Consider the following 72,089-nt stretch of genomic DNA (forward strand, 5'->3'; position numbering starts at 1 on the left):
AGAAGCCTACGTACTGGTATAAGTCTGCACCAGCACAGAAACATTGTAAAAAGAATTTTCTAATTAAAAGAAGATAGAGACGAATTGCAGCAGGTGGTTTTCACCCACATTGGGTTTCCACCTTATATCTTGTGTTCTTGTGTGTGATTGTCTTATGCTCTGTTTTACTGTTCCTGGTTACTGTTTAGATGGTTCTGATGCATAGATTAATGATCAACATCTGAAGAATAAATTACATAATAAGTCTGCAGGGTATACATTGGTTTACTTATCTGTAGTCGCGTATATACACCGTTTTCACTAACTGAAGTAGCGTATATGATCTGGTTTTGAAATGAAAAATAATTGACTTGATAATACTGATTCACCCCCCCTCTCAGTATTATTTCCAACAATTGGTATCAGAGCAAGTCCTTCAGAAGAAGCTTGATCACTTGAAGGAAGATCTATCATAATGAGCAACTACGAGAAAGAAGCATCGATCAGGCCACCAATCTTTGATGGGAGTAACTTCATCTATTGGAAGGTAAGAATCACGGCCTATCTTCAGTCTCTTGGTACATAAGTATGGGATATCGTGGAAACAGGATACGCATTTCCATCAGCAACACCTACAGATCCGGCTGGTAAGAAGCAGTATGAAACAAATGCAAAGGCTGTCAATACTCTATTAGGGAGTCTATCTCAATCAGAATTCGTCAAGGTCATGTAGCTCAAAACAACAAAAGAAATATGGGACAAGATCGTTCTGAGCTATGAAGGAGATGAACAGGTAAAACGAGCAAAACTTCAAACTCTCAGAATTCAATATGAAAATCTCAGAATGCACAATGATGAAAGTGTGGCTAACTATTTTCTACGTATAGATGAGATTTTTAATTGTATGAAAAACTTGGGTGAAGAAATAAAAGAATTTGTTTTGGTTGAAAAGGTTCTAAGATCTTTGTCTTCTAAGTTTGAATCAAAAGTTTATGCCATAGAAGAAAAACAGAATCTGCAGAGCATTACCATGTCACAGCTGCATGGAATCCTAACTGCTTACGAAATGAGAAAAGGGGGACCATCAGACAAGAGAGAAGTCGCATTCAAAGCAAAAGGAGATTACAATGACTCAAGACATATGTCAGAAGAAGAGGAAGAATCAAATTTTTTCAAGAACCTTCAACGAGGTTCTGGAAGATTTAGAGGTAAGCTACCTTTCAAATGTTTTGCTTGTGGAAGAGTCGGTCACTATGCTGCCAAGTGTCCTCATAAAGATAAGCTTGACAAAGGTAAGGAACCAGTTAGATGGAATAGAAAACAGAATGTAAGTAAGAAGAGCTCTTACACAAATGAAGACAGTGATGGACTTTCAAATAGTGATGAAGATGAACAAGGTAATAATTATAGACTTTTGATGGCTTTTGAAGATGATGATTTCTTGGATGCTATAGATGAAGAAGGTCTTTATGAAGAAATTTCTAAACTCAAAATTTGTTTAGAAGAAAAGAATATGATTATAGATACTCTAACATTCCAACTTGATGAAAGGGAAAAACACAATGAAAAGTTAGAATGTGAAATTGTGGGACTTAGAAAAGAGATTGAGAAAACAAAAGCCCTTAATCTTAGATTTGCTAAAGGATCTGAAACTTTATATGAGATTATCAAAGTGCACCGTTCTCCTCTAATCAAGACAGGTCTTGGATATAATAATGAAGCATCGCAAGCGCAGAAGCCATCCACCTCCAAAAGTTATCTTGATGCAGCAAGGAGAAGTGAACAAGTTGACAATCGACAACAAAGGCATAATGCAGATCACCAGGTAAATCATGGACAATTTACTTCAAGAATGAACAGAGATCACCAAGTAAATCAGGGGCAATCTACTTCAAGGATGAACAGAAGCTACAACCAACCGCAGGTAAATCATTCTCAATTTGCCTCAAGAATGGATGTCAATGAAAACTACAATCATTTGGTCCGCAGGTTTGATAATCGCAGGAATTTCTTCAATGGCCAATGTTTCTCTTGTCATAACTTTGGACACAAAGCTGCTCAATGTGTTGCCTACAAGACCATCATGACTAGAGAAGCTCAAAAACAAAGAAGTATGACTAGGATCATGAAAAGGACCTACAATAACTTTTCTGCTCTTGAAAATGAAATAGAATGTTCTATTTGTAACAACTTCGGTCATGAAGATTCTGAATGCAGGAGTAGGTTTCGGCAAACAACTCAGAAGGAGCAAGTTTCATTAAGTGCCAAAACATGGAGAAAGAAAGAACCGCAACCAGAAAGATGTGGTATAGCCTTATATGCGGAAGGGCAGGAAAATCAGTGGTACATCGATAGTGGATGCTCGAAACATATGACAGGTGATAAAGAAAAACTTCAGTCATATAGTGCCTTAGAAAAGGAAAAGAAGGTCTCATTTGGAAATGACACCCCTGCACTCATAAAAGGTAAAGGTTCTGTTCTTTTAAAAGAAAAGGTCAAAGCAGGAAATGTTATGTATGTTGATGGCTTAAAGCATAATCTATTGAGTGTCAGTCAAATGTGTGATCAAGGAAATGAGGTGATATTTCAATCAAATGGATGTATTGTTCGTGAGCTTGATACAAGAGAAACGGTGATCAAAGGCATAAGAACTCCAAATAATCTATACATTCTCAAGGGAGGACAACAACAATGATATCTAAGCAAGAATGAAGAACACTGGCTATGGCACAGAAGATTGGGGCATCTAAGCTTCTCTCATATAAGGAAAGCATGCAAATACCAGGCAGTTCATGATCTTCCAGACATCAGAATTCCAGACAATACAATATGCAAATCATGTCAGTTTGGTAAGCAAACCAAAACTAATTTCCCCGAGAAGGAACGATCAGCTAGCAAGCCTCTTGAACTTGTCCATACTGATGTATGTGGTCCATCTAGGAAAAGGTCACCTCGAGGAGAAGAATAATTTATATTATTCATTGACGACTTTTCCAGGATGTGTTGGATAGGACTTATGAAGCACAAAGACGAAGCTTTCAAAAAGTTCAAATCATTCAAAGCCTTGGTTGAAAACGAATCAGATCGCAGAATCAAATGCCTCAGGTCTGATAGAGGTGGGGAGTTTACCTCGAATGAATTTTTCGATTTTTTTGAAGAACATGGAATAAGAAGGGAATTCTCTACTGCAAGGACTCCTCAGCAAAATGGAGTAGTGGAAAGGATGAATAGAATGGTTCAACAAATGGCTCGTGCTATGCTGGATGAGTCTGGAACTCCCGCAACCTTCTGGGGTGAAGCTGCATTTGCTACAGTTACTATTCTCAACAAGACAAACGTCCGGGTGAACAGCACTCAAACTCCTCATGAACTCTGGTATGGTAAGACTCCTACGGTAAAATACTTCAAAATTTTTGGAAGCAAATGCTATATCAAAAAGACTGATGAAAATATTGGCAAGTTTGAACCTAGAACAGATGAAGGCATTCTCCTTGGATACTCTCCTCACAGCAAAGAATATAAGTGTTACAATAAAAGACTTGGAAGAATTGTTGACAGTATTGATGTAGTGGTTGATGAAGAAGGAAACATTCCTAGGCAACTAAATTCTGAAAATTTCAAAGATGATGAGGACTATCCTTCAACATCAAATCAGACTAATGATGAAGAAGAAACCCATGAGGCACTAGAAGAACAGATAAGGATAGAAGAGAAGACTCCATCCAGGTACATTCAAAAGAATCATCCAGAAACTCAAATTTTGGGGCAGAAAGAGGTAGGTATACAAACAAGAAGAACAATTTTAGAAGCTTCAATCTATTTAGCATTGCTCTCTTCCACTGAACCACAAAATGTAAGAGAGGCCTGCAAAGATGAATGCTGGGTCAAGGCAATGGATGAAGAACTTGAGCATATTGAAAATAATAACACTTGGGAGTTGGTTCCTAGACCAAAAGATAAGAATGTCATAGGAACAAAATGGATATTTAAGAACAAGCTGAATGAAAATGGAGAAGTTATTAGAAACAAGGCCAGACTTCTTTGTAAAGGGTATGCTCAACAAGAAGGTATAGACTTTGAAGAAACTTTTGCTCCAGTTGCTAGACTTGAGGCCATAAGAATGTTCCATGCTCTTTCTGGCTTTCAGAAGTTCAAAGTATTTCAAATGGACGTGAAATCTGCCTTTCTGAATGGAGACTTAGAAGAAGAAGTGTATATTGAGCAACCAGATGGATTCATCCTTGGAAATAATCCAAAACTTGAATGCAGACTAAATAAGGCTCTCTATGGTCTTAAACAGGCTCCAAGGGCTTGGTATTATCTCCTAGACAAATACCTCCATCAACAAGGTTTCTCAAAAGGATCAGCAAATAGCAATCTATATATAAAAATTGATAATGATAAATTGCTAATACTTGTTGTGTATGTTGATGATATCATCTTTGGTAGCAATGAAGAAGCCATGAGTCAAAACTTTGCTTTGGTGATGCAGAAAGAATTTTAAATGTCCTTGCTTAGTGAGCTGAAATATTTTCTTGGTTTACAAATCCAACAAAATAAAGACGGTATCTTTTTATCTCAAACCAGGTACCTCAAGCAGATCTTGAAGAAATATGGGATGGAAGATTCAAAACCAGTATGTACCCCTATGGTAACAGGATGCAGCCTCAGTGCAAATGATGAATCAGCAGCAGTGCATCAACCAACCTATAGATCCATGATTGGAAGTCTGCTCTATTTAACAGGTACCTGACGAGATATCATGGATGCAATGGGAATGGTTGGAAGATTTCATGCAAATCCAAAGGAAGCTCATCTTCAAGCAGTAAAGAAAATTTTCAAGTATCTTCAAGGAACTCAAAATTATGGCTTATGGTATCCTAGAAATACCGATCTCACACTTCATGCTTATACAGATGCAGATTGGGCAGGAAGCGTGGATGACAGAAAAAGCACTAGTGGTGGTGCATTCTTTATGGGTTCCAGATTAGTATCTTGGTTCAGCAAGAAACAAAGTTCAATTGCATTATCTACTGCTGAATCAGAATATGTGGGTACTGCATCTTGCTGCACACAACTCCTTTGGATGATGCAAACCTTGCAAGATTTTCAAATCACTTGTACTCCACCTATCTCCATCTTATGTGATAATACAAGTGCAATCAATATATCAAAGAATCCAGTCATGCATTCAAAGACCAAGCACATACCTATCAAATATCATTTTCTCCGGGAACAAGTGCTTGAACAAAAGGTCAAATTAGAGTATGTTCCCTCCAAGGAACAAGTTGCTGATATACTCACCAAACCACTGCCCAGGGAAACATTTGAATACCTCAGACAGAAGCTGGGAGTAGTTGATGCATCATCTTGCTGTTGAAACCTGTCTGTCTCAAAGAAAAGTGGTTGTACACGAGTTTCATCAGGAGGATCCGCGTACATGCTCCAGTTTATATGGACACAGTTGCGTATATGATGGTTTGAAGGAAACCTGTGGGGTCAGACTCAAGTTGAAAAGAGTCTGATATGGGTCTGTCAGAGACCATCTGGCTTAGGTTCCGGGGGAGCAAATATACTTCTAATAATGCATTGTTGGCATTACCTTAGAAGCTCTTGGTTCAAGTACACAGCTATTTTGGTTCAGGTGGAACAGGTGCAGAGGGAGAACATGGTTGCTGATCTGAATGATGATTGACAGATGCTGCTGATAGTAGTTATTGATGACTTTCATAGTCTTGTTATAGATATTTCGTCTCTATGTCATGTATATCTTTTATTATCAAGGTCATGTAACGGCCTATTTTGGTTTCCCCACTATGCCTGGGATGAATGATGTAATGTACTTATTTGTCATGTGTAAACTTCTGGTGTATCCCCACTTGGTTGAGTGGATGAGTCAATATTGGTATGTCCTCACTTGGTTGAGTGGATGAGTCAATATTGGTATGCCCTCACTTGGTTGAGAGATGGATGTACGAATGAGTCTTTGGTGATAGGAAGGTCATTTATGATGTATAAAGTCATGTTTCTTTTGTAGAACATCTTCTTGCAGACCTTGCCTATAGTCAGGGGGAGCTTGGACAGCACAACAGGACAGAGAATTCAGCATGTATTCAAGGGGAGCATAACCCTTTGCCCTTGATTTCAAAGGGGGAGAATGATTTTGAGTGACTTGGGGTTGCCATCAAGTCCAAAGGGGAAGATTGTTGAAATTATGACACACGTTTTGCTCTATGGCATAGGTGTTTTCCTTGATGGAAACTCACTCAAAGGGCAGATTACAGTTCAAGCTCTCAGAATGAAAGGAAAAAGGTATACGCATGTTCCTCTCAAAAAAATCGCGTATACACGCAGGTGTACCAATAAAAAGGCGCATATACGTATGCACGCACTTTCATACAAAGAAAAGCGCGTACATGTGGGAAAATTTATGGTTGGTCCATGGCATTTAGTCTGACATATTTGAACCTATGGTTTTGATCCTTGGTATTGCATCCAAAGTATTGAACCCAGGTATTGAGTCCCTAGTATCGGATCTCTATGGTTTTGGACCATGGTTTGAGTAAGGCCTAAGACTATAAAAAGGGAAGGAGATCATTTGGCAAGGGCATGAACTTAAGCATTGAATATCTTATGAAGAGCAAGATCTAGAAGACTGTCATTGGGTGAAGTTGCATAACTAGATCTGAATCTAGGAGGAACCTGAGTGCAAGGATAAGGATAAGTGCTATTGATGGGTCAAGATCTTAAGGCAGCTTGAAGAGAAGTATCTTTGTGTAATTTTTGATCTGATATATTTGGCGCATAAGGTGATCTATAAATATGATAATCTGGGTATAACTGACATCTGAATAATTGAAAGAGTGAATTATCTTTTATAGATCTGTTGCCTGTTCGACACATCAGAGGCGCGTATACACGCTGGTTCAGTAAATCAAAACAGCATATACGCTGGTTGGCCTTAATATAGAAGCATATGCACGCAGGTTTCTGCATATTGGAGTAGCGTACATCTCATGAAAAGGTTTTAGCTGCTTTTGTTTATTGTTGTAGTGTTCTGGGTTCAGAATTGGTGTTTGGTTACTGGTATTGTTTTCTGGTTACATCATTCTGAGAAGTTATTGGTTGACTCAGTATTTGTTTGTACAAAGAAGTCTGGTTGTTGCAGAGATTCTTGATGTTTGATTGATGTTATTCATGGATCCAGTCTGAAAATTTATGAAACGTGGTCCCTGGAAGAAAGAGAAGGTTGCAGCCTTCTGTAGGTCAGCACCTACATACTAGTACCTCAGCTAGTACAAGAGCTAAGGGGGTTGTAGCTCCCTTCCAGGAGAAGCTGGAGAACGGGAGAAGGTTGTAAACTTCTACAGTTAGAAACCTGCGTATTGGTATAAGTCTGCACCAGCACAGAAACATTGTATAAAGAAGTTTCTAATTAAAAGAAGATAGAGACGAATTGCAGCAGGTGGTTTTCACCCACATTGGGTTTCCACCTTATATCTTGTGTTCTTGTGTGTGATTGTCTTCTACTCTATTTTATTGTTCCTGGTTACTGTTTAGATGGTTCTGATGCACAGATTAATGATCAACATCTGAAAAATAAATTGCATTATAAGTCTGCAGGGTATACGCTGGTTTCCTTATCTGTAGTCGTGTATATACGCTGTTTTCACTAACTGAAGTAGCGTATATGATTTGGTTGTGAAATGAAAAATAATTGACTTGATAATACTGATTCACCCCCCCCCCCCCCCTCTCAGTATTATTTCCAACAGTATCATGGGGATTAGCCCATTTATTATACATATAAATTTAGGGTGGTTCTTAAAATTTTCCCTGGCTGTAGTAACTGTGGGAATAGCAATGGTAGTGGTTGTCTCAAGGCTGGCCTATTTCAACTGTATTAAACTGTCCAATTCCTTCTCCATTTCTTTCATTTGAGCATTTAATTGAAGAATGAGATCCATCATTTCCTCCTGCTAGGTTTGGCTCTCTAGGACCTCCTTGGTTTGTGGATGTTCAGAGGGAGGCAACTTCAATTGTTTCTTCAAAGCAGCAATATCCTCATTCTTCTTCTTTATTAGTTTTTCTTCTGCCTTGATGTCACTTGGATTATATCCAATCTCAATTACCAAGTCTTCCAGTGACTTGATTCTGTTATCCTTGGCCTATGAGGATGCCTTTTCTAGCTTAAGCTGTGCTGTGATGTTATCCAGTGAGCTTTGAAGTTTCTGCACAGTCATTTCTTTGTTAGTCATTGTGGAGTAAATCATTTCACCTACCTACTTATGGAATTCAATTTGGTCAATGGGGTGAACATCCCTGGCCAAAACTTCGAACTCTGTCTTCCTGTAGTCTGCTGAAGATCTAGGCTGCTAGACTGTAGGATACATAAAGGTCATTTGCATCTTACCAGTCTTAATGTCAAAGGCTGACATTAATCTATTCTGATTGGCAGGTGTTTGTTTGAAGTACTAGGCATATGTTTTAGCCTTTAATGCCTCATTCCTCAACTTGATTTCCTTGTACTTCTCTTTTATATATTTCTCTTTATCCATTGGCTTGCTAGATGAAGAGACTTCAATACTAAGCTTATTTTCAATGATTTGAGTATTTGAGGTAGAAGGTTGATGAGTTTCTTCTGAAACTGCTGGACCTTTACTCTTTCCAACCATTGTGTCAGTATCAGTGATTTCAACTGTCTCAATGGTGTCTTCTTGCTCAGTTACAGGATTAAGCTTGGGCCTCTTCCTGTAACTGATTTCAAACCTGTCATCTGTAGTGTCCATCCCAGAGCTAGAACCTTCTTCCCTGGTTCTTTTTACATTTCTGTCCTCATTGGCTGGAGTCTGTAGAATGGGAGTAATACCCATCTGTTCCTGTAGGGTTGGAACATGTAGAAAGGAACTAGTATCAATCTGCTTTTCCACATCTATTAAAGTATTCTCCAACCATTCTGACTGGTTGGCATATCTTTCAATGTCTGGCCTAGGCTCATGTATGAAAGGACTTAACTTGAATTTGAGCCTTAGTTTGTTTATGACTCCATTAGGGTCATACTGCCACATGAAACTTCTTTTGAAGTTCATTTGCTATAATATTTTCTCTGCCTCTTGTCCAGCTTCCCTATTATTACAAATAAAAGGGCCCAATTGGTTTTTGATCTTAAACTGAGTTTTCTTTCTAGATGACAAAAAATTAACCTTATCAGAGTTTATGATCTGCCTGAAATATTCTAATGCAAATATCCTCATGGGGAAGTATTTGGGCAGCTTGTAGGGAGTGAGTTGGCATCCATATATCCTGATTTCTATGTGGTCCTGGTATAGATACCAGTCTCCCACTCTACTATTCTTAGCCAACTATAAAACTCTCTTAATCTCCTCATTGATCCTGGGTTGATAACTACTGGTTAGCATGTTTATGTTGAAAAATGTGCAACAAGAAATGTTAAATTTAGAAAGTGCTAAAAATAGATCTGCTAAAAACAGCATGTCTAAAAATAGCAGTTTGGCCAATGAGCTTTTTGGCCACCTTGGGTGAGAAGTGATACTGCTAAAAATAGAAACTTCTAAAAATAGCATTTCTGGGTCCCTTCCTATTTTTAGCAGTCCCTGGTCTGACTATAGGAAGTAAAAACGAATTTCGTCTTAACAGCAGTTTAAAATATTAATTAATTAATCTCCATGAGTTAATTAGTTATGGAAAATTAAACTTGAAGTCTTTGTGAGATCATGTAATTATTTTCTCTCTTGATTTAGGAATTTATCCCTTGATTAAATGAGATAAGGTTCAGTTCTATATTGAGAGGATCAGTTGACTTAGTTTAACTTATTCAAGTCCAGTTAGATTAATCTAACAAGTTGTTAAATTAATGAGATATAGTTTGTTGATGCTTGCATGCGTGTGACAACTATTATTTTCAGATAACTAAGTATTCTCTCATGAATAATTGATGCATGGCAGTTTAGACAAAGACCCAGTTGAGATCAGATGAGGGACAATGTACTATCAAATGCTAGGATATTTCTAATAAGTATTCCTTGCATGAGGAAGGAATCTATTTTCTTCTATGACTACGTAGTTGGACCTGAGGTGACAGCAGGTATGATTAGGCCAATTTACAACCTATATATTGAGGCCTAGGTAGTCCATGATTTTCATCTTCTGATTACAGAAAGAGCATGATAGCTATTGAGTTGATTCTTTTTGTATGTTGTTGAGGATATCCACTTGATTGATAATACAGTGTTGGGGTTTTATGCTGGTGCTTTCCCCAGTGATATATTTTGTGTTATGTGTGATTGATTCCTTCATACCAGTTATATGTGTTCATGCTTGATGTTGCTCATGGTTTATTAGCTTCCGAAAAGTTTATGGTGGATGTAGATCTAGTATTATGCTTTAGTACATTGCATATATCAGTTTGATTTGCAGGTGAAATTTCTACATGATATCAATGAGCTAGACGATTTGTAGAGAAAATTCTACTGTTTATAAGTGGATGAACAAATGAATCAATGAACTCTTTATAGCTAAAAGCAATGGAATATCTTTGGATCAGTGGTGTCCAAAAGATGATATACCTTGGATGGCCCTTAGTGTCTAACTTTTGGATGCTGACTGGAAACTTGTGTGACTAAAAATAGATGAACATGTGAAACAATACTAATGAGTATTCAAATACTCTCTCATTTGGCAATCTGATAAACTGTTCATGGATTCTATCTGCCAAGAACTGAGAAAAGTTGTAAACTGTAGCTGGAGGCTTGCCTGGGAAAAAAATAGACAGGAAAGCCAGTATAACTTCATCCACATGCTCATCAGTGGTGTATCCTAGAATACAAGAGAGCATGGTTATAATTTGTCTGGCTCTCTCAAAGAAAATGGTGGTAGCATATGGAGCACTATCTGTAGGAGTATGAGACTCTTCAATGATGAAAGTCTGAAAGATCTGATCTTTCTTGGGAAGGTCTAGCTTTGGGTAGAGTTCAAGTAAGCCTTCAATGGACAGTGGGGTCTCATTTGGGCTTGGCTGGATTAGCATCATTTGATTTATTGATTCTGCAGTAATGGTGAATAAAACCTATTGATCAGGGGAGACTATGGATCTTTAACTGGGGACATAGCAAGCTTGGCAGAAGTGGATGATTTCTAGGAATAGGTGTACCTATGGGAACAAGTATTTGGGAAAATTTGATTCCCATAGGTGAATGTCATCATTTTGGTTTAGGAACTTATCTTTACTCCAACAGTGGAGTTTCAGTAGGTGGCTAGGGGAAACAATGTCTTTAATTTGAAATTCTTTGTCGGCTAATGGGAGGTGGTCAATATCCAGGTGAGGGGTTTGTAGGGGTCTTACATCCAGAGTGCATTGGGAAGCCATAATTTGGTTTATTCAACTGAAGTACTTTTTCTGTGGCTTTAGGAGTAAGGTCAGAAGGTTTGGAACAGTGGGGAGGGTAATTACAATCTGTAGAAAAGGGGTTTGGATGCACATTAAGGTTTTCTTCAATCTAGCAAGGTTTTTTAATTAATTTAATTAATTAACCTTTTAATAATTATTGTGCATAGCTTAAATTACAGGGTTGTTCTGGTTCTTTCAAGAATACCTGGAAATTAATGATTTGGTGCGCAGGCAGGGTTCTGTGATTGCAGCAAAGGTTTTTGAGGCTTCAATTATCTATTTGCTGCTTCAATTTGGTGTCTGCAGCATCTTCTCATTGCAAAAGGTGGTTAAAATGGTTGTGCAGAGGTTCAAGGTTTCAAAATTGGTTAACAGAGGTTTGCAGCGAAAATGAGTGAAAAGAGAAAAATGGGGCTTTTTCGGCCTTTTAACCAATAATGGTTACATTTTGGCGCGAGAATTGGCAAATGAATAGTGGGTAGTTTTCTTTTATGTGGGGAGGTGGTTTTTATCCATATCACACTACTTTTGGGTGGAGGGCGGTATTTTTCGTGAGCACGAGATATAACCTGGTGCCGCCACGTAGTGAAACAGTGCTCGGCCAAAACTGTGAATCTCGCATGCTTTTGGACCGTTAACTGTCAGATGATGAAACTGCGCGATATGGATATGCATCATTGGATCTGGAGGTGGGAGATCGGAGGGATATCGCGCGTTGAAGTTGCACGGACGGATTTGGGATGTGGTTGGTGGGGCCTGGGGTTTAATTATAATGAAATGTGATTAATTAAAAAGTAATGATGGGATTTTAATATAAGCGATGGGTTAATAAAAGGTGGGGACCATGGGTTATATGGCGGAGGTTTTAACTATACACCAAGGTTTGGTGAGTTAAAAAGGGTGTCGGGGAATTATAACATGGGGGACATTAATTACATAAAGCGGGGGTATTTAGGATAAAAGGGGTTTAGTGGGTTTTTAAGGGGAAAAGGGGAAATTAATAAGGGGGGAATGTATTATTTGTGATGGGAATGTGTTTCACACTAGGGAAAGGGGTTTTGGGAAGGGGGAATGATTTTTTAAGGGTAATGTCTAGGGAAATGTGTGAAACAAAGGGAAAAAAGGTCAAAATGAAGGGAAAAGGTTTTTACAAGGGGAAATGAAGAGGGAAGGGGTGCTTTGGAACCAAGAAGGGGACAATATTAGGGGATGAAAAGTAATGAAGGAATAATAAGGGGAAATTAATAAACTAAGTATGTGGGGTTCTAGTGAAATGAGGGGAAATTAGTAATTAAGCTTTAGTGAATTTCCTTTCTCTTTGACAATCCCTCCTACACATGAACCATAGGATTAAGCATGATGAAAGTGCTTTTGACTCAGCCACCTTATGCACTTGCAAAACTTATTCTACCTACCCTTTATTTACCTTAGCATTTTCTCTTTATTCATTGGGTGCATTTGAGCTAGCTGACACTTCATTTCTTTTTCTTTGATAAACAAACTATCTAATTCTAACCTTATAACTTCCAATGGCTCAGATTAAACTACTGAGATCATTATTATTCTCTACCTAACTATTGATCTGCCAAGATTAAACAATTTTGCTAGATCTTTATTCTATATATATCAACATGAAATTTAAAGCATAAATGAATCAAGTTGAAACTACTTTGACCATCATGGATTTGTGTCATTTCTAGCAAGTTGCACACAATATTATTTTGCAAAGTAAAGTAAAAAGTAGTGGCATTTGAATTTGCACACTTTCATGATCTATTCTTATCTCTTTTTGTGGGGTTCATATTTTATACTTTTTTGATATTTTTCTTTTTTTTAGTCCTTTGATTATTATTTTAGGACTTACCCTCTTTACATTTTTTATTTTTAATATGGGAAAACATTTTGCAGAAAGCAAAAGTATGTACAATATTACAAGACTAACCATAGCCAATTCAAAATTATGAATCCTATTATTATAGGACCCTAACAGTGGCTCCACATGGGGATGGCATTTCATGGTGAAATGTCAAGAAAGTTAAGATCAGTAGCCTTTAAAACTTTGGTTGTGGTTTCCTTGTAACTGCTCCTCTGTGATATGCTTTATTCATACATATGATGGTACACCTTTCAAAGCTCAGGGCCTTCTCTTCGAGCTTCAACCTCAAAATATTACCATCCAATCCAATCAAAACTTTGCAATGTTATATACAATGAGAAAAGTAAACAAATGATCTAATGTTAATCTATGGATAAGTAATGCTTCAACATTCTACCATTGATTGGTCCTCCTGGTAGATCTGTTCCATCTAACTGTCTCAAGAAAAATGCATTGTTCCCTTTGTAACCATAAATTATGTAAGGGCCTTGCCATAGGAAATCAAATTTACCATGTTTACCATTTTCTTCTCTTTTGGAATCCCATTTGAGTACTTTATCACCTATGTAAAAATCATCAGCTTTGGTTTTCTTGTCAAAAATATTTTTGATTTTATCCTGGATTACTTGTGATTTGACATAGCTTTCTTCTCTGGTTTGCTGTAAATGTATTTTCTGATTTATCCTCCTTTGGATATCATTTGGTTCTACTTGCAACTCTTGAATCATTTTCATCACTGGTAATCCTAAATAGGATGGAAAAACAACTTCTATTCCATATACTAGTTGGTAAGGAGATGTACCGATGGACTTTTTGGTAGTTAGTCCATCTGCCCATAAGCCATTAACCAACTTTTTGTTCTAGGTCTTCTTATTGTATTCTAGCAGTTTCTTGATGATATGAACAAGGCTTTTGTTTGAGGATTCTGCAAGTCCATTACCTTGAGGGTAATAAGCAGTGGAATGGCCAAGGGTAATGTGATATTTGTTACAAAAGTCTACCATTTTCTTGGATTTTAAAGAGTTGCATTATTAGTAATGAGCTTTTGGGGGCATCCAAATATAGAAAGGATGTTGTTCTCAAGGAATGAAATGATGACAGAGTCTGTGGCTTATCTAGAATGGATGGCTTCTATCCATTTAGTAAAGTAGTCAGTGGCTATCTAAATCCATTTATGCTGGGCTGAGGAGGATGGGTGAAGTTCCCCAATAAAGTCCAAACCCCATTGTTGAAAAGGAATTTCTATGCAGATGGGTTTGAGAGGTAATGGTAAGAGTTTATTTCTGCCTTCAAATATTTGGCGCTTATGACAGGAGGTCACATATTTCTTAACATCTGCAAAAAGGGTGGGCCAATAAAAACCTGCCCTTAAAATCTTATCAGCAGTTGTTTTCCAGTATAGGTGTCCTCCACAATCTCCTACATGAAATTCTTGCATAACTTTGTCAGCTTCATCTTTTAATAAACAATTCAATAAAATTCCACCATTATCTTTCCAAAATAAAGCATTGTCTATGATACAATATTTCATTGATTTCATTTTCAAAAATCTAGCTTTAGTTCTAGATAAACTAGGAGGAGCTTGTAAATTTAGTAAAACAAATATGGTATCTGCATACTAGGGTGAATCTATGAAAGCTTCACTGATCTATGGAGTCACCATCTCTTCCTGATCATCCAGGGCACCAATGAAATTTATATTTAACGCTTGACAGTTCAATTCAACCATGAGTTTAGCTAAACCTTGGCCTTTGATAAGTTTTATAGGCTTTATCTCTATGTCATATTCCAAAATGGTGGCAATACATTTGCCTCTCTTCCCTTCAGGCCCATTCTGTGTTAAAATGTTCTTTACTACTGAATTTGGAACATATACAATGATGTGTGAGTATAAAATATATACTTTGATATCTTTAATAGCTTTCACTAAAGAAAGTACTTGTTTTTCCATTATGTTGTACTTTAGTGTAGCATCTCTCAAATATTTGCCAAAAAATTCAATAGGTTGCTCATAGCTTTGATCATTCTTTTGCAACAAGACTGTTGCAATAGAATGTTCTGAAGCAAAAGAAAAAATTATAAAATCTTTTTTGAAATCAGGATGTATGAGGACTGGTGTTTTAGTAAGGGATTCTTTTATTGCCTCAAAAGATTGTTTAGCCTCTACTGTCCACTTAAGTGTTGAATCTTTCTTTAACATGTTATTTAATTCTCTGATTAATCCTGCTAAGTTAGAAATGCATCTTCTAAGAAAATTTATTTTACCCTTTGATGTTTATAGGATGAGCGATGTTTAGGATTGCCTCTATTCTAGCTAGATCTATTCTAATTCTATATTTTGATATTATGTGCCCCAAGAGTTTACCTTCTTCTAGCCCAAAGAGATTCTTTTTGGGATTCAAGGAAATGCCAAATTTTCTACATTTAATAAAAACTCTTCTTAAGTGATCTAGATGTTCACTATCTGATTTGAAAAACATTGTGATGTCATCCTGGTAAACAACAATAAATTCATGGATTTCTTTTGCAAAAGCTATGTCCATTTCTCTTTGGAATGTTGCTCCAACATTCATTAATCCAAAAGGCATCTTTAAATACATGAAAGTACCCCAAGGAGTGGTAAATGCAGTCTTTTCTTGATCCTCTGGTTGAACTAAGATTTGGTTTTATCCAGAGAATCCATCAAGCAATGAAATTCTGGATGAGCCTACTACCCTCTGGAGAATGTGGTCCATTTTAGGGAGGGGATAGTTATCTTTTAGTGATACTTTGTTCAAGTTCCTGAAATCAACATAGAGTCTGATTTCTCCTATTTTCTTTCTAGTAGTGACTAAATTAGAGACCCAATCTGAATATCTAATTGGTGCTATGATTTGTGCATCATACATCCTTTTTACTTATTTTTCAATTAATGGCATAAGAACTGGATTAATTCTCCTAAGCTTTTGGTTAAAGAGTTTCTGATCTTCTTTGATGGGTATCTTGTGTTGAATAACGCTGGTATCATAAGACTTAAGGTCTTCATAACTCTAGGCAAAGACATCTTGAAACTCTTTGAACATACTTATGTATTTCAGCTTTTCATCTCGAGGTAATGCTTTGGATATTTTGTTAGGGTCCCAACCTAACCCCCTTATTTATGTCATGGGATCACGTCATAGTCAAGAATCAATAAAGCCCATATTAATATTTGTAAGTGGTTAACCCGCAATTAATGACGGGACCACAGTTAGTTGTAAATGGGCCGTAGCCGTAGTATTAGATAGATGGTATTAATAAAACCCACGATATTGATTCGTGGTATATATGAGTCATATATAAAGGAGAGAGACTCCCTACGAGGAGCATTGTGTCTTATTTTTTAATCGAGCTCTGCTCTATTGGAGGTTGCCCCCTCGAAGAGGCAAGTGAACATTTCTCTCTGAATAATAAAATCATTGCTATTATGTGTTTTGGGTATCTTTTCTTCACATATTCTGTATTTGGGTATCATTTTGCAGGTTAAGAGCATAACAAGTGGTATCAGAGCACTTTCCAGGGCCAGTGGGATCTCCAATTCTTAGCAAAAAAAAAGTTTTGGCTAGAGACGTGTTCCGGCGTCTTTAAACCACGGGATCTGTCGTTGAGCGCATAAACCTGCGGATTTGGGGAGGCATGCACACAGGAAATACAAGAGGTTGTCACGTCTGTTGGACTCCCTTGTAACCCCTGTGGGTACCCCTTCGAGTAGTAGCGCATTAGACAGAACCGCGCACGGACTGTCTTCCACGTACCTTCTGGGTATATCGGAAGCCCCCTAGGCTCCCTTGAAACCTCGCCATAGATAAACCGTCGGCCGTCTTGTGGCTACAGTACACCGAGAACAGCACTCGGAGAGATTACTCGCCCGTACGATAGGGTAGTCGGGTTGTACGGCTAAGGGTACGGTCGATCCTCCTTAGTTAGAGCCCTGAAACATTGGGCCAAGTACTACTGCCAGACCCTTATGTATATTGCGATCTGTAGCACCTGACACTCCTCAAGACCATAGTTCCCTTTTCTATCGGGGGATCACACATCATCTATTCCCGATCCACTTGTGCAAAGAGGTGCAGTAGTAGCAGACATCAGTCCCGTAGATCCATCAAATCCGCAGCAGCAGTTTGTTCCGCCATTCAGATCCACCAGATCGGAGTTGTTGTGAAGGGTTCCTATACCGGGGTATACTTTTCGCAGGACTTTTGGCAGCATTGACCTTTTGAAGAATTGGCGACTGCAGTATTGATCAGGAAGGAGTAAAACTCCGTTAGGAGTTTTCAAAAAAAAAAAAAGTCTGAGATCTTCCGAGGCGCCTATTGGTGATCTAGCCCATCAGAATCAGGACGAAAAGCTGAGCACAGTGGTACCATTCAATTATTAGTGAAAATTTTTAGGCGGTCCCAAATTTTCATCAGGTTGGTGTATGGTAGAAACTAGAGCTCAAGCGATGGCCAATGAAAGGATGGACAAACTTGAAGACTCCCTGCAAACCCTCAGCCGTCAGCTTGAAGGACTATGTATCCAGGTCGCGCAACTCACCCCGAAGGACAAGGAGCAAGCCCACGAGGAGGCGTATAATGGCAATGGATACAATGAGGGTGAGTCTAGCCACTCTCCTCACGTCTGGCACACCCACCAACCACCCAGTCAGTGACCTCCCAAGTTGGATATGCATAAATTTGAAGGTTCTCACCCGTCCGCATGGATAGCACAAATGGAGCAGTATTTCAAACTGAATCGTATCTCAGATGATGCGACTCAGCTTATGTTGGGGAGCATGTACTTGGACAGTGAACGGTGGCAATGGTGGGAATGGCATCAACGTTGAAATGGACCTTTTAGGACCTGGACCCAATTTACCAAAGCTCTTCAAGACCACTTTGAACAGGAGGAATCTTTTTTGGGTCATCTTACTAAGCTCCGATAGACTAGTACAGTGGATGAATATATTACAGCTTTTGAAGCCTTAGCCTTCCGCACTTGGGGTCTCTCAGATGTGTTCTACACGGAATGTTTTATCAGCGGTCTTAAAGAAGCCATCAAAGCTCAAGTCCTACTGCACCACCCTCCCACATGGACGGAGGCATGCAAGGTAGCTCGTAACGTGGAGCGTGCATTAGCAGCCCAATACAGTCGCCCAAATTTCTCCGCTAAAGGTCGCCCCCCACAGGTTCACAACACGACTCAAACACTTAAGGTCCAAAAGGTGTCACCTGTGGAAATGGCCGAACGAAGAAAGCAAGGACTATGTTACTACTGTGATGAAAAATACTCAAAAGTCGCATTTTGACAGAATTGCACTCATCTCCCAATGCAGGACATTCGGGCTTTTAGAAGACGTATGCTCGCACCAGAAGATCATTTTTTTGGACCGGCATGAAAAAGGACATCCTTAATTTCGTAGCAGAATGTGATGTCTGTCAACGCCACAAAGGGGAAACCGTCAACACACTAGGCACATTACAACCATTGCCCATTCTGACATCAATTTGGACGGAGGTTTCTATGGATTTCATTACAGGTCTTCCAAAGTCAGGGAACAAGTCAGTCATCATGGTGGTTATGGACCCACTGTCGAAGTATGCTCATTTTTGCGCCCTACCCCACCCGTTTACACCTACTTTGGTTGCTCAATCTTTCATGGATCAGATTTTAAAATTGCATGGCATGCCCACTTCTATTGTGTCCGATCGCGACCCGATCTTCACCAGTAATTTTTGGCAGGAACTCTTCAGGATACAAGGCACTCAACTAAAACTCAGTACTTCCTATCATCCACAAACGGATGGTCAAACCGAAGCCGTCAACAAATGTCTAGAAACCTACCTTAGGTGTTTCACTTTAGAAAAGCAACACCTTTGGGCACAGTGGTTACCTCTGGCTGAATGGTGGTATAACACCAACTATCATGCCACCACCAAAATGACTCCCTATGAAGCAGTATATGGTCAACTTCCACCTTCCCCTATTTCTTATCTCAAGGGGTGCTCCAAAGTACAAGCAGTGGATCAACTCCTACAACACCACGCAACCATGCTCGCCCATCTTCGAGAGAATATTCATCAAGCTCAGAACCGCATGAAGCAACAGGTCGACCAGCATCGCTCAGAGCGCCAATTTCAAGAAGGGGATCAAGTCTTTTTGAGGCTGCAACCATATAAGCAAACATCACTCAAAGACAAGGGTTGTCAGAAGCTATCTCCAAAATTCTACGGACCATACCAAGTACTTCAGCGCTTTGGAGAAGTGGCTTACAAGTTGGCTTTGCCACCTACTGCAAAAATCCATCCAGTTTTCCATGTATCGTGCCTCAAGAAAGTGATTGGGAATAATTGCCGAGTTCAAACCAGTCTACCTAAATTGGACGACGAAGGGTCAATCTGGCTTCAACCCGAACAGGTCCTAGCCACACGAGACAAGCACCTACGCGGCCGCATGATTAAGGAAGTCCTCGTCAAATGGAAAGACACCTCTCTGGAAGATGCAACTTGGGAACCAACCACTATTCTTTAGCATCTTCCGCAGCTTCAGCCTTGAGGACAAGGCTAGTCTTAAGGGGGAGGGCATGTTAGGGTCCCACCCTAACCCCCTTATTTATGTCATGGGATCACGTCATAGTCAAGAGTCAATAAAGCCCATATTAATATTTGTAAATGGTTAACCCGCAATTAATGATGGGACCACAGTTAGTTGTAAATGGGCCGTAGTCGTAGTATTAGATAGATGGTATTAATAAAACCCATAGTATTGATTCGTGGTATTTCATGTATGAGTCATATATAAAGGATAGAGACTCCCTGCGAGGAGCATCGTGTCTTATTTTGTAATCGAGCTCTACTCTATTGGAGGTTGCCCCCTCGAAGAGGCAAGTGAACATTTCTATCTGAATAATAAAATCATTGCTATTCTGTGTTCTGGGTATCTTTTCTTCGCATATTCTGTATTTGGGTATCATTTTGTAGGTTAAGAGCATAACATATTTTGATAAGCTTGGGTTTTCTTCTGTTCCTATGTTACATTCTTCTATGTCTGATCTTAAAGGCTCCATTTTTTGGTTTTCTGGCTACATCATTTGAATCAAACAAATATTCTAATGGGACTAATCCCTTAGGCAAAAAGTTATTTTTAAGGTTTAAAATCTCATAATCATCATTGATTATTTCTTCTATTTCTACTTTTTCTAAGTTATCTATTTCTACTTTAGTGAATTTAGTGGGTTTATCTAGATCTAAAGCATTTATATCTATCTTACTATTTATGATGTTATCTACTATACAATCAGTATCTATGTTACAGTTTTGAAATTCTCCTTCAGTATTCATGAAATTATAGATTTGAGAATCTTGTGAAAAAATCTGCCAATATTTCAGGTTATCAGGTATAATAGGTCTGTGTCTTACTTCTGCTATGTACTGGTGGTTGGGCTGAAAAGGTAATTTGCAAGTGCTAGCAAAAGTAGCCAAATTGTGAGCTTGCATGTTCTGTTTCCTAGGAATAGCAGCAAAATCAGTTTCAAGAAGTTCCTTAATCAGATCTAGAATAGTTTCTCTGTATTGGCTAAGTCTAGGATTATTCACAAAATATTCTCCTTTAATTTGTTTTATGATCAATTCTGAGTCTCCCATGATAGAAACTCTCTTGGCTCCAAGTTTTCTTACAATTTGCAGTCCTAAGATTAAAGCTTCATATTTTTCCATGTTGTTTGTGCATTTAAAGTTTAATCTAAAGGCATGACCTTCAGAATGATTATTTTCCATGTTATGAATCCAAACTCCTACACCTGCTCCTAATCTATTTACAGAGCCATCAAAATCTAAATGCCATAGAGACTCATGAAATATGTTTTCACTATCAGGTGCTTTGTATTTTTCTTCTACAGTTGTGATCTCATTTTTGCCATTGTCTGAATTATACAAGATAAATGAGTCCATATCATAATGCATGGAGTATATAGGGTAATTCTGTGGTTTTTCTGAACTACTTACCATGTATTTCATCAAGGTTTCTTTGTAAATCTTTCTTTGCTGACCAAATACAAATATGGTAGCATATGACATGTCTAACTGTAGAGATCCCTGCAATTTTGCTCCCCATGAGCGAGATAATAGCATTCCATACTTGGGTGGGATATCAACAACTACTATGTCCATAACAATACTCTTTGCTGGGCACTGGACTAGAGTCACACACAAATCTTTAATCAGGCCAAGGCATTTGACTTGACTGGAATCAAAGGAAAACAGATCCTTGTAGGTTCTGGTGATATCTAAATTTAATCTTTCCATGATTGCTTTAGGCATTAGGTTATGGGATGCCCCTAAATCTAGCATAGGATTATGTAAGATTTTATCATGAGCATTTAAGCTAATGTAGAATGGAGGAATATCCCCTTGTTGATGTGTGTCATTTACTTCTAGACCAAATAATAACTCAGGTTGATCATCATTAAGGTTTACAACATCTTCTCCTTCACCTATGTTTAGTGTTTCAATGATTTGTGCTTTATATGATTCATTTTTCACTAACTCTGTCAAAGGAACTGATATTTTCAATTTGGCTATCTCAGTCTTAATGTTGAATGGAAATTGATTTTTGTCTGATTGTATGAAATATTCCTTGGCGATTGTGGTCTGTGTATTTTTATCTTCATTATCAGCACTTGGTAACTCAGTTTGTGGACCAACAGTTTTGTTTTGAATTTTATCATTTGAAATAGTTTGAGCAACAGTTACAGTTTGAGTTTCAACTAAAGTTATGTCTACAATTTTTGGGCTGGAAGTCTCCTGAGTTCCTCTAGGGAGAATTTGTAGAACTTTGGTCACAAGAGCTTCTGCTATTTTTTTAGTTTGGATTTGGATTGATTTCTTAGTGGGGACTTCTGTATTCTTTTTACTTCTAAGGCTATACTGTTTGTGAACTTCATAGATAGAAGATTCATAGCCTTGTTTGTAGTCAAAGGACTCTCCATATTCTAATTGTAATTACTGTAACATGTACAATTCATGTTCTTCTTGAGTAAGAAAAACATCATCTTCGTTTTTAATCCCTAATAGGTTTATCTAGGTGTTCTCCTCTTCTTCATGGTTTTGTGAACCTTCAGCATAATTTTCCTGGAAAGGTGGTCTAATCTGTTGATCTGGTATAGCATCTCTTGTTTTTCCAGTATTAGGATTTTTCCTAAAGTTGGGGTTTCTAATTGGGGGTGCTTGTTGATTTTCCCACTGAGATTTTCTTTCCATATTTTCTAATCTATCCATTATCCTTTCTACACTTTTAGCTAAACTATCTATCTTACCATCTGAAGTGGATGGTTCCTCTTTAATGGTAACTATTTTCTCATTTCTCATCCTAGCTTTCTTAGCTAATAAATTTTCTTCTACACTAACAACATTACTTTGCATTTGTTCCAATGTTTCAGGGTTTCTTTCTCTTAATTGGTAAGACATATCAGTGTCAAAACCATCAGGAAATTTGATTAGTGCTAAGTCTGGTGGAGGTTTGATATTTGCAGGGATTGCATTATAGATACTGTTGAACCTAGTACAATAGTCCTAAACAGATTCATTAGGAGCTCTTCTAATGTTTTCATATTGAGACAATATTTGTAAAGGGTTTTTCTTTCTTTCCCATCTATCAATAAACAATCTATGGAAAGCAGCTAAATCAACAATATGATTGGCAGGTAAACCTTTAAACCATTTCTTGACATCCCCTGCTAGTTGTTATAGACATTTTTGTGCCTTACGGCATTGAGCATGAAATGTCCATAATCTAAGGGATCCAAAGTCCCTAAACATGTTGTTCCTACCCCTAGAGGAACAAGGCTAACAAACCACAGCAATTCACAGAAGTTCTCCACCAGAAACTGCTCAAAAACAAGTCAATTCAGGATCATGTCAATGGCTCCACTGACCATCTGTGCTGAATGTCAATGGCAACACTGGCTACCTGCGCTGAATGTCAAAGCCAACACTGGCTACCTGCGCTGAGCGAGAGTGGACATGTGGCAGGCTCATTTCTCAAGGTGTCAAAACCCAGGAAGCTTCCAAAATGACACTTGCCTCAGGTAATTCAACTGGTGATGAGTAAGAGGTTCCAAATCTCCAAGTGGAAGCAAGAACCTCCAAGTGGAATCAAGAACTGATAGAGGGAGAGGACACTAGTCAGATCTCAAGCTGACTCATCCTCTCTCCCAAACATCTATATATGGATCTCTCCTCCATGAGATCTAGAGGCTGGAATTTTGTTATTGCAAAGAATTGCTGTTGGTTTGAGACTGGGATCATTGGGTGCTTAATGCTTTGAAGGGAGGTGAAGATAGGAATTCCATTCTGCTGGGAAGGAGATGCTGGATTGGAGCCCTCTGGGTTGTATCTCTTCCTGAACCTTGTTATTCATCAATAAAGCTATCTTGGTTTTCTCCTATATACTGATGTATCTTTGATGTATGATTGCATTAGTGTATTTGATTTATTTCTAATCCTGAATCAGTTATGAATGTGAATATCTGTCTTTGTGTTGTGTTCTTCTCTTGTCGCAAGTAGCTGTTCTCTTGTCGCAAGTAGCTGTTCTCTTGTGATCTTGCAGAGACCTGTTGAAGCTGGGCGAGCGAGGAGGCAAGTAGCTGTGAACACCCAAAGAGAAGAGGATCTGGATCGAGGGACAAACAGAAGATACCGGTTAGTCCATCTATCTCTCTTCATTCTTAATTCATAAAGGAAGAATACTAGAATAGCTATCTCTGTTTGTTGCTAAGGCACTGTCACACCTTAGGTGGATAGGATCGTCCTACATAGGCATTTTTCCCCACAACAAATTGGCGACTCCGCTAGGGAGATTTGTTTTAGTCATTTTATTTGTGTCTCTATCATTGTTTGTTTCATAGACTCAACAACAACAATCGAACTGCTTCTGCTATTCTCAGTTGCAAAGTAGACAGTTGCTGCCTTGATCCTTCACTGGATTTTGTCTATGATCTGAACAATGGACTCTCAAATGATTTGATGATCCTTTGTGATAGATCTTAGTACCCCCTCAAAGCATCCCTTTGATTGTACCTTGCTTGTGTTTTTGATTTGGCCTGAAACCATTGATTATTGAGCAATCTGTGACCCAGAACCTGGTGAGAAACGAGAGTTTCTCCTTCAGCGCAACTGCTGTGAAGGCATTCTGCATTTCAACGCAGGTCCCGTGGAGGCTACCTGTGCTAAATGTCAAAACCACAGTGTTGAGGTTGTGCTGAACCAGTTTTGCCTTGTGCAGCTGGGGTTCTCTGCTCTCTGTTGCCCTGTTTTGATCTCTGATTTTTGCAGCCTATAACCAGCATAGGTACCAGTCTGATAACTCCTTTTCTCTGCTTAAATTCCGCCTCCTTTTGTACAAAAAGACTGTGAGTGTTTTTATGTGTTTGTGGCATCATTTACAGTTTTCCTTTGCATGAGTGAAATAATCATCCTGTAGCCCTTGATTCAGATCTGTTGATTGTGATCTTAGGAGAGAGTTCATTGGCTGTTTACAGTTGATTATACATTTGCTTTTGCTTATTGGTTTGAGTTTGTCTCTTTTAAGTGTCGAAACAAGTGTTCATTTCGAAAGTCGCAAAGTGTTGTAATCTCTTCTACCCTTGTTGTTTTCGAAAAAGTAAAATTGTTTGTACTTGTCATTTAAAAGCAAATTCAAAGTTGTACAAAAAGCTTTCTTTGTAGGCATCAATACTAAGAAAGCGGAAAACAAACACCTGCATTGTGCATTTGCATTTTGATAGTTTGCATGCTTGATTTAGGAAAATTGCATTAGAGTGTGCTGATTGCTCTTTGAGAAAAGATGGTGTCTTTTTTTTCCCTTAGTAGCTAGGATTTTCAAAGTTGAAAAAATATAAAGCTTGCTTATCATCTTAGACTGCATTTAGGAATTGTACCATACATCTCGTGGTGATCCAGAAAGGCAAACTTCTAAGAAGATCAACTTAAAATAAACTGAATGAACCTAACAACGCTTTGCAACATAACGCACAACATAGAGGTCTAGGCTAGAGATGTGTTCCGGCGTCGTTAAGCTTGGTGACTGTCGATCTCGTGGAAGGTGGGTGATTCCTCCTGAGGGACGGTAGCGCCAGTACGGATTGTGCTCCCACGTACCGTCGCGTATATATTGGGAGACCCCTATAGGCATATATCCTTTATCCTTAGGAAGCCATGTCGGCCGCCCTACTGATCGCAATGCACTGAACACAGCATTCAGGAAGATCAACCGCCCGTACCTTAAAAAGTATTCTGCGGTTTTGCGAAAATTTTGGCACACCCTCTGCCTAGAACTCCAGAGCAGTTTCTTTTGGCCTTTTTCAGACTCTATAACAGAAAAAGTCCATCTGAGCATTTGTCACTTCGGGCTCGTTAAAACATCGAAGGAGACTAGAGTCATCTTTAGTTTTTTCTCGACTCTTTAAAAGTGAAAAAGCAAGTTGTGTCTAAAGCGTCGTTAACAATTTATTTTAAACGGAACAATCACCCTTTATTCCCGCGTTGATCTTTAGGTTGAAAAGATGGAGCACACCAACCAAGGAATTCCCCTTGGCGGAAATCCTAGTCCCTTCTCCTCTTGGGGAGATGTTGGTGCGCCCCACATGGCCACATTGTCACTTCCAGGACTGACAATTGGCCTACCAGTTTGGCTCTTTTCAACCAATGTCGTTCAGAACACCACTATTCCTGAACAGTCGAGTCAACAGTTAGATCAGACAAGAGTTGCCCACCAGCCTTCCACTTCATCTTCCTCTCCTCCTTCCTCTTTGCTTGATGGAACTGGTAGAACAAAAAACCGAGTTCCTAAGGAGAAGAAGGAGAAGAAGAAGAAAGAGAAGAAGAAGAAGGAGCCAAAGGCGACTGGGGGCAAACAAGTGTCGTCTGACAGAAATCCACACACAGCACTAGCAAGGCCTAAATCGCCATGCGTCATATGCAAGGGAGACCACTTCCATAGAGATTGTCCTTGTATCCCTCAGATACTAAGGGACTGGTCCCCCCGTTTGCACAATTCGGTAGCGTCGACCTCTGATAGCCATGTTAACTGCTCACCGTCAACTAGTGGGAGTGAAGCCCCAGGACAGAGAGGGAAAGCTAGATTTCCCTGCAAACTGTATGAAGGCGATCACGCCATCCACCATTGTCCCTTCTTAGACGAGGCAAAAAGAGTTCTAGAAGATCGCCCGATTTTACGAGCGCAACTTCCTCCTGGATATCAAAGACTCCTGCCAAGTCCTTCGCTGGTTGAGAACCCGGCTGACCCACCCAGGTGGTCAGCCGAAGCACCTATCATTGGAGATGAACCGTCTGAATCCATACCTGGCGAAAGTCAAAAGGTTGAGGCGGCAGTTGACCCGGTATTGCCTTCAGAGGCTCTATCTTCGAATGATACCATCACAGAGGAGAATGAAGACGACACCGTCCAAATTCTCTTCATCAACACTGACTCTGATGAACAAGGGGGCAATGCCACCATTCCTTTATCGCAGGAAGGAAGTTCATCAGAGCGATATCCGGCCGTCTATCCGGTCCCACCACCAAGCAACCTAGTTGTCTCGTTCAAGTGGAACCAACTAGGCAGACCCCGGTTGCCAGCCAGTATACCATTCAGAATTATCGTCCAAATATACAGAATGGTAATGGCTGGCACTATCATTGATGAAGGGGCATCTGCGAGTATCCTTTCCTCTATTGCTTGGAAAGCGCTTGGTTCGCCTGCGCTTTTGCCTGAAATGAGAAATCTATCAGGCTTTGATAAAGGAACCAGTCGACCTTTAGGGATCCTCCCCAATGTGCCCATAACATTGAAAGGGAAGATCGTTCAAATGAACGTGATGGTCGTTCAAGGACCCTTGGATTATAACCTACTCCTTGGACGAGACTATATATTTCATGGGAGCCATCGTCTCATCACTCTTTAGAGTAATGTGTTTTCCGCATGAAGGAAGAATGGTCAAGCTCGTGGACCAACTTTCATTCCCCGGATCACGCATCGCAAATAGTCATATACCATCCCTAAATGGTCTATTCACGCAAGAAGTGTCTCAACCCATGGTCCGTCCTCCTGATGAGCGCGAGTAATCCGGGAGGATATGACTGGAACCCAGGGGGCATGCATCCTGGTCTGCTTCGGCAGGGAAACTTTGGGTATAGAGTAGGTTTCCGCGGGAGAATATGACTAGTCCGTACCCCGTCCGTCTAGGAAGAGGGTTGTTCTAGAATAAGATTCTTTTGTCAAAGTTATGTGAGTTGGCGGGCTACGTCGCTCACCTTTGTCTATTTCGGTAGACATTGTCGAGGAAGTGTTTTGTTTGAAAGATTAACGAGACAATCTTTGGGTAACCTGAAAGAGGTAAGCCTCTCTCGTTAAAACAAATGTTTTGGCGGAAGTGAAGTAGAAGTAACCTTGAAATCGTACTTTATACCTGGGGGCATGCAAACCTTTTGGAGTGTAAGCAAAGAGCGGTTATTTATCAGTTTTTTTTGGGTTAGCCATTTCCTAACTTGCATGAAGAAAGGATGCGGAGCAAAGCTTAAGGAGATGAAGCTCCATAAAAAATAGAATCTCAATGAGACACTCTTATCATATGACTGGTATAATCGAGCAGTTTTAGTCCATAGTTCATGCTCGTTAAAAAATAAACAGATCCGAGCAGTTTTAGTCCATAGTTCATGACTCGTTAAAAAATAAACAGATCCGAGCAAATGTTTCCACCCACGTTTAAGCTCGTTAAAAAATGAACTATTCCAGTAAATAACCACCGTGAATGTAATATCATCAGCCATTAAAGCCTTGGTCGTGTTTGCACTGTCACCTCCACTTTTCATTTGGCTGATCGTTCACCTCCATATGATTGTTTACCCATTTTGAGGAACAGCTGCGAAGAGTGATTTCACCTAGCCATCCTTGTGACACTGCTGTGATTGGAAAATTCCAACCTGTACCTGGAATCAGCTGCTAACCCTGTTTATCACTCGTTCCTCAAAAGACGAGTCTTCTTTAAGCTCTTTTCAACTGACTCGTAAAATATGAAAAGATTGCCGAGTCCTTGGCCTTCCAGCTCGTTAAAGGGACAGGAAGTGCTATCCCTCCTCTAGATTTTAATCTTTTTGGACCTGAGGGATTATTGCACAAAAAGATCGAGCGCTTGTTTGTTTGGCTCGTTAAAACTATCGAAAACTCATCCCTTCTGTATTGTTTTATATTTTTTCGGACTTAAGGGATTAGATGACGAAAAAGGACTTTCGGAGTTAACTTTATGTACCTTTTCAGACTCTCTAAAAATGAAAAGGACCGAGTTATATTTGTCATTAGACTCGTTAAAATCACTAAATAGCGACAAACTTGTCTTTAGACGAGAACGAGTTTCACTATCGCTAGGCTCGTTAAAACATAGCGATGGGCTTGCCCAAAGGGCAGGTTATAGAACAAGCATATGTTATCCTCCTCAAGCTTGACAAAAATAAAGAGGTACTGGTTAACAATGACTGGGGAAAAATTGGGAGAAACTAAAGAAAACTTTGATGGTAGCAAGTCGCTCTTGAACATGACACTTTTCCTCCGTACCACAATCAGGTTGGGTTGTTTCATTCACTGGTCACATCACCATGGTCTCGCCATACCATCCATATTTGGGGTAATGCTACCGATCCATCGCATCAGTGTCGCCATATGTTCAAGAGAAGTCGTTCAGAAAGAGTCAACCGTGTCCCATCCACTGCCATACATTATTCTTCTTCCGTTCATGACCGCCACCCTGAATCATATGTCACAGATCGTTTTCACCTCCATCAAAATCATTAGCTCCGTTCAGTGTCACTGATGTGGGATTCATTAAGGCCCTCCTTTGACGAATCGCTTCTTGTCGACATCAGCTCATTATCTAAGAAGTTGATCTAGGAACACCCCCTTCAGTACTTTGAAGCTTGCATGCCTCAATGGCAAGTTTCTCACTTCTGGCGACAGGTATACCTCAATGACCTTCGACCAGAAGATTTTGCGTGGTGTTCGACGCCAAGTCCTTTATTCACACCACGTGAATTGTACTGCAGTACCTTGAGGGTCATTATCATTATCGGTGATTCCTCTCGCGCTTGTTAACGGTTTACCTTATTGACCGGTAATCAAGCGATGTCTTTCCATGTTCGACTTCAGAAAAATTCTCACATGGATCAACTTGTACTTAGAGTGAAGATCGAACAAGTTTGAAGACCTCGGATCTAGTTTCATCCATCCGGGATGCGATATATATTCAGGAAAGATAAAGACATTTGACATGTACATCATTGCAACAGATAATCATCCTACTCAAACGATGATAATTTCATCAAAATTATCAGTCTACCATCAGACGGTTGTCTGTGCTATGTACAGAAAAAATGAATTTATAAAGCTGAGCATGGGAAGCCCGCCTCAGCTAGATCATGAAAGCAGTATGAAAAATAATGTATTGTATTGTATCTTATTACAGGTCTCCTCCCAGCAATTGGATGAACTTCGGACCCTCCTGGATAAAGCATTTCACCCGATAAATGGCCTCATACTTTAGGGGGCAACAGTTATAGACATTTTTGTGCCTTACAGCATTGAGCATGAAATGTCCATAATCTAAGGGATCCAAAGTCCCTAAACATGTTGTTCCTACCCCTAGAGGAACAAGGCTAACAAACCACAGCAATTCACAGAAGTTCTCCACCAGAAACTGCTCAAAAACAAGTCAATTCAAGATCATGTCAATGGCTCCACTGACCATCTGCGCTGAATGTCAATGGCAAGACTGGCTACCTACGCTGAATGTCAAAGCCAACACTGGCTACCTGCGCTGAGCGAGAGTGGACATGTGGCAGGCTCATTTCTCAAGGTGTCAAAACCCAGGAAGCTTCCAAAATGACACTTGCCTCAGGTAATTCGACTGGTGATGAGTAAGAAGTTCCAAATCTCCAAGTGGAAGCAAGAACCTCCAAGTGGAATCAAGAACTGATAGAGGGAGAGGACACTAGTCAGATCTCAAGCTGACTCATCCTCTCTCCAAAACATCTATATATGGATCTCTCCTCCATGAGATCTAGAGGCTGGAATTTTGTTATTGCAAAGAATTGTTGTTGGTTTGAGACTGGGATCATTGGGTGCTTAATGCTTTGAAGGGAGGTGAAGATAGGAATTCCATTCTGCTGGGAAGGAGATGCTGGATTGGAGCCCTCTGGGTTGTATCTCTTCCTGAACCTTGTTATTCATCAATAAAGCTATCTTGGTTTTCTCCTATATACTGATGTATCTTTGATGTATGATTGCATTAGTGTATTTGATTTATTTCTAATCTTGAATCAGTTATGAATGTGAATATATGTCTTTGTGTTGTGTTCTTCTCTTGTCGCAAGTAGCTGTTCTCTTGTGATCTTGCAAAGACCTGTTGAAGCTGGGCGAGCGAGGAGGCAAGTAGCTGTGAACACCCAAAGAGAAGAGGATCAGGATCGAGGGACAAACGGAAGATACCGGTTAGTCCATCTATCTCTCTTCATTCTTAATTCATAAAGGAAGAATACTAGAATAGCTGTCTCTGTTTGTTGCTAAGGCACTGTCACACCTTAGGTGGATAGGATCGTCCTGCATAGGCATTTTTCCCCACAACACTAGTGTTTGGGCAATTAACCTCATTTTCACATTAGATTCATCAATCTCTCATGTAACTCAAAATAATCAATCATTATATTCACTTGTTGTTGGGCAGTATACTGACTAGTAGCATCAAACAAAAAGATTTTAATTTGGTAGTCTTGGGGCATGGCATGTAGTTGAGCTGGTAAGACCAAAGGTGCATATCTATCTTCCATGGCTAAGGCTTTGGTTTGAATGGGGGTAAAGTAGTGGTGCTTGGAGAAGAACTTGAGATCGATGTAGATAAACTAGATGAACTTGAGATGTTTAGTTGAAGAGGAAGTTGAGGAATGAATGTTTAGGGGAATGAATTGTGGTGGATATTATAGGTGAGGTGGTAGTAAATGACGCTGTATTTACAGTTTTTGAAGACTCTGTAGAAATTTCAGGGGTAGCAGCAGTTAGGGCAGCCAATTCAATTGATTGTTGAAGATAGGCTTCGTCTAGATGCCTTATCAAAGTTGAGGTTAAAGCTTCTAGTTTATCAAAGGTATCCAAAACATGCTGATCTAAATCAGAATGTATATGAACCTTTTTTTATTCAATAAATTGAATAAAATTGGGGTCTATTACAGTATCATGAATTGAATTTTCAGATTTGGTTTGAAACAAAGAAAGCTCAGATGATAAATCAAATTGAATATCCTCTAAACTTGATAACTCTTTAGGAAGTGAATTTGCTTTAATTAACTGACTACTACTTCCCTAAGTTTCTACCTTTTTTGGTTTTCTTAAAATTCTGTCAGGATCATCAACTATTGTAGCAGGGTTTGGATCTGGATGTGCCCTGGTATAATGTGTTCTTTTGGAAGCCAGAATTTTAATTTTTTAATTTTTAATGAAACTTTTTTAACAACTCTAAAATGATCTTAAGGTGTAAAAGATGAGATTTAAGATTTCCTTAAAGTTTTATTAAACTAAGGACTTTACTCCCCAGTATGGTCGCCACTATGTTATCACTCTAAAATTTCCCTAGAGTTGTTATGAAAGAAATAATAGAGGTAACCACAAACCTACTTTTGAGATCAGGATCTAGCCTTCCTAATGCTCAAAGAGGGCTCTCTCTTTATGATTTAACTTTTTTGAGTTAATTGATTTTAGGCTAGTTATTTAAGCTTTGATTGGGTTTTGATTTTGATTTGGTGGTGGAATTACTGACTTAAATGGATAGAGGGATGTCCTTTACCATTGGGCTATGGGGTCAAATGTCAAGAAAACAGGACTGGATCAAATTCTAAAGATAGTGTTTACAGGGAAAGGTAGTTGAGTAAATTCAGATCTTTTAGGCTGGATGGTGAAGTGGTTTTCAATCGGGGTCAAGGAGCAGTTAAGGGTTCCTCAAACCGAATAATGAAGGAAATGATTGAGGTCAATCGAAACTAGGGAGCAATGAAGGATTCCCTACTCTGAATATCAGAAGGAAAAATTAAAATGATTAACTGTTCAAGACAGAGTGTACTTAAACAAATTTTGTAACAATATTCCAATTATTTCATTCAAATTTAGATAACATTCAAGTATGTGAAACACTTAAGAAGATAACAAATTTGACAAACATAAAATACTTCACTGAAGTGGCCCAATGCATGAATCCTATAATGCAATGCCTTTATTACTCAGTCTAGTCTGTTGACTTGAAAAAAGGGTACAATGAACCCTTAGGTTTCAGATCAATACAACTATAGAAATGTCAAGAAATCCACCCTCTATACTTTGAATTATGAAGTATTTATACAAAAACTTATTACAAAATATCCCAAACTGTCTTGGGAATTATTCAAGGAAAAAGAAATATCTTCATGCAAGAAGATAGAGACAGATATGTAACTGCTGCAAGCTGTCCCTGTTTATTTGGCTCTGCTGTCAGATATTTTGCTGCCTTTTCTCCTTTGCAATTTGTCTTCCCCGCTGACTATTCTTTTTACTTTTCCCTTTGACTGATACTCTTTCATCTGATACTCTTTAACCTAGCTGATCTGTTGTTTTTCTTTCACTGCTCTGTATCTACTATTACCTTGCAATTTCACAGTAAATCATTTAACTTTTCCCAAGTCTTTGTGTCTAGTAATTTAACATTTACCATTCTTCTGTAGACTTCATCTGCTTCTGTGTATTTTGCAAAGGTGGCCTTGTTTACAAAAAGATGTTTTACCTCATGCTGGAGGTAAAATAGGTTCTCAAAAGTCTGGTACAGAACCTTTCCTGTAGGCATCCCTTTCATAAAGGAAATATTGGCTTGTTCCCTTGCCACTTCTCTGATTTTGCTGTTATAGTCTTCATGTGGCATTAACCTGTCATTTATTACCAATGGATTTGGTAGACCTTTCTGCCTCAAAGTATCAAACTTAACCATGAACCTGTCTATAGCCAGCTCCATGGTTTGGCATTTGTCTTCAAGTTGCATCATTAAGTTCCTCTTGGTGAGCACTTTCTTCACCTCTAGTATAGTGCCAGTCCTGTCAGCTATGTCTAGCTCCTGCAATTCATATTTATTCTTGGAGTTAAGGAATTGGGTTATTCTTGAGGCTTCTTCTAGCATATTTCCAAGTTCGGCCTTAACTCTTTGAATTGCTTCAGTAGCCTCTTTGACTAAATAATTTTGTTCAAAGATGACTTGTATAGATGGCCAAATATCATTGATAGAGTCAATGATATTGGCCCATAACTGTTCTTTTGCTTGGGCAAGTGGCTCCTTCAATGTTAATTCTTTTTCCAATTTTTTTATTCTCTCAGTCAACCTATTTGACTTCTGTACTTCATTTTTATGCATAATCTGAGCCAATTTCTTCTCATCCTCTAGACTTCTTATTAGTTCTTTAATTCTATTTATTTTAGTGGTCTGAATGGACATGTCCTCCATGGCTTTGACCAGTTTACTTGCATCATCACTTGGATGAGCTGCTACTGTTGTTGAACCTGTTGCTGATGTAGTTGTTGTTGCAGCTAGAAGTGTTGTAGCTAGTGGAGCTGTTGGGGCCAATGAAGCTGCCAAAGTTAAAGGAACTGTTGTAGTAATTGTGGGAATAGCAGTGGCAGTGGTTGTCTCAAGGCTAGCCTGTTTCAACTGTATTAAACTGTCCAATTCATTCTCCATTTTTTTCATTTGAGCATTTAATTGAAGAATGAGATCCATCATTTCCTCCTACTGGTTTTGGCTCTCTAGGACCTCCTTGGTTTGTGGATGTTTAGAGGGAGGCAACTTCAATTGTTTCTTCAAAGAAGCAATATCCTCATTCTTCTTCTTTATTAGTTTTTCTGCTGCCTTGATGTCACTTGGATTATATCCAATCTCAATCACCAAGTCTTCCAGTGACTTGATTATGTTATCCTTGGCCTGTGAGGATGCCTTTTCTAGCTTAAGCTGTGCTGTGATGTTATCCAGTGAGCTTTGAAGTTTCTGCATAGTCATTTCTTTGTTAGTCATTGTGGAGTAAATCATTTCACCTATCTGCTTATGGAATTCAATTTGGTCAATGGGGTGAACATCCCTGGGCAAAACTTTGAACTCTATCTTCTTGTATTCTACTGAAGATCTAGGCTGCTGGACTATAGGCCACATAAAGGTCATTTGCATCTTACCAGTCTTAATTTCAAAGGCTAACGTTAATCTATTATGATTCGAAGGTGCTTGTTTGAAGTACTAGGCATATGTTTCATCCTTTAATGCCTCATTCCTCAAATTGATTTCCTTGTACTTCTCTTTTATATCTTTCTCTTTATCCACTGGCTTGTTGGATGAAGAGACTTCAATACTAAGTTTCTTTTCAATGATTTGAGTATTTGAGGTAGAAGGTTGATGAGTTTCTTCTGAAACTGCTGGACCTTTACTCTTTCCAACCATTGTATCAATATCAGTGATTTCAACTATCTCAATGGTGTCTTCTTGCTCAGTTACAGGATTAAGCTTGGGCCTCTTCCTGTAGCTGATTTCAAACCTGTCATCTGTAGTGTCCATCCCAGAGCTAGAACCTTCTTCCCTGATTCTTTTTACATTTATGTCATCATTAGTTGGAGTCTGTAGAATGGGATTAATACCCATCTGTTCCTGTAGGGCTGGAACCTGCAAAAAGGAACTAGTATCAATCTGCTTTTCCACATCTATTAAAGTATTCTCCAACCATTCTGACTGGTTGGCATATCTTTCAATGTCTGGCATGGGATCATGTATGAAAGGACTTAACTTGAATTTGAGCCTTAGTTTGTTTATGACTCCATTAGGGTCATACTGCCACATGAAACTGCTTTTGAAGTTCATTTGCTGTAAGATTTTCTATGTCTCTTGTCTAGCTTCCCTATTATCACAAATAAAAGGGCCCAGTTGGTTTTTGATCTTAAACTTAGTTTTATTTCTTTATGACAGAAAATTAACCTCATCAGAGTTTATGATCTCCCTGAAATATTCTAATGCAAATATCCTCATGGGGAGGTATTTGGGCAGCTTGTAGGGAGTGAGTTGGCATCCATATATCCTGATTTCTATGTGGTCCTGGTATAGATACCAGTCTCCCACTCTACTGTTCTTAGCCAACTATAAAACTCTCTTAATCTCCTCATTGATCCTGGGTTGATAGCTACTGGTTAACATGCTTATAACTGGATGAACAAATGAATCAATGAACTCTTTATAACTAAAAACAGTGGAATATCTTTGGATCAATGGTTTCCAAAAGATGACAGACCTTGGATGGCCCTTAGTGTCTAACTTTTGGATGTTGACTGGAAACTTGTCTGACTGAAAATAGAGGAACATGTGAAACAATAATGATGAGTATTTGAATACTCTCTCATTTGGCAATCTGATAAACTGTTTATGGATTCTGTCTGCCAAGAATTGAGCAAAGTTGTAAATTGTAGCTGGAGGCTTGCCTGGGAAAAAAATAGACAGGAAAGCTAGTATAACTTCATCCACATGCTCATCAGTGGTGTATCCTAGAATACAAGAGAGCATGGTTATAATTTGTCTGGCTCTATCAGAGAAAATGGTGGCAACATATGGAGGACTATATGTAGGAGTATGAGACTCTTCAATGATGAAAGTCTGAAAGATCTGAGCTTTCTTGGGAAGGTCTAGCTTTGTGTAGAGTTCAAGTAAGCCTTCAATGGAAAGTGGGGTCTCATTTGGGCTTGGCTGGATCTGCAGCATTTGATTTATTGACTCTGCAGTAATGGTGAATAAAACCTGTTGGTCAGGGGAGACTATGGCTCTTTGACTGGGGACATAGCAAGCTTGGTAGAAGTGGATGATTTCTGGGAATAGGTGTACCTGTGGGAACAAGTATTTGGGAAAATTTGATTCCCATAGGTGAATGTCATCATTTTGGTTTAGGAACTTATCTTTACTCCAGCAGTGGAGTTTTAGTAGGTGGCTAGGGGAAATAGTGTCTTTAATTTGAAATTCTTTGTTGGCTAATGGGAGGTGGTCAATATCCAGGTGAGGGGTTTGCAGGGGTCTTACATCCAGAGTGCATTGGGAAGCCATAATTTGGTTTATTCAACTGAATTACCTTTTCTGTGGCTTTAGGAGTAAGGTCAGAAGGTCTGGAACAGTGGGGAGGGTAATTACAATCTATAGAAAAGGGGTTTGGATGCATAATAAGGCTTTCTTTAGTCTAGCAAGGTTTTTTAATTAATTTAATTAATTAACCTTTTAATAATTACTATGCATATCTTAAATTACAGGGTCATTCTGGTTCTTTCAAGAATACCTGGAAATTGACGATTTGGTGTGCAGACAGGGTTTTGTGGTAGCAACAGAGGTTTCTGAGGCTTCAATTGTCTATTTGCTGCTTCAATTTGGTGTCTGCAACGTCTTCTGGTTGCAAAAGGTGGTTAAAATGGTTGCGTAGAGGTTCAAGGCTTCAGAATTCGTCCCATATTCTTATCGATGTATCCATGTCTTTTCCTATAAATAAATAGGAAATGTCTAAGAATATGTTCTTCTCCTTTTGGTACAGACCATCATAGTGTTGGAAATAATACTGAGAGGGGGGGTGAATCAGTATTATCTAAGTCTTTTAAAACAATTCTTCCTTATTTGATCCTTGAATTATTTTTGCATGTCAGTACCATAAAATAATGAGCATGAATAAAGAAAATAGATAGTCACACCAAAGAACACAAGATGTAAGGTGGAAACCCAATGTGGGTGAAAACCTCCTGCTGCAATATGTCTTTATCTTCTTTCAACTTAGAAACTTCTTTTACAATGGTTTTGTACTGGTGCAGTCCTTTACCAGTACGCAGGCTGCAACCTGCAGAGAGCTACAACTCTCTCTCTCTCATTTTCCAGTCTCTCCTGGAAGGGAGCTACAACCCCCTACTTCTTTTCATAAAGCATCAATTGAACATCAAGTACATGAAAGTTACAAACCACTACAGTTATCAGATCAACAATAACAGAACTAACCCAGAACACCTTATCAACAGAAAAATTCAATCAACAGAACTTCTTAAGATAGAGACGCAGTTTTCCCTTCTGTGGCCTGCGTCGCGACGCAGTTCACCTTCTGCTTTCCTGCGTACACCCGCAGAGATCCTTCTGCTGCACTGCGTGCCCACGCACTGTTCCTTCAACTGCACTGCGTACTGTTGCTTCAGGGACGCACCCAAAAGTACTATCGCGCCGCGTACTTTGCTGCAAGGACGCACCCAGAAATACTATCGCGCCGCGTCCTTTTGCTGCAGGGACGCACCTGAACCTTAGTCGCTCTGCATCCCCACGCAGGTCTCCTGTTACTGCACTGCGTCCCCCATGCAGGTCTCCTGTTACTGTACTGCGTCCCCACGCAGGTCTCCAGTTACTGCACTGCGTCCCCACGCAGATCTCCTGTTAAACACCTGCGACCTTCTGATTAGGGCTGAATAGACAGTCCACTAGAGTGGCACAGATACTCAGATCTGATCATGCGCTCGAAAGATCACCCTTCACAGATTCGCCTTCAACTTCCTTTTCATATAGATCAAGCTTTTAAGACCATAACCCAATATTTCAGATCTAAAGATATTCAATTTGCAAAAGATGCTTAGCCAAGTGATCTCCTTTGCTTTATATAGGCAAGCTCCTCCTCAAATCATGGAACAATACCACGAGCCGACACCATAATAACACAATACCGTCGGCTAGATACCAGGAGTAAAACACAAGAAACCCCCACGTGTGCTTTTCTCTGCCTTGAAATGTGTGCACTGGGTGGATGCACCTCCTGAACGGCTGGCCTGCGTCTCGGGACGCGGTTGCTGCATGGTTTACCTGCGGGTACGCACTTTCTGTAAGTTGTACCTGCGTACCCCTTATTTTCTTCAATAATTGATAGCTGATCATCAACCTCTGCTGCTGACTTGAAGTACAGTGATCTATCACCTAAATGGGTTGCCATCAAGGACAACACCTGTAACATATAGCCATTCCTGAACCATAATGCCAACAATCTCCCCCTTTGGACTTGATGGCAACCTCACAAACTTCAGCTTCAATCTCCCCCTTTGACATCAAGGGCAAAGGGGTATGCTCCCCCTAAGCTCATGCTCCCCCAGATCTGCAACAAAGAACCATAATCCACCATGAAAGAGATAGAGACATATTGCAGCTAATTTCCAAGATCTTCTTCTGACCATCCTCCATAATGCCAACAATGCATTATATGCTCCCCTTGAACCTGTACCATCAATCAGAAAAGGTTCAACAATAAGATGATGCATCAACAACCCCCAGCTTTAGCCTGAGGTACTCAAAAGTGTCCCTGGGCAATGGTTTGGTGAGAATATCCGCAACTTGTTCTTTAGAAGGAACATACTCCAACTTGACCTTCTGTTCAAGTACTTGTTCCCGGAGAAAATGGTACTTGATTGGTATGTGCTTGGTTTTTGAATGCATAACAGGATTCTTGGAGATGCTGATTGCACTTGTGTTATCACATAAGATGGGTATTGGTGGTGTACAAGTGATTTGAAAATCCTGCAAAGTCTGCATCATCCAAAGGAGTTGGGTGCAACAAGATGCAGCAGCAACATATTCCGCTTCAGCTGTAGACAAGGCAATTGAACTCTGTTTCTTGCTGAACCAAGATACCAGTCTGGAACCCATAAAGAACGCACCACCACTTGTGCTTTTCCTGTCATCCACGCTTCCGGCCCAATCTGCATCTGTATAAGCATGAAGTGTAAGATCTGTATCTCTAGGATACCATAAGCCATAATTTTGAGTCCCTTGAAGATATTTGAAAATTCTCTTTACTGCCTGAAGATGAGTCTCCTTCGGATTTTCCTGAAATCTTCCAACTATTCCAACTGCATGCATGATGTCCGGTCGGGTACCTGTCAAATAAAGTAAACTTCCAATCATAGATCTGTAGGTTGGTTGATGTACTGCTGCAGATTCATCATTTGCACTGAGGCTACATCCTGTGACCATGGGTGTACATACTGGTTTTGCATCTTCCATACCATATTTCTTCAAAATCTGTTTGAGATACTTGGTTTGAGATAAAAAGATTCCTCCTTCTTTTTGTTGGATTTGCAAACCAAGGAAATATGTCAGTTCTCCTAGCAAGGACATTTCAAATTCTTTCTGCATGACTAAGGCAAAATTTTGACTCATAGCTTCTTCATTGCTCCCAAAAATAATGTCATCTACATACACAACAAGTATTAGCAATTTGTCATTTTCAACTTTTATATAAAGATTGCTATCTGCTGAACCTTTTGAGAAACCTTGTTGATGAAGATATTTGTCCAAGCGGTAGTACCAAGCCCTTGGAGCTTGTTTGAGACCATAGAGAGCCTTTTTCAATCTGCATACAAGATTTGGATCATTTCCAAGAATGAACCCATCTGGCTGTTCAATGTATACTTCTTCTTCCAAGTCTCCATTCAGAAAGGCTGATTTCACGTCCATTTGAAATACTTTGAAGTTTTGAAAACTTGAGAGAGCAAGAAACATTCGGATGGCCTCAAGTCTTGCAACAGGAGCAAAGGTTTCTTCAAAGTCTATTCCTTCTTGCTGCGCATACCCTTTACAAACAAGTCTGGCTTTGTTTCTAATTACTTCTCCATTTTCATTCAATTTGTTTTTGAAGACCCATTTTGTCCCGATAACATTCTTATCTTTTGGTCTAGGAACCAGCTCCCAAGTGTTGTTCTTTTCGATCTGCTCAAGTTCTTCATCCATTGCTTTCACCCAACATTCATCTTTGCATGCCTCTTTCACATTTTGTGGTTCAGTAGAGGAGAGTAATGCCAAATAGCTTGAAGCTTCTGCAACTGTTCTTCTAGTTTGTACACCTGCTTCTTTTTGTCCCATAATCTGAGATTCTGGATGGTTCTTCTGAACATATCTGGATGGAGTCTTTTCTTCTATTCTTGTTTGCTCCTCTGGTTCTTCTTGAGGTTCTTCTTGAGATTCTTCTTCTTCATCATTCTGTCTTTGAGGGTAGCCTTCATCTTCTTCGATGTCTTCATGATGTACTTGCCTAGGAATGTATCCCTTCTCATCAACCACTACATCAATGCTGTCAACAATTCTGCCAAGTCTTTTATTGTAGCATTTGTATGCTTTGCTATATGGAGAGTAACCAAGAAGAATGCCTTCATCTGCTCTAGGTTCAAGTTTGCCAAGCTGCTCATCAGTATTCTTGATATAGCATTTGCTCCCAAAGATTTTGAAGTGCTTTACCGAAGGAGTCCTACCACTCCAAAGCTCATGAGGAGTTTGAGTGCTGTTCACTCGGACATTTTTTTTGTTGAGAATAACAACCGCAGCATGTGCAGCTTCACCCCAGAAAGTTGCGGGAGTTCCTGATTCATCAAGCATAGCACGAGCCATTTGTTGGATTGTTCTGTTCATTCTTTCCACAACTCCATTTTGCTGGGGAGTTCTTGCTGTAGAGAATTCTCTTCTTATCCCATGTTCTTCACAGAAATCGAAAAATTCATTTGAAGTAAATTCCCCACCTCTGTCGGATCTGAGGCACTTAATTTTGTGACCTGATTCATTTTCAACCAAGGCTTTGAAGGATTTGAATTTTTCGAATGCTTCATCTTTGTGCTTCATAAGTCCTAACCAGACAAACCTGGAGAAATCGTCAATGAATAATATCAAGTATTCTTCTCCTCGAGGTGTTCTTTTTCTGAAGGGACCGCATGTATCTGTATGTACTAGCTCAAGAGGCATGCTAGCTGATCCTTCTTTCTCTGGAAAGTTAGTTCTGGTTTGTTTTTCCAAACTGACATGATTTGCATATGGTGTTGTCAGGAATTTTGATATCTGGAAGATCGCGAACTGCCTGATATTTGCATGCTTTCCTTATTTGTGAGAAGCTTAGATGTCCCAACCTTCGATGCCATAACCAGTGCTCTTCATCCTTGCTCAGATAGCATTGTTGTTGTCCTTCTTCAAATATGTACAGATTATTTGGAGTTCTTTTGCCTTTGAGCACTGTTTTACCTGTATCAAGATCACGAACAAGACATCCATTCGATCTGAATATAACCTCGGTTCTTTGATCACACATCTGACTGACACTTAGAAGATTATGCTTCAATCCATCAACATACAAAACATTTCCAGCCTTGACCTTTTCTTTTAACTGAGCAATGCCTTTTCCTTTTATAGTTGCAGGAGTATCATTTCCAAAAGAGACTTTCTTTCCCTTTTCTAGAGCAGAATAAGATTCAAGTTTTTCTTTATCACCTGTCATATGCTTCGAACATCCACTGTCAATGTACCATAGATTTTCCTGTCCCTCTGCATAAAAAGCTATCCCACATCTTTCTGTTTGAGGTTCCTTTATTCTCCATGTTTTGGTGCTTGAGGCTTGTTCCTTTTTTGCTGAAACCTGCTCCTACATTCAGAGTCTTCATGACCAAAATTATTGCAAATAGAACATTCAACTTCATTTTCAAGAACCGAAAAGTTGTTATAGGTCCTTTTTGTAATCCCTGTCATACTTCTTTGTTTTTGAGCTTCCCTAGTCATGATCGTTTTATATGCAACACATTGAGCTGCTTTGTGACCAAAGTTATGGCAAGAAAAGCATTGTCCATTGAAGAAACTTCTGCGGTTATCGAATCTACCAGCCAACTGATTGTAATTTCTATTTTCATCTATTCTTGAACCAAATTGAGAAGATTTTACCTGTGGCTGGTTGTAGCTTTTGTTCACCCTTAAGATGGATTGCCCCTGATAGTTTCTGTTTGTAATTCATCCCTGCTTTACCTGATGATCTTCATTGTTCTTTTGCCCATTTCTTCTTGCCGCATCAAGATAACTCTTTGAGGTGGATGCTTGAGAGGTTTCTCCATTATATCCCAGACCTGTCTTATTTAGAGGAGACCGCTGCACATTGATAATCTCATCCAAAGTTTCAGATCCTTTGACAAACTTAAGATTAATAGCTTTTGTTTTCTCAATCTCTTTTCTAAGACCAACAATTTCACCTTCTAGTTTTTCAAGATGTTTTTCTTTTTCATCAATTTGAAATTGTAGAGTATCAATGATCACATTCTTTTCTTCTATACATCTCTTGAGTCTAGTAATTTCCTCATAAAGGTTATCCACATCTACAACATCCATATAATCATCATCTTCAAATGCCATTAACAACTTATATTCATTACCTCGTTCATCTTCATCACTGTTCGATAGACCATCACTATCTTCATGGGTGTAGTAGCTTTTCTTATTTGCACTTTGTTTCTTGTTCCATCTAGCAGGTTCCTTTCCTTTATCCTTATAAGGACATTTTGCAGCATAATGACCTACTCTTCCACAAGCAAAGCATTTAAAAGGTAACTTACCTCTGAACCTTCTAGAACCCCTTTGAATATTTCTGACAAAATTTGATTCTTCTTCCTCTTCTTCTGGGACGTGACTTGCTTCATAATAACTTTCTTTACCTGATGCCTTGAAAGCAGCTTCCCTTCTGTCTGATGGACCTCCCTTTCTCATTTCATAAGCAGTTAGAATTCCATGTAGCTGAGACATAGTGAGAATTCGTAGATTTTCCTTTTCTTCTATTGCAGATACTTTAGATTCAAACTTGGGGGACAATGATCTTAGAACCTTTTCAACTACTATAGCCTCTTTTATTTCTTCACCCAAATTTTTCATACAATTAACAATCTCATCTACCCGAAGAAAATAGTTAGCCACACTTTCATCATTATACATCTTGAGAGTCTCATACTGAATCCTGAGAGTTTGAAGTTTAGCACGCTTTACCTGTTCATCTCCTTCATAGCTCGTGACAATTTTGTCCCATATCTCTTTTGCGGATTTGTAGTGCATTACCTTCATGAATTCCGTTTGGGATATACATCCCAATAGAGTACTGACTGCTTTCGCATTTGTTTCATACTTATTTTTCTCAGCTGCATCTGTAGGAGTAGCTGAAGGAAAAGCATAGCCTGTTTCTACAATGTCCCAAACTTCTGTACCAAGAGATTGAAAATAGGCAGTAACTCTTACCTTCCAATAATTGAAGTTTGTCCCATCAAAAACCGGTGGCCTGATTGATGCTTCTCTCTCATAGTTGCTCATGATGAACGATCTACCTTCAAGTGATCAAGCTTCTCCGAAGGACCGGCTCTGATACCAATTGTTGGAAATAATACTGAGAGGGGGGGTGAATCAGTATTATCTAAGTCTTTTAAAACAATTCTTCCTTATTTGATCCTTGAATTATTTTTGCATGTCAGTACCATAAAATAATGAGCATGAATAAAGAAAATAGATAGTCACACCAAAGAACACAAGATGTAAGGTGGAAACCCAATGTGGGTGAAAACCACCTGCTGCAATATGTCTCTATCTTCTTTCAACTTAGAAACTTCTTTTACAATGGTTTTGTACTGGTGCAGTCCTTTACCAGTACGCAGGCTGCAACCTGCAGAGAGCTACAACTCTATCTCTCTCATTTTCCAGTCTCTCCTGGAAGGGAGCTACAACCCCCTACTTCTTTTCATAAAGCATCAATTGAACATCAAGTACATGAAAGTTACAGACCACTACAGTTATCAGATCAGCAATAACAGAACTAACCCAGAACACCTTATCAACAGAAAAATTCAATCAACAGAACTTCTTAAGACAGAGACGCAGTTTTCCCTTCTGTGGCCTGCGTCGCGACGCAGTTCACCTTCTGCTTTCCTGCGTACACCCGCAGAGATCCTTCTGCTGCACTACGTGCCAACGCACTGTTCCTTCAACTGCACTGCGTACTGTTGCTTCAGGGACGCACCCAAAAGTACTATCGCGCCGCGTACTTTGCTGCAAGGACGCACCCAGAAATACTATTGCGCTGCGTCCTTTTGCTGCAGGGACGCACCTGAACCTTAGTCGCTCTGCGTCCCCACGCAGGTCTCCTGTTACTGCACTGCGTCCCCCACGCAGGTCTCCTGTTACTGTACTGCGTCCCCACGCAGGTCTCCAGTTACTGCACTGCGTCCCCACGCAGATCTCCTATTAAACACCTGCGACCTTCTGATTAGGGCTGAATAGACAGTCCACTAGAGTGGCACAGATACTCAGATCTGATCATGCGCTCGAAAGATCACCCTTCACAGATTCGTCTTCAACTTCCTTTTCATATAGATCAAGCTTTTAAGACCATAACCCAATATTTCAGATCTAAAGATATTCAATTTGCAAAAGATGCTTAGCCAAGTGATCTCCTTTGCTTTATATAGGCAAGCTCCTCCTTAAATCATGGAACAATACCACGAGCCGACACCATAATAACACAATACCGTCGGCTAGATACCAAGAGTAAAACACAAGAAACCCCCACGTGTGCTTTTCTCTGCCTTGAAATGTGTGCACTGGGTGGACGCACCTCCTGAACGGCTGGCCTGCGTCTCGGGACGCGGTTGCCGCATGGTTTACCTGTGGGTACGCACTTTCTGTAAGTTGTACCTGCGTACCCCTTATTTTCTTTAATAATTGATAGCTGATCATCAACCTCTGCTGCTGACTTGAAGTACAGTGATCTATCACCTGAATGGGTTGCCATCAAGGACAACACCTGTAACATATAGCCATTCCTGAACCATAATGCCAACACATAGTTAATCTCGAGCCTGCTTTGGATATCCATGGGAAGTACTTTGGAGATTTTGCGCAATTCGGCCTCCCAATACTTCAAATGTTTCTCACCATGTATATGCGCCATGAGAGATAAAGACAATCCATCGCAAGTTTTCAAAAACAAATTAAACACTTCTTCAAAACCTACACCTAAACGAATTGGTGAAAGGCATGCCAGCAGAAGAGCTCTTTCGACTGTTGCAGATCCAGTCCTGTGAGCTTGTATATGGACGACTCTACAATTCCCCATCTTATAAGAACATCCTTATTACGAGAGGTAACTAAAATCAGGATACCGGAAGGAAGGACACCCTTTGCTGGTGAAAGTAATGCATTCAACTGTTGAATATGATCTACATCATCTAAAATGATTAGAGCTTTAGAAGTTGCAAGATACCTTCCCAGAATCTCGATTCCTTCATTGTTGCTGGTTATTTTCCCATTCCATTGAGCCAAGTCCTTAAGAAGCTGACTCTACAAGGAAATTAAAGGTTTGTCTCTAACATCAAATAAAAAACAAGATCTATTGTAATGTGATCTTTGATGGTTAAAGATTTCTTTTGCAAGGGTTGTTTTCCCAACCCCGCCAAGTCCCACAATTCCTATCACTCTAGTATGGTCGCTTTGCCGCTGCAAACACATTTCCCTTTCAAAATATTCTATTTTATGCTCCAAAGCGATTGGATATTTGGACACATGGAGCTTTCTTGGAACTTTTTTCAACACTTCTTCCACGACGTTTTCGAGGAGTTGTTGCTCATCATTGAACAAGATTAAGAGTATAATTAGTAGTCAAAATTGTGTACATAGAATGCAATAAACCTATCAATAAAACAAATTAAAGGTCAGATTATTAGGGAGAATAGGAGGCCTAACCCATTATACTTGTCAAGTTCAAAACCACTTATATCAGCAGCATCATAAAGAACCTGCCTCCATTTTCTAATGGTGTCAGACTCATATCGTGGTTTTTTATCTTGATGATGGTCAAGCACTTTCTTCTCTTGGAGTATGTGCAGAGCTCGATCATAAACAATGTAAACTTTGAAACAGGAACTGATACTGTTACCCGTTTCGTAGAGATAGCAAAAAAGTGACCCGATTTTGAAAAGGGGTGATGTAGAACACACATGCTTTTTTAGAGAATAGTTTTTGGCACTATAAATTCTTTTATGTACATTGCGTTTTAGAATGGTAGTGATTTTCATGTTGATTTAAAAAAGTGGTAATTCTACACCAGGCCATTTTTTTAAAAGGCTTTTTTTTTACTTTAAATTTTCTAATGTATGAAATGTAAATAATTATTTTCTAAATTTAATAATTTTTGAAGTGGTCTTCTTGTTGAGTTGAGGTTTCTGTGATCCGTATCAAGTTTATGAGAAAATTCTTCGGCGTAAATCACATGATCTTACATTTGTCGACGCGTTTCGAACCAACCAGTGTGGTTCATCATCAAAACAAGTTGAAGAATCAGATCTAGGCTGCATGTTAACTAGTTAGAGCAGGACCTCCAACGGCTATATTTGACCAGGCAACAACTAAATTGACCAACTAACGGCTAATATTGACTTGGAAACGGCTAGTAGGATAGGACCAAGGGAAAGGAGAGCAACTTAATTAAAAATTAAAATAAGTTAAAGTTAAATTAACTATTTCAAATTTGTTTTAATTTTAGAGTTTAAACTTGTTTTAGTTTTAGAGTTTAATAAAAAGAAAATCCTATTGTTAGGATTGTTATAAATAAATTTAAGTTTAATATAATAAGAATTTATAATTTAATTTAATTTAATTGTTTATTCATTTATTAATTTGTTTTAAAAATAAATAAAAATAAATTAGATATATATATATATATATATATATATATATATATATATATATATATATATATAATAAAATCCTATTGTTAGAATTGTTATTTCTGAAGTTTAATATAATGAGAATTTATATTTTAATTTTATATTAGGAAAAAAAAAAAAAATCTACTCTTAGAATTGTTATTTTAGAGTTTAATATAATAAGAATTTACATTTTACTTTTATTTAATTGTTAAAAAATAAAATAAAATAAAAAAATAAAAAAAAAAAACCTATTTGAATATATATAAACAAACACTCAAAGAGGAACAAAGAACTATGGTAAAAGAGATAAGGTTAAAGGATAACAAGGGGAACCTAACAAATAAGAAACAAAAAACAAGCAATAAAAAACGGGAGGGGAGGAAGGGAAGAACACGACTAGGAAGCAAGGGCTGGGACCCAGTAGCTACTAATCTTCCAGCCATCCTCTCTATTAAGATTGCTTGACCTTTTTTCAATTTCAAGGGCTTCCCTAAATTTTCGGTGATGGAACTGCAAAACCCTAGCAATAACACTGGCCTCCTCGATACAAACATGATGTTTGGTTTTCTCCACATGCTCTGCAAGTGCGGAAGACTTGGTTCTCCTATGTTTAAGGTCAGCTGCGTGCTCACTAATCCTCTGATTAATAGAGCGCCCAGTTTCACCAATATAGGGGGTCCCACAGGAGCAAGGAATAATATAGACCCCCTTCATGTCCTTGGGGTCGATAGGATCCTTCACTGATCGGAGGGAATTACGAATGGTGTTAAGGGGTCTGAAGGTCGAGGGAACATTATGTTTCCTAAGAATCCTCACTATCTTATCAGTGGTCCCTTGCACAAATGGTAGGTGGACCCCTGGGACCCGTTCTTTAGGATCTTTTTTAGTTAACGAATTTTTGGCAACTTTGAGGAAAGCCTTCTGACCTAGGTATCTACTATAACCATTCTCAACAAAGACATTAAGGAGATGGGATTTCTCTTTCTCAAAGCTCTTTTCATCAGAGATCCTTAGGGCCCGAGTAGCGAGGGTGTTGAGAACACCCAACTTCTGAGCCGGGAAATGGTGGGAATTGGCATGAAGATACTGCTCCGTATGAAGACACATACAGAGCAGTATCTTCATGCCAATTCCCACCATTTCCCGGCTCAGAAGTTGGGTGTTCTCAACACCCTCGCTACTCGGGCCCTAAGGATCTCTGATGAAAAGAGCTTTGAGAAAGAGAAATCCCATCTCCTTAATGTCTTTGTTGAGAATGGTTATAGTAGATACCTAGGTCAGAAGGCTTTCCTCAAAGCTGCCAAAAATTCGTTAACTAAAAAAGATCCTAAAGAACGGGTCCCAGGGGTCCACCTACCATTTGTGCAAGGGACCACTGATAAGATAGCGAGGATTCTTAGGAAACATAATGTTCCCTCGACCTTCAGACCCCTTAACACCATTCATAATTCCCTCCGATCAGTGAAGGATCCTATTGACCCCAAGGACATGAAGGGTGTCTATATTATTCCTTGCTCCTGTGGGACCCCCTATATTGGTGAAACTGGGCGCTCTATTAATCAGAGGATTAGTGAGCACACAACTGACCTTAAACATAGGAGAACCAAGTCTTCCGCACTTGCAGAGCATGCAAAGAAAACCAAACATCATGTTTGTATCAAGGAGGCCAGTGTTATTGCTAGGGTTTCGCAGTTCCATCACCGAAAATTTAAGGAAGCCCTTGAAATTGAAAAAAGGCTGAGCAATCTTAATAGAGAGGACGACTGGAAGATTAGTAGCTGTTGGGTCCCAGCCCTTGCTTCCTAGTCGTGTTCTTCCCTTCCTCCCCTCCCGTTTTTTATTGCTTGTTTTTGGTTTCTTATTTGTTAGGTTCCCCTTGTTATCCTTTAACCTTATCTCTTTTACCATAGTTCTTTGTTCCTCTTTGAGTGTTTGTTTATATATATTCAAATAGTTTTTCTTTTTCTTTTTTTTAACAATTAAATAAAATTTAAATGTAAATTCTTATTATATTAAACTCTAAAATAACAATTCTAAGAGTAGAATTTTTATTTTTATTTTTATTTTATTATTTTTTTTTAATTTTAATATAAAATTAAAATATAAATTCTCATTATATTAAACTTTAAAAATAACAATTCTAACAATAGGATTTTATTTTATTTATTTATGTATATAATTTTTTTTTATTCTTTTAAACAAATTAATAAATGAATAAACAATTAAATTAAATTAATTTTTTATTATATTAAACTTAAATTTATTTATAACAATCCTAAAAATAAGATTTTCTTTTATTAAACTCTAAAATTAAAACAAATTTGAAATATTGTTTAGAAAATCTTCGGCAAAATCACATAACCAATCTTGTGTCGACGCGTTTCGAACCAACCAGTGTGGTTCATCGTCAGGACAAGTTGAAGACCAATCCGGCTTAGCTTGATTAAATAGAGTGTGCAGAGATTCCAACGGCTATAATGCCAACGGCTAATTTTGACCTAATAATCTTGGTCAAATCACTAAATTATTTAATTAATATTCCTAGAAATAGCTAAAATAGGTAAAAAGGAATTCATTTGTTAATTTAAAAATAAATAGATATATTATTATTTACGAAAATTCATACCCATATCTAATATTTTAATAATAATGGTCATTCATATTTATTAAAATAATCTATATTTATTATTCCAATATTGTTTAAATGGTAATAATTCTCTATTAATCTTAGAATATAGTTACCATAGGTAATCTAGTAATAATTATTTAATGGTCCATTGGTAAGATGGATCCTTTTTCTTTATTTAAGTATAATGGTCCATTCGAAATTAAAATGATAAGTTGTATAAAATAATATATGTTTATTAAATAATCTAAATCTACTAATAATTAATAATTTTTTAAGTCATTATTATTCCTAGAATTTAGTTACATTAGGTAAATACCATAATTTAGGGTTGATAAAGTATAACTAATATTATTAGTATATCATAATTCATCCTTTAAACCTAATGTTTAAATAATCAATATTAATTCAATATTTATTTATTCCAATGAAACTATTAAAGTTAACTAAGTCAATAGGTAAATATATTATTACTTATAAGGTAAATACCATAATTTAGGGTTGATATGTATATTAATAATAGTGTAACTAATATTATTGGTAAATCATAATATTTCTATAAGCCTAATGGCCAAATAATTTATATTTATTAATAATCAATATTATTTCATATTTATTAATTCCACTAAAAATATTAAAGTTAACTATATCATTAGGAAATATAATATTATTTATAAGGTTTAAAAAGGGGGTTTTTTAAGAGAATAGTTAAAAGGAGAACTCAAATCTAAAGTTACAATAGAAATAATTTTAAATGTATAAATAATGAATTATGAAAAAATTAAATCTAATTATAATATGCACACTAGTATCATAGACAGGTTTAGGTTAATACAGTAATTAGTCCAAATTTACTTCATAACTAATAAAGACTCAGACACTCCATAATAATAGGACAAACCCGCCAAAAGAAAAATTAATAAGGGAGGGGGAAGACAGAAACCCCAAGACCTAACAAAAAGGGGAATGAGGAGGCTAGGAAGACAAGGCTGGGACCCAGCAACTGCTAATCTTCCAGCCATCATCCCTATTTAGATTGTTCGGTCTTTTCTCAATCTCCAGGGCCTCTCTAAATTTGCGATGGTGAAACTGCGCAATTTTGGCAATGACTTGAGCCTCCTCTATACATACATGATGCATAGTCTTCCCTGCATGCTCAGCCAGGGCCGAGGACTTGGTCCTACCATGTCTTAAGTCAGCCGAATGCTCGCTAATCCGCTGATTGATAGAGCGACCCGTCTCACCAATATAAGGGGTCCCACAGGAACAGGGAATGACATAGACGCCCTTCATGTCCTTAGGGTCAATCGGGTCTTTCACAGACCTGAGGGAGCCACGGATAGTATTGAGAGGTCTAAAAGTAGCGGGCACATCATACTTCCTCAGAATCCTCGCAATCCTGTCCGTGGTCCCTTGGATGTAAGGAAGGTTCACACCCATGATATGATCTTTAGGAACCTTTCGGATTGAATGCTCCTTCTTGGCCCTGAGGAAGGCTTTTTGACCGAGGTGCCTATTGTAACCATTCTTCTCAAAGACTTCTAGGAGGTGAGCCTTCTCTGATTCCAGGCTCTCCTCATCCGAAATTCTAACAGCACGGGTGGCAAGCGTGCTAAGAACCCCTAACTTCTGAGTGGGGAAATGATGCGAAGAAGCATGCAAGTATTGCTCAGTATGCGTCTTCTTTCTAAACACCTGATGAGAAAAGGAACCATCCACCTTCTTAGAGATGAGAACATCCAAGAACGGAAGACGACCATTATCTTCTTTTTCCATCGTGAATTTAATGGCGGCGGATTGGTTATTGAGGTGACTGAAGAAACGATCCAGCTCGTCAGGACCATGAGACCAGACAACACCAGTGTCATCAACGAATCTTTTCCAAAGCTTAGGTAAGAGATGAGAGGAGGCCAAAGCCTTAGACTCAAACTCTTCCATGAAGAGATTAGCGACGACAGGGGACAAGGGGGAGCCCATGGCAACTCCGCACGTCTGCTCATAGAATTCTCCCTCGAAGCTGAAAAAGGTAGAGGTAAGGCAAAGCTCAACTAACTTAGCCGTATCAGGGTCAGTTAGCTTATTAATAACCTTCATGGCCTCATTGATAGGAATGCAAGTGTAAAGAGAGACCACGTCAAAACTTACCAAAATGTCCTCGGGCTCAAGTTTAATTTTCTTAAGATCCTCAATAAACGCAGCTGAGTCTTTGACAAAGGACTCAGTCTGCCCAACCAAGGGTCTCAACTTTGCAGCAAGGAACTTGGCCAGGAGGTAAGTCGGACCACCGATGGTATTGACAATGGGTCTCAGGGGGACCCCATCCTTATGGATTTTAGGAAGACCATATATCCTAGGAGCGATGGGGTTACCCTCAATCAGTTTCTAGGCTAGAGGAATCGTGGAATTGCACGACTTGATCGCAAGAGCGACCGCTTTTAGACCTCTCAATACTATCCGTGGCTCCCTTAGGTCTGTGAAAGACCCGATTGACCCTAAGGACATGAAGGGCGTCTATGTCATTCCCTGTTCCTGTGGGACCCCTTATATTGGTGAGACGGGTCGCTCTATCAATCAGCGGATTAGCGAGCATTCAGCTGACTTAAGACATGGTAGGACCAAGTCCTCGGCCCTGGCTGAGCATGCAGGGAAGACTATGCATCATGTATGTATAGAGGAGGCTCAAGTCATTGCCAAAATTGCGCAGTTTCACCATCGCAAATTTAGAGAGGCCCTGGAGATTGAGAAAAGACCGAACAATCTAAATAGGGATGATGGCTGGAAGATTAGCAGTTGCTGGGTCCCAGCCTTGTCTTCCTAGCCTCCTCATTCCCCTTTTTGTTAGGTCTTGGGGTTTCTGTCTTCCCCCTCCCTTATTAATTTTTCTTTTGGCGGGTTTGTCCTATTATTATGGAGTGTCTGAGTCTTTATTAGTTATGAAGTAAATTTGGACTAATTATTGTATTAACCTAAACCTGTTTATGATACTATTGTGCATATTATAATTAGATTTGATTTTTTCATAATTCATTATTTATACATTTATAATTATTTCTATTGTAACTTTAGATTTGAGTTTCCCTTTAACTATTCTCTTAAAAAACCCCCTTTTTAAACCTTATAAATAATATTATATTTCCTAATGATATAGTTACTTTAATATTTTTAGTGGAATAAATAAATATGAAATAATATTGATTATTAATAAATATATATTATTTGGGCATTAGGCTTATAGAAATATTATGATTTACCAATAATATTAGTTACACTATTATTAATATACATATCAACCCTAAATTATGGTATTTACCTTATAAGTAATAATATATTTACCTATTGACTTAGTTAACTTTAATAGTTTTATTGGAATAAATAAATATTGAATTAATATTGATTATTTGACCATTAGGTTTAAAGGATGAATTATGATATACTAATAATATTAGTTATACTTTATCAACCCTAAATTATGGTATTTACCTAATGTAACTAAATTCTAGGAATAATAATAACTTAAAAAATTATTAATTATTAGTAGATTTAGATTATTTAATAAACATATATTATTTTATACAACTTATCATTTTAATTTCGAATGGACCATTATACTTAAATAAAGAAAAATGATCCATCTTACCAATGGACCATTAAATAATTATTACAAGATTACCTATGGTAACTATATTCTAAGATTAATAGAGAATTATTACCATTTAAACAATATTGGAATAATAAATATAGATTATTTTAATAAATATGAATGACCATTATTATTAAAATATTAGATATGGGTATGAATTTTCGTAAATGATAATATATCTATTTATTTTTAAATTAACAAATGAATTCCTTTTTACCTATTTTAGCTATTTCTAGGAATATTAATTAAATAATTTAGTGATTTGACCAGGATTATTAGGTCAAAATTAGCCGTTGGCATTATAGCCGTTGGAATCTCTGCACACGCTATTTAATCAAGCTAAGCCGGATTGGTCTTCAACTTGTCCTGACGATGAACCACACTGGTTGGTTCGAAACGCGTCGACACAAGATTGGTTATGTGATTTTGCCAAAGATTTTCTAAACAATGTTATGGATCACAGAAGTTTAAATTCCTTAAATTTGAAATAGTTAATTTAATTTAATTTAACTTTAACTTATTTTAATTTTTAATTAAGTTGCTCTCCTTTCCCTTGGTCCTATCCTGCTAGCCGTTTCCAAGTCAAGATTAGCTGTTAGTTGATCAATTTAGCCATTGCCTGGTCAAATATAGTCGTTGGAGGTCCTACTCTAACTATTTAACATGCAGCCTAGATCTGATTCTTCAACTTGTCCTAATGATGAACCACACTGGTTGGTTCGAAACGCGTCGACAAATGTAAGATCATGTGATTTACGCCGAAGAATTTTCCCATAAAAGTGGTCTTCTTCTTCATATTTTCATGTTTTTATTTTATTTTATTTTTTTTTGTAGTGAAGTTTTTATTGTTTTGCATATTTAAAGAAGAAGGTCGATATTTTGAATTTTCAATATTCTACATATTTATACATCGTTAATTAATTTTTCAATCCACATGAAATAACTGTCTCTAAAAAAAATAAATTTAACAATTGACATAAAAATAACAATTTTTAACATAAATATAACTAAAAAACTACACGTTTTGATAAATTTTTGTATTTTTTTATTAGAAATGGCATGTCAAAATCACAATTTTTATAGGAAATTTTTAACTAAAAATGGTTAAATAATAGTTTTTTTTTTTTTTATGAATTTCATGTCAAAAAAATAATAATAATCACTTTTTTTTCTCAAAAAATAATGATTAACATAAAAATTAATGCGAAAATCACATAATACAAATATTGAACGCATAACAACCTTAATTGAGTGTATATTCTTCTCATAAAATGTCAAAGTCAAAACATTACAAGTATAACTAATTAATAGTTACAAAAAATGAGCTTGATTTCCAAACATAATTTAAATTTAATCAACAATGTCACGTAGTCCAAACTCTTCGTCCTCTAGAGTTTCATCATTGTCTTCTTCCATAATTTTTTTGCTTCATTTTGCTTATTTTCCTCTTCTAATGGATTTTTGATGTCTGCGAATCTCTCAATGTATGCCTTTCCAATCATTCCATGTAATAGTGGTTGGGGTTCCTTTGCCTTTTTTGCCACACGTGATTCACTAAAGTCCCCTTTCTTCAACCCAATTTCTTGCATTGCATCTAGAAGAAATTGAAGAGCATTAATTCTTTGCTAAATGAAATTGCACTGTATTGGATCTTTTTCAATTGCAATGCAATTTCTTCTTTTTTGAAGGCAACATGCTAGTGTTGTACCTAACTATCAAGCACAAAAGAAATAAAGAAGTAAATTAGTACAATGACATATTAATTAAGAAATAACATATTGAAATTCAATTCCATATAATAAAACTTACCCGAGCCAAAAAATAAATCCAGAACCCAATCTCCTTCATTTGAACATATGTCTATAAGATAGTTAATCAATAAATGTGGTTTTTGATAAATTTTAACTATCTCTCCTTTTTCTTCTTTGTCTTCATATGTTAGTTTTCTCACAACAGCATCATAAGTCAGTATTTGGCTATGACTCTTTCCATCTACCCGATTAAAAATCATAGACATATAGCTATCATCTTTTGCCCAACTATCAATATGGATGAACTCACAATCATTTATAAATAGTTGATCTTCACGGTTAAGAAAATTTGACTTTTTCCTGTAACATGAAATAGTAAAAGTTCAATTAACTTGTACATAAATGAATTTTTTAACATTAATCAAATATACATTTTAAACGTCTTACCATATAAGCTGCATCTTTGAATTTGTTTTCCCCTTGAAGCTTGACAATAACATTGCCAATTGTGTGTCTGAATGAAATGTCACAAATCTCCATAATGGTGATGACATGACTTCTAGAAATCTCGCAACCACTTTACTAAGAGCTTGATAAGTATAAGGGTCACTATCATAGTCAATGTTTGGAATATTGAAACCATGGGGAATATCTGCAATAACTAGGACATAATCCCTTTTAGGTATGAGTTTAGCAATGTCTTCACAGTCGCCTTGTATTACTTGATATTGAATAGTGTTTAGCCCATTCCAAATGAAATGAGTAAGAGTTGGATCAAGTTCAAAATTTTTAATGCGTTGCTTCTTTAGTCTTTCGATCTTTATTTTTTCAATATAGGTTCTAAAACTATCTGGTGCTCCATTATCATCCTTCTTCATATTTTATAAAATAAGCAAATATATGTGTAAGTTATAAATTAAAAATAGCACACAGATAAATAAAAATGAATGTATAAATCAACATACCTTTTTAAATGCAAGATAAGAAAATTTAATGTTGATGTAGAACTTGAATCTAGATAGTTGCGTACTACATCATCCCAACTATCTTCATTCAACAATTTAACCATTTGTTCTTGAATTTTCATGTAAACTTTGTGACTGCATAGATAAAGTTAAAAAAGTTAATATAATGATATGTATAACAAATACTACCAAGAACAATATGTTATATTTAAAAGAAAATTATAATCTATAAATAAATAGAAATAATTCAACAAACTTTCTTTTGAAATTCCTCAGACATTTCCTCCAATGATAATTCCCCTGACCTCATACGAGATAATATTTCTTTGACAATTTTTTCATCATTCACTCCTTGCAATTCTCTGCAAGGTGTGATAGTCATATCTTCTGGAAGCTGCTTCATTTTAGGACTTGATTTACTGTTGCTACATATCAATGGCTTAGACTTTTTGACCTTCTGGTTTTTAATGCCAATGTTCTCCCACGTGCTAAAAATCTCATTAATCAACTCCCATATCTCTCCAGTTCTAAATGCCAACTGGAAAATGTTATCAACACCTCTGAATAAATCACTAAATTTTCCACCTTTGCCACCTTTTGAATTGATTTTCTCTTCAATTGGATAGCCTATTTCCATACAACATTCTTTTCGGAAATCTACAGTAACATTTATCCTATCCCCACCACATTTTTCTTCAAATTCACTATGAATAAATCTAACCCTTTGGATGAAAGTCATAGACATCCTATATTCATTATCTGAATTATGATCCCATGCCACTAACTTTGCTTCTGTATCTGATAAACCGGCATAAATGATACATTTCATTGTTTCAAAACGTGGGTTATTGGGATATTCCTCTATCAATTGTCTTTGAGCTTCTACAGAATGGTTCCCCCAAGCACATAATAATTGTATTCCAAACATTTTGACTTATCAAATGCTTCTTTGTTGGGAACTTGAACTGGATCAACAAGATGCACATAATTAACCACATGAGCATATGGATTGTACCTCATCAATGTCTTCAAGTTGTGAACATGCAGATGATGTGGCTTTCTGATTTGATATTGACATTGTCCTTCACTTTCCTTATAGATTTGTCTGACATTAAGGTGAAATGTACGACCACCCTCAATCAAGTTTCTTTTTGTCAAGTTCTGTCGAATGGAATTTTGTTTTGTTTTGATAATGCCATCCTCTAAATCAGCTCCTGGTGTAATGATTTCTCTACTTTTTTTTTTAATTCACTAGGTTCTTGACTATTGGTAATGACTACTTCAAAATGTTCAACTTTACTTTTCTTCTTCATAACATTCTCATCTTTAACTGTAACAGATTTATTCTTGGGCATTGTTACTTTTGGTCTTTTACGGCTTTTCTCAGTTCCAATGTCATCTTCAGTAACGACAACATATTCTTCATTGCTAGTTTCAACTTCCTTGTCTTCAAAAGTAACTTGTCTACCCTTGCTAGATTTATCCACTGAAGGCTTTTTTTTGATCCCTTGGATGTAGTTTTGTAGCATCATGAATTAATACATTTCGCTTGTTTTCCATATCTTCTTCTGACACTGAGTACAAACTGTTGACAACTTTCATAATATCATGCTCTATGAAATGAATGCCTCCCAACCTAATTGAACAACTTTCAACAAAATTCTGCCAAACAAAATATCATATGTCAATAAAAACAAAGTTAAAAAAATATAGTGAGACAGTTACAAGAACGCAAAAGACAAATATAAATAACAATACTTACGATATTTTGTTTCATCTCATTTACGATTTATTTACACAACTTTGTAGACACCTCTCATGTCATAAAATGAATATGATAACTGGTATTTAATCCTTTCATGTGACTTGGGCAGTTTTGTAAGTATGTAAACAACTTCATTGTCCGGTACCGAACACATGTCTATGACTTCCCATCACCTCATAAATTCCATTATCATTAGGTATATCAACATATAGATATATCTGCACATTTTGGCTTTCTCTTTCTTTCATACACCAGAATTTTGATGGAAGTTTCATTTCTTTTCATTTCTTCTAGTACGAAATCATCTTCTTATCATTTGAGGCACTTGAAAGATTTATAGCCATCAGCTCAGGTGGGGTTCGGTCACCAATGTTTTTTGAAGATCCATCTTTAAGAGTCTTTGGTCCAGAAAGATTCACATAAATCTTCTTTGATGCCATTTTCCTGAAAAAAACAAACAAACAAATAAAAAACAAAAAACAAAAACAAAAAAAAACACATAAATCAGTAAATGACAAAAACATATTAACTTAAATTAACAACGAAAACGATAAATGATACTTAATTTTATAAATCATAACAATTTCGGAAATATATATATATATATATATATTTTAAAAAATACATCGTCTTCCTACCGCCTTGTGAAAAGCGGTCAACCAACCGAGCTAACCGTTGGGTTCGACCCCCTAGCCCACCTCAGCGGCCCAACCACAGCTCTCCGCCCATTCTCGGCCCGTGCCACCCCAAGGGCGGGCGGGCCACCGAGGTGGCGAGGGGCGGGGGGGGGGGGCGCGCGCTGCCTTGCTCGCCCCGCGCCACCCCGTGGCCCGCCCGCCACCTCGTGAGCAAGCGGGCCACCGGGGTGCCGTGGGGGAAAAATCGCCCCGCCACCCCACAGGCGGGCGAGTCGCTGGGGTGGCGCGCGGGGGGGGGCTGCTGCAGCCTCCTCCCGTGCCACCCCGGCGGCCCGCCTGCCCGCGGGCTGGCGGGGCGATTCTGAGAATTGCCCTGCCACCCCGCGGGCGGGCGAGCCAGCCATCCCCATCGCCCCTAACCTACGGGCCCGTTTGGCCGCCGTGAGCATTACCGGGCCCGTTTGGCCGTCGTGAGCTTTACCAGGCCCACCATGCCCACAGCGGACGTAGTGAGTAAATTTGGTCCGCAAAAATTTTAATTTAAAAAAAAAAAAAATTTAAACTTCATTAAACTTATTTAATATTAAAATTTGCAAGGAAAAAAAATTAACTAACCTTTCAATTGTGAGAATTCTCCATTGAATATGTTGATAGCAATGTAGCTGCTCCACAAATTCGCTCCAAGTCTTTCAACGAACCTCGGAAAACCTTGATGTGATGTGAGTAATAGTGATAATGAAATTTATTATATAGGTGAAATTACGGAGATGTTTTACCGTATGGTAAATGTGGGATTAATTTGTTTTAAAAAAAATTAATATGTTAATTTTTTTATGGCGATATAGGAAACTATGATAAAGTGAATATTATGGAATTGTTTTACAATGTAGTGAATGGGGGATTAATTTGTTTTAGAAGGTATTATAAAAATTAAAAAAACATTCAATTGTTTAGTAAATATTATATAGTTTAACTATTAAAATAATTTAGGTAAAGGTTTTAATTTACAATTTTAAATTTAAAGATTTATTTCATAAAAAAAAAAAATTAGTTAACATTTTTCAATAAATTGTAAAATAAAATAATGAAGGGAAACACATGAAACAAAATTTTTGGAGGGAAATATTTTGGCGAAACTTTTTGGAGGAAAAATTTCATTCTCTAAGCTATATAATATCTTTAGGAGAGTCTGCATTTGTATCATTCAACCTCTTCTATTTGAAAGGGATGGATTCTCCTGATAGTGAAGTTTCGCTTTGTAAAGCATCAACATCTTCATCGTGTAGCAACTCTAATCATATTGATGAATATAACGGAAATTCTTCCACTATGAATAGAAAGTCAATTCTTCCACTTAGTCCTAATCTTAAGGACTATGAGAGCAGCACTAATGAAAGAGGGGATGGAGAATTTCAAATAAATAAAGAGTCATAGATTCCACTTAGTCTTAATTCTAAGGACTATGAGAGCAGCAGTGATGAAGAGCATGATGACGAATTTCAAAAGAATGGAGTGTCAGGGTGTCCTCTTAGTCCTAATCCTATGGACTATGGGAGTAGCAGTGATGGAGAGCATGATGACGAATTTAAAAAGAATGGAGTGTCACAGTGTCCTCTTAGTCCTAATCCTATGGACTATGAGAGCAGCAGTGATGAAGAGCATGATGACGAATTTCAAAAGAATGGAGTGTCACGGTGTCCACTTAGTCCTAATCCTATGGACTATGAGAGAAGCAGTGATGAAGAGCATGATGATGAATTTCAAAAGAATGGAGTGTCACGGTGTCCACTTAGTCCTAATTCTAAGGACTATGAGAGCAGCAGTGATGAAGAGCATGATGACGAATTTCAAAAGAATGGAGTGTCACGGTGTTTTGAAATGGAGTGTCACGGTGTCCTCTTAGTCCTAATCCTATGGACTATGAGAGCAGCAGTGATGAAGAGCATGATGACGAATTTCAAAAGAATGGAGTGTCACGGTGTCCACTTAGTCCTAATTCTAAGGACTATGAGAGCAACAGTGATGAAGAAAATGATGATGAATTTCAAAAGAATGGAGTGTCACGGTGTCCACTTAGTCCTAATTCTGAAGACTATGAGAGCAGAAATGATGAAGAGCATGATGAAAAATTTCAAAAGAATGGAGTGTCACGGTGTCCTCTCAGTCGTAATTCTAAGGACTATGAGAGCAGCAGTGATGAAGAGCATGATGAAAAATTTCAAAAGAATGGAGTGTCACGGTGTCCTCTTAGTCCTAATCCAATGGACTATGAGACCAACAGTGATGAAGAACATGATGACAAATTTCAAAATAATGGAGTGTCACGGTGTCCACTTAGTCCTAATCCTATGGACTATGAGAGCAGTAGTGATGAAGAGCATGATGAAAAATTTCAAAAGAATGGAGTGTCACGGTGTCCTCTTAGTCCCAATCCTATGGACTATGAGAGCAGTAGTGATGAAGGACAAGATGAAGCACTTAGTCCTAATCCTAATGACTATAAAGGTAGCAGTGACAAAGGACAGGATGTAGCATTTTCAGTAAGTAAACAGTCACATTTTCGACATAGTCCTAATTCTATGGACTATGAGAGCAACACTAACAATGCACATGAGGAAGAATATCCAATAAACATCGAGTCAAATTTTCCATTTAGTCCCAATTGTAAGGACTATGACAATAGCATTGAAGAAGGGGAATATGAAGAATATCATCCAAGTTAGTATTTGAAAAGCACAGCTGATCATAGTGTGGATAACATTCCTCTTAATGATGATGAAAATGCTTATGCAAATGATGATCCAATGATGGAGATGTTGCCAAGAAATATTGTATCGAGTAGCAGCAAACCTTTTCGTATCAGTGCAAGATGTTCTAGTTATACAAGGGGTAGAGAAAAATATCTGACGAGAAGAAGTTCTATCAACGCTCTCATTCAAGTGAATGTTGTCAAAAATATTTCTTGAAACATATGGATTTCAAATTTGCATTAGAGAGAAGGAAGAGATATTTGTCAATGAATAAAAGCATGCAAAATTCATATTTAGTTAGGTGCATGCAATCTACATTGTCAGGTTATGATTATCATATTGGGTCTTTATTTATTTGTAGAAAGGATTTCAGAATGTTTCATTCAATGGGGAATTTTCGTCTCTTGAGAATTAAAGAAAAATTGGAAAAAGATCCCACATTTTATTTAGAAGTACGTCATAAAAGACGGTTTGGGCCATTATCAAATACTGCAATGTCATGGATGAAAGATTTCTTTTCAAATCATGGAGAGTGTATGTCAAATAGAGAGACAATACATATTCCAGATAATTTTTCAAGACGATAAATCTACAACTTATACAAAGAATATGCAGAAGGTGCTGAGGGACATGGCCGGTTTATTACATATCAATATTTTGTGAAGGTATGGAAGAAAGAATTCAACAATGTCCGTATTCCTAAGAAGATAAGGATGGGGATTTGCAGTACATGTGCTTCTCTTAAATAGAAAAGGGACAAATGTGAAGGGTCAAAAAGAGGTAAGCATTCATAACTTCAACTTTTAAAATTGTATAGTCATCAACTATGAAAACATATTTCTTAATGGATTTCTTTTATGTTGTGTAGATTCAATTGTCAAAGAACTTCAGGAGCATCGCGAACAACAAACAAGTGAAAGGAAAAATTTGTACAAGCATCGAAAGAAGTGTTATGATAATTCGAATAAATATTTGGGTTTGATAATTGATGGTATGGACCAGAAGAAAACATTTTTACCACATTTTGTTCGCACACCCAAAAATTTAGAAGAGGAAAATTTTATTCAGTATCACTTGGTCAGTTGTATGGTCTTCAATGGGAAAATGTTGCCAAGGGTGTACTTCACAACTCCAAATATTCATAATGATGCAAATCTGACAATAACCATAATTCATGACGTGCTTTCTCATTGGTCTGGTAATCTTCCTGAAGTTTTGTATCTACAATTGGACAACACTTGTCGTGAAAAAAAATCAGGTTGTTTTTGGATATCTAAACATGCTTGTTGAATTGAGAATTTTTTAGAAGGTAAAGTTTGGTTTCCTTCTTGTTGGGCACACTCATGACCATACTGATCAGATGTTCAGTCATTTTTCAGTCACATTAAGAAGGAACGAAGTTGGGAGCTTTCCATCATTAATTGAATGTATTAAGAAATCATACATGCCAGAGCCTACTTTTGATGTGTTGGAAGAAACTGTTGACATGCGAAGGTTTATTCTAGGATCGCATGGTGAGGAGAAATTCATTGAACAACTTAATGACATTAGCTTCCAACATCAATTTCGTATCAAAAAAATTGATGGGAAAACACTAATATGGGACAAGAAGTATTCAACTACTACAGAATGGGCACTGTCATCAGGTTTGGAATTTTTGAAGTTCATTCCAGATCATCCAATATTTGCATCAAAAATATTGTTATTACAATCAGTTGGTGAAGTTCATAATGCACGAAGACAGAATAGAGATATAAATTATTTGGATTGCCTAGAAGAAATTAAAAAATGTATTAGATATACATATGAGTACTTTGACATTGTTGATTCAGTTTGGTGGGAGTAATTTTTCAATAATCAAAGTGATATCATTTCAACAACAACAAATGAAGATATACCTTTGAAAAATCCATTTATTTAGCCACAACATGCGTCGAATGAACATGAGGAAATAAACATTGTTGAACAGCGACAATCTCAAGGTATTATTAATTCTTCATAGGCAGAGGAAAGAGAGATGCATATTGGTTCCAGAAGGTCTCATGCACAACGTGAATCCATGGAAGACCTTTTCAGGGGTTCAATACAGGATATTAAGGAGGGATGCATGATCGCAGTGCTAGCAGATGGAGATCCCAATGGCTATCCATTATGGGTTGCTAAAGTTATAAAGGTCTTTATAGAAAACGAGGATGTTACAGGTGTTGAAGTACATTGGTATGCCACAAATACACACCCATTCAATGGTGTGTATAAGCCAGAGATGGTAGTTGACAAAAAAAATGGTGGAAAGAGAAAAAGAAAGGGTACAAATATAAATTGTCGCCGCACAGACATCTTAAAATTGGACGACGTTGACATACTTGTTTATGACTTCACTACAACAAAACCCTGTGGTTAGCGTCCCTTTTTTCTTCCTTTTTTGCATATAGAGCCCATTTTTGGTGCTATTTATGTCCATTTAGAAAATATGGTGCAAAAATTGATGCAAAGTTTGCATCGAGTTTTTCACCAAGTCTTACACCAAGTTTAGCACCAGGTATTGTAATAGGTTTTGCATTAGGTTTTACACCAGGTTTTATGCCAAGTTTTGTGCCATCCTTTGCACCATGTTTTGCATCAAGTTTGGCACCTAATTTTGTTTCACCAACTTTTGTATCATTTATTGCATCCACTTTTTGCGCCTACACTTGCATCAACTTTTCAATCATCTCTTGCATCCTCTTTTGCATCATTTTTTAAATCATTTTTTGCATCCATTTTTACATCATTTTTTGCATCCCCTTTGCGTCAAGATTTGCATCAGGTTTTGTGTCTCATATTGCATCTACTTTTGCATCGAATTTTGTTGCATCAACTTTTGCATCATATTTTTCATCCATTGTTGCACCCATGTTTACGTCCACTTTTGCATCCCTTTTTGCATCTTATTTTTCATCTTCATTTGCTTCTTTTTTTGCATCTATCATTACATCCACTTTTGTTGTGACACTATTTGTACCATGTTTTGTACTTACTGTTGTACCCACGTTTGCTTCCAATTTTGCATCCATCTTCACATCCACTTTTGCATCAAAATATTGCATCTATTTTTGCATCCACTTTTGTGTTGGGTTTTGCATCTCATTTTGTATCTTCTTTTGCATCTACTTCCATTGCATCCATATTTTTCATCCAATTTTGTTTCTACTGTTGCACCCATGTTTGCATCCACTTTTGCATCCCTTATTGCATCTTGTCTTGCATCCAAGTTTGCATCTTTTTTTGTGTTTTTTATTACATCCACTTTCTCATCCACTTTTGTTGTGCCATATCTTGTGCCTATCATTGAAACCCACATTTTCTTCCAATTTTGCATCCACATTTGCATCCTCTTTTGTGTCCAAGTTTGCATCAAATAATTTTTATGTTTTTTGCATCCCATTTTGCATCTACTTTTACATCCACTTCTGATGCATCCAATTTTGAATCTAATTTTGTGTCCACTATTGCACCCATGTTTGGTCCATGTTTACATCCATTTTTTAATCCAATTTTGCCTCCTTTTTGCATCCAAGTTTGTGTCTTTTTTTTTTTCATTCATTGTTGCATCCACATTTATTTCACAATGATTCATGCTAAGTTTTATGACCCATGTTTTCTTCCACTTTTTCATCCATGTTTGCATCCTATTTTGTGTCCAAGTTTGCATCAACTATTGCATCTACTTTTTCATCCACTTTTGTGTCAATTTTTCTGTCTTGTTTTGCATCTACTTATGTTGTGTCCACTCTTCATCCAATTTTACGTCTATTGTTGCCCCCATTTTTTTTTTTTACTTTTGCATCCATATCCAACACTCATATATTATTTGCATTGATGATATTTCTTATGCCATTAACAATTATGAACAACTGATGACAATGTCAATAATTATGACGATGATGATAATGAAGATGATGATGATGACATGAATTGTGATTATTATGATAATCAAAATGATGATGGCGATAATAATGACCTTGGACAATCTTCCCAATTTTTAAATGTTGTCATCGTCATAATCATAATCATTATTTTTAGAGTCATCTTCCAAGTCATCATCATTTGATCATCATTATCATTATTTTAATCTTGGTCATCATCAACAACAATAATGGCATGAATGATGATTATGATGTTCATGACGAAGTTGACAACAATGATGATAGAAATTACATTAATTATGATGATGGGGATGATGAAAATCATAATGACGATGATAATGGTAGTGATGATGATGATCATTGATCATCTCTAAAAAATAAAGTTGTCATTTCTCTTGCATATATCATGTGTCCTAACAACCCTTTTTGAGCACTCGTAATATTTTTTGGGTTTATGATATTTCTTACGACACCTATAGTTATGAACAATTGACGACAATGTCCATAATCATGATGATGATGATGATGATGATGACGATGACATGAATGGTGATTATGACGATAATGCAATGATGAGATTGATGGTGGTGATGATGATGATAATAAAGATGATGACACTCCCTCTAAATAGGGAGATACTCATAATGAGACAAAAAGGTACTCTCAAGTTGAAATATTCATATAAGAAGGGACCTAGATTGATAAGCATCAACGATGATTTACATCATCATAGCCAACATTGTCAAAATAGAAAGGCCTTGACTAACAAGTTATATCTCTCCATTAGATCATAGCACAATGTTGGGAGGCATAAATTTGGACACCACTCCCTCTTTAGGCACTTACCGCACTAGGATGTTCATCAGGCATGTCCTCGCATGATCATTTCCTAATCCACTGTCATAATATTTGACACCAGGAAATGTCGATCCTCATGACTATTCTTATCTTGGATTAATGTACTTGACTTATGGCGGTTATTCCTAGTCAAAGCACAAATTCTCAAAGAATATTGGTCCCATATGTTTATCTAATCCACCATTCTCCCTACTGGTGTCTTTAGTAGGCTTACGACTGTTAGTCTCAGCCATAGTACATGACAAATGGATAATATGGTGTCAATGCTCACTCCCTCTCAACCAGGGAGGAGACATCCACAAGCATAAGTGTTTCTCAAGAATACCCATCATTTTCATAGGGAATAACATCATTAATTTGTTTTCATTGCATGACGCCTTTATGATTAAGCATTCATAGATTTGTGGAAAAATATTTCCCCTTTTGTTATTTGTGATGAAAGAAAATCAAAAAGTGAAAGCCAAAATCATTAAAGATACACTATAATGATTTATCTAAGTCTAAACTCTAAGGTTAAAGTGAAAATTTATGTAAATATTATATCTATGAGTTATTCAAAACTTATGAAAACCTTATTCCCTAAGTTCTATATATAAGAAAAATCAAAAGAAAGAAAAATAAGGCCCAGTGAATGGTAACTCATGTATTCACACCCTCTTTGGAAAACATATGAATATATACACTCCTAGTCACACTTGATCACATGTTTTTGATGGTTTTATCATGAAGTCCTCTTTTCCCCTTTCATTTTCACTTCATCATTTAAGCACCTATTTGAGGATCTAGGGAATTTTTCTTGCCTAAGGGTTTCATATCTACTCTTGGTTTACTTGTGTCACACTACGGTCAATCATGTGATAGAGTGAAATACTTAAGTTTGTGGAGTTATTAGAATAGTGTATTCAGTTAGTCACCACACACACATGTATTACATGTTATTGATCCACATGTGTGGTTTGGAGACTCATTGCTTGAGAACTTTAATGGATACTACTTTAGGGTCTTGATGGTATATCTTACAAAATATCTTGGTAAACATTGTGATTCATCCTTTCCTTTCCTCGAAACACTTGATAATATTGAAGTCACTCTCAATAATCCACGGAGATGGGGAGTATAAATTACTTGTGCTGGAAATAGAATTGAGAAATAGAGGTTTTCCATTTGCGATATTGGAGTCATAGACATTGGATACATGGTAGTAGTCCTTGATGTCATTTAACTAAAATTATATTGTCATAATGCGAAAAGAGGTAAACATATTGGTAACCTTGATGTCTTGATCATTCCAAATAATAGCCATTCCACCCAAGTATATCTAATCATCAATCACTACTACTTGGGAATTCCTCCCCCATTTTCTAATTATATGAGGTAGAACCTCACTTAATATTTTTATTTCTTATATTAACATTATTCATGGGTGCTTTGCGTACCATTTTTCTTTTAGGAGTATTTGTTTTCCTTTAATATTGAGGTCCCTCATGTTCCATGAGACTATTTTCATGGAGAATTTACACAGAAAGGAAGTATAATGTGACTAAAAAAAACATGTTCCAAGATTTAAGTTATTGGACAATGCCACTTCATGACCCCTGTATTTCCTTAACCTAGGACTGAATGGTGAACTTGATAGCCTTAAGGGAAATTAAGCAATGAAAATCTCGAAAAGAGGTGACTTTTGACTTTATCACATACAAGTTAATATACTAAAACAAATATCCATCAAAATTTCATCAATCAATGAATATTTAAAAAAAATACCCAAAACAATTTCATCAAGCAATGAAGAATTACATTATAAATTACAATCTATAAACCTTTTGGGAACTTTTTGCTAAACCATGTTCAAAACCAACATATTTAATATTAATATTTAACAATGATATGGAAAATAACACATTTTCATAAATTAAATAACATGTTATCAATCCTAAGAAATGTCACTAACATAAAACTAAAAAGCATGAAACTAATGGGAGTGACCACTCAAGGCCACCATAAGACAATTAATCTATTAAGACAAGGATTAATGGGGAAAGAAATCTACAAAGGACAAAGACAAACCTATTTTAACTTTATTGTTTTATTAGGTGGAAGTTGAACATCTCAAGATATAATGAAGAGAAGAATTAATTTTATTGCATTAAGAAAACCCAAGCACATTCTATAACTTAGCAAGGAAGATATGTATAATACCCATCTCGGCAACATAACGCATGGCATTAAGTTACTTTTTTATATATAATTAAAACTTATATCATAAAATCACAAATTTAGCATGAATGGATGTTTGAAATCCATTTTTATAAAAAGAAAATATAATTTTTGTTATAAAAAAAAAATAGAAACTAAATAGCCCCAAGGGATAGCTCAAATGGTCGAGTTCCCGTTGCTAAGCACTTTCCCAGTTAGGAGGTCACGGGGTCAAATCTCCTCGATGCCCTCGGGGTTAGGCCTGTTAAGATTGGCCGACGGTCAGATCCCTTCGGGTGGAACTGCCCCGATATTTATCGTGGATGTAGCGGCCACTCAGTGACCGTGAACCACAGTTTTAAAAAAAAAACTAGAAACTAAATATATTTTTTTAGAAAATAAAAAAATACTAAACTGAATATATATTAAAAAAACCTAAACTTAAGCAAATAATTTTTATTTTTTTTTATTTAAATTTTTTTTTAGAATTTTTTTAAACACTTCCCTCCATTCTAAGAAGCAAAAATAATAATAGAAATAAGGACAGACCAAAAATATTCCTTTCCTTGGTAAGTGTTTCCCACCATTCATTCCACTCACTCGAGTTATTTCTTAAAACAGAGATAAGTGTTATTTCACACTCTTTTGGAAAAGCCTATTGAGCTTCTCTTATGATATATCTATTCCTTGTTGGAGTCCTTCATATATTGGTCAAGTTTTGATTCCTTGGAGATTAATTAAAGCCAAGAAAACATGAGTACTCTTAATTCCAAGTTCAATGCCTCTAATGGTGGACATAAGGCAAGGGAGGGGTTGCTATCGTGGCTATAACTCCAAGTTCATTGTATCTAATGGTGGACGAGGCAAGGGAGGGGGTTGCGGTCATGGTCGTGGTCGTGGAGTTTTCTCTTTTACATTATATTTAGGAAGTTCAAAGCTATTTTAATGGAATCATTGTCGTCACTAGGTATAATGGATTAAGTGTGATAATGGATAAAATGAAGTAATTATTTGTGAGCATTTTTTCTTGAATGAACATTAGGATCCATCTTATTATAGAGAAAATTACATGCATTAAAAACAGCTCAATATTTCATGTGACATTCATATTGTATGCGACTTATTTTTCATTAAAAACAATTTACTTTTTCATGTGACATTCTTTTTTTGTTCAAATTTCTTCTATTTCTAATCTGAATTACAATTGTAATTTGAAATAAAGCTTTCAGTAAATACTAATTTACCAATTCTGCATGGAAATCATAAGAACCATTCACAATATAAGAGAAGAACAAATGGGTACCTACTTCATATGGATTAAAAAATGCTTCTACTACTTAATGTGAATTACAAGTGTAATCTTAGTTGGATCTCCAATATATCTTAAGCCACATTTTCATTTTATTTTTAGTAGTATTAAATGTTATTATGTCCTACCTCATTTTATTGTTAGCATTGTAATAAAAATATGCATTTTTTTTTAGAATTAGTACTAACATGTAATATTGATTTGTTTTCCAGAACGCTATAGGTAATGACCACGAAGATGATAATATAGACTATGTTTAGATTACATAATATATCAGAGATGATCATGATGAGGATGGCGATGGAATTGGTGATGATCATGTGGATGATATTATTAGGATGGTCGGGATGATGATCATGGAAATGATCATGAGGATTAGCTTGACTATGATTTTCGTGGTGCTAGCTAGCCATGCGTTATTTTTTATATTTAGTTGGATGTCTTAATATGGTAATCATACATTTGAATTTTAGTTTATTTGAATAATGATGATGATACTATTGGTACTATCTTGTTACCTTATGAATATGTTGAAAATTATTTACAATTTTTTAATGAAGAATTATTGTGTATGATGAGATTCCTATTTTTTTATGGATGTTGTGAATTTACCTTAGCCTAATGATATCTATGAAACATTTTTATTTGGTAATATTACATTGACTTTTAGTTGATTTGATTAAATATGATGATGATATTATCATTTTTATCTTGTTATTTTATGTATATATTGAAAATTATCAAAATTATTTTGATGGAGAATTATTATGTATGATGATATTACTATCTTTTGATGGATGTTGTGAATTTACCTTAGAATAATGGTGTTCATGAAATATTTTGATATGATAATCACACATTTCAATCTTAGTTGATTTGATTAAAGATGATGAGGATATTATTAGTATTATCTTGTTACTTTATATATGTGTTGAAGCCTGTCAATGCTTTTTTATGGAGAATGATTATGTATGATGATATTACTATTTTTGGATGTAATGTTGTGAATTTACCTTGGAATAATGATATCTACGATAAATGTTGATTTAGTAGTAATATATGTATATTGAAAATTGTCAATGTTTTTTTGATGGAGAATTGTTATATATGAGGACACTGCTATATTTTTTATGAGTGTTGTCAATTACCCTTAAATTTGTTTACAAATACTAAGTTATGAATTTGAATTGTGATATATTCTTAAATGTGTTATATATGAAAATACCTCCTCATCATCTTGGAGGAGAATACTATGCTGTTGGTTGAAATACCCCTTTCTCCTAAACTATATAATTCTATAATACAAGTTATGTACCATGAGGACCATGGTATCCTAGTCTATAACAAGTTGTCCCCTTCATCTAACTTTTGTTACCAAAATTCTCACATTAGAGGAATTTTCAACTCAAAAAATAACCACCTAAGAAAAATCAAGAAACTAATAAAATAATGCCATGTAGACAATTTTTTAGTATATCATTTTTATTATTCTTTTACCAAACTTACCCAAATAAATGTCACATTTATCAAAATAATGGTATATGTATTTTATATTTAAATTAATATATTAGCACAAGATTTAATAAAATTTAAATTAAAAAAATAATAATAATAATAAATAAAAAAATAAAAAAGAAATTTAAATTAAAAAAGAAAATTCAAAATTTAAAGGAAATTTAAATTTAAATTTAAATTACCCAAATAAACGTCACTTTTATCAAAAATAACCGTCTACATGTATTTTATATTGAAATTAATTTATTTTTTATTTTTATTTTTTTTTGCTAAGTAAGTCTAATCTATTATTCACAGTAAAAGAGTAAAATTACAACAAGCTGAGCATGGTGAACCAACTAGCCTGAGAGTAAGGCTGTTTGAGCCAGACATTGTCCAAAACTGAGAAATTGGACGAGATTTCCCACGCAGGGGATCCAAAAGAACACAAACAACATGCAAACACAACAGAAACTAGAAATTGATCTCGACACAGTAACAGAGACAGAATTTGACACATTGAGCCAAAAAACCTTTTCAACTGGGCCACAAAAAATGGTTAAGCAACTGCAACGCTTGATTACTCGTCATGTGACTCCTCCACGATCCTGCACCAAACCCCTTCATTCAGGTCTTGATCTTGGGCCGCTGCATTATCTTGCATGTCTGGAGGAGCAGGAGCCACAGGATTAACATTGACAGCGCTGGCCGGCGGAACCATCCCGAGCTGCATATCGGCAATTGGCCTTGGAGTATTGGGATCACCCACATCCTGTTCATCCTCTGTGAGTGGCATTGGAGCATTGGGATCGCCCTCATCTTGGGCTTCCTCTAGAAAGAGGACAGAGACATGAGCCGTGATCCGAGGGCGATTAAGGGAGCAATTGAAAGTAAAGATAGCAGAGCCAAAGGAGGGCGAATTCGAAGAGCCTGGAGAGCTTGGGTCAAGGAATTGACTGGGCCTCAGAATGCCCTCATTTCCACGAGGTCGAGGATCCTGACTCATGGCGACAGACCCAGAGGATGGGCGTGAAGGGTTGCCCCGTCCTGAGCCTCTGCGGCTGAGCATTCTCTGGCGGGGCCTCGGCATTGCAGAGGGAATACCACGAACAGCTGAGGGAATACCACGAACAGCAGAGGGAATACCACGAACAACAGAGGGGATACCACGGACAGCAGAGGGAATACCACGCGCAGAGAGCGTGCTGGTTTGCGTTTGTGAGCCCACCACCTCAGGTGCGGGCCGCTGATAAAAACCAGAGCTTGACCCCCACGAAGCCCAAGCACCTGCAGAACCCGTAACCATCCAAAACAG

At 37.4% G+C, this 72,089-nt stretch overlaps 1 pseudogene; it reads right to left on the reverse strand.

Annotated features, from left to right (window-relative positions):
* Window positions 1-36,814: 36,814 nt before the first annotated feature.
* LOC149212587 (disease resistance protein RPV1-like) lies at window positions 36,815-58,672 on the reverse strand (annotated as a pseudogene).
* Between the last annotated feature and the right edge of the window lie 13,417 nt (window positions 58,673-72,089).

This window comes from Pinus tabuliformis, chromosome 1_1 (assembly GCF_031772625.1).
Source record: "Pinus tabuliformis cultivar Carrire ecotype Pingquan chromosome 1_1, CPIR1, whole genome shotgun sequence".
Lineage (NCBI taxonomy): Eukaryota > Viridiplantae > Streptophyta > Pinopsida > Pinales > Pinaceae > Pinus > Pinus tabuliformis.